The sequence below is a fragment of the Lactuca virosa genome, chromosome 1 (genome assembly GCF_052849685.1).
Source record: "Lactuca virosa cultivar CGN04683 chromosome 1, Lactuca_virosa_CGN04683_v6, whole genome shotgun sequence".
NCBI lineage: Eukaryota > Viridiplantae > Streptophyta > Magnoliopsida > Asterales > Asteraceae > Lactuca > Lactuca virosa.
In genome coordinates, this window is record NC_136426.1 from 6,143,850 (window position 1) to 6,215,938 (window position 72,089).

The following is a 72,089-nucleotide window of genomic DNA, read 5'->3' on the forward strand; positions in this document are numbered from 1 at the left end:
AGCTGAGAGAGTTTCGTGCTCTCAAAGATGGTGGATGTGTAAAGTATGGTAACAAAACCCTTTTGGAAAAATAAAAGGCTACGGGATGATCACAAATGGAAAATTTTCAATCCGGAAGGTGGCTTATGTGGAAGGGTTGCAACACAATCTAATTAGTGTTTCACAGTTAGTTGTGGGAACTGGCTGAAAGTATCCTTTGATGATGAACGATCAGAAATTATAGAGAAAAAGACGAAAGCAGTTCTATTGAAGTCACAGCGAAAAGGGGAAATGTACCCCTTAAACCTAAATCCCATAAGAGGGAAGCCTGCTATATGTCTGCTAACGAAGGCTCACGTTGATGAAAGCTGGCTATGGCACCGAAGGCTTTCGCACCTTAACTTCAAAGACATCAACAAGCTAGTTCTTGGTGATCACGTGCAAGGGCTTCCTCTCTTAAAGTTTGATAAAGATCACCTGTGTGCAGCATGCGAAATGGGGAAGCAAAGCAGAAAGAGTCATCCAACTCTTGTAAACACAAAGATCACCGAGCCTCTTGAGCTTCTTCATATTGATCTTTGTGGACCGTCTGCAATCGAAAGTGTCGGTGGTAGTAAGTATATACTTGTTATTGTTGACGATTTTCCCGTTTCACTTGGGTATATTTTCTTAAACAGAAATCAGAGGCTACTCCAAAGCTGAAGAACTTTATAAAGCAAGTGGAAGTTCAGTTGCGAAAGATGGTTCGTAACATCAGAAGCGACAATGGGATGGAATTTAAAAACAAAGAGTTTGAAGAATTCTTAGCTAAAAAGGGAGTAACTCACAACTTTTCTGCTCCCTATACTCCACAGCAGGATGGCATAGTTGAAAGACAAAATTGTTGCTTATGTGAAGCAGCCCGAACCATGCTTAGTTTCGCTTGTCTACCTCTGTATTTCTGGGCTGATGCGATCACCACAGCTTGCTACACTCAAAATAGATCCTTCTTGAACAAGCGATTTACCCTTACTCCATATGAAATCTTAAATAATCGCAAACCTAACGTCAAGTTTTTCCATGTCTTCGGTTCCAGGTGTTTCATCTTTAATTCTAAAGAAAACCGAAGCAAGTTCGATGTGAAGGCAGACGAAGGTATTTTTCTGGGTTATTCGCTAACCTCTAAGGCATATAAGGTTCTCAACAAACGATCCAAGAAAATGGAAGAAACTTATTATGTCACGTTTGACGACAACTACGTGAAGAAGAATCAATCAAGCGAAAGTCAAATGGGAGACATCTTTTCAACACCAAGTCAAGTCACAATTCCAATAGCTGACCTTTATGAGGAATACATGTTACTTTTTGATGAGCCATAGAAGGCTATCCACTCTGAAGCAAAAGCAGCAAATAAAAAGTCAATGAAATAAAGAAGATAATCGATGATGCCAGAAAAGAAATGGAAAGCGAACCTCCAATCTCAAGCGAACCTTCAAAAGAATGCACTCCATTGAAGGGGGAGGGTTCGTCTACGACAAATAAATCCGATTCGCCTTTCCAGGGGGAGAACCCATCTCCAACCATGACCCATGAAAGTCCACTCGAGGGGGAGAATTCTGAACCTGATGTTGAAACCGTCTCATCATTGGAAGGGGAGAATCAAAATACAAATGTTGATTCAGATGTTCAATCAGAATTCGAAGAGGAAGTCAACGCCGAACTGGATCCTGCCTATGATCCATCCTACCCTCCGCTCACAAATTGGACAAGAGATCACCCAAAAACTCAAGTTATTGGTGAATAATCTGAGGGAGTTCTTACACGCTCTCAACTGAAAGCGAAGCAAACTGCTTTATTCTCTCAAGTGGAATATTGCATGTTTAATTCATTCGTCTCCAAAGTTGAACCGAAAACAATTTATACTGCACTCGATCACTCTGATTGGGTTCAGGCTATGCAAGACGAACTCAATGAGTTCGAACGAACCAAGGTTTGGAGATTGATTCTCACGCCACCTGATGCATATGTGGTCGGTCTAAAATGGGTGTTTCGCAACAAGATGGATAAAGAAGGCAACGTCATAAGGAACAAAGCGAGACTTGTAGTGAAAGTATATTGTCAGGAAGAAGGGATCGACTATGAAGAAACTTTCGGTCCAGTAGCAAGGATAGAATCAGTTCGAATCTTCTTTGCATATGCAGCACACAAAAACTTTGAGGTATTTCAGATGGATGTCAAGTGTGCTTTCCTGAACGGAGAACTAGAAGAAACCGTATACGTTGAGCAACCACCGGGTTTCGTGAATGAAAAGTATCCCAACCATTGCTATATTTTGGATAAATCCGTTTATGGTCTGAAGCAAGCTCCTAGAGCCTGGTATGAAACTTTAACTCGTTTTCTAAAGATGTCCAAGTTTAAACAAGATTTAGTTGACCCAACCTTCTTTCGGAAGAAAGAGGGTGACCATTTAATGATCGTCCAAATCTACGTCGATGACATCATCTTTGGTTCCACAAATTCTAGCCTAACAGCTGAATTCCGGAAGTTGATGGAGACTAAATTTGAGATGAGTTCAATGGGTCCAATTAACTTTTTCCTTGGATTGAACATAAGACATGGACCAAAATGCATTTTTATCAATCAGGAGGCTTACACAAAGACTTTACTGACAAAGTTCGGCATGATGGGAGACTCAAGAGTGAAGATTCCAATGGCATTCGGGACGAAGCTAACCCCATCTCTGGAAAAAACGGCTGCTGATATGACACTCTATCGGCAAATGATAGGGTATCTAATGTATCTTACATCTGGTAGACCAGATATTATGTTTTTTGTTTGTTACTATGCCAGGTTTCAATCCAATCCACGCGAACCTCACATGGTGGCAGTCAAGAACATCTTCCGATACTTGAAGCGAACCTCATCTCTCGGCATATGGTATCCGGCGAAATCAGGATTCTTCGTTCAAGCATTCTCTGATGCCGATCTAGGAGGATGTGGTCTAGATAGGAAAAGCACCACTGGCGGTTGTCAATTTCTGGATGGCAAACTCGTCAGTTGGCAGTCCAAGAAACAAACGTGTGTATCATTGTCCACAGCCGAAGCTGAATATATAGCCGCTGCATCTTGTGCTTCGCAGGTCATTTGGATTCAAAGTCAGTTAAGAGACTATGGCCTAAACATGAAGCGAATCCCACTCTATTGTGACTCTGAAAGCGCAATCCGAATATGTCACAACCCAGTGCAACACTCAAAGACGAAACACATAGCACTGAGGTACCACCTTATCAAGGATCATGTGGAAGATGGAAACGTTGAAATTCATTTCGTGCGCTCCGCTGATCAATTGGCTGACATATTCACGAAAGCCTTGCCTGAAGCAACCTTCAACAGAATACTCCAAGGCTTAGGAATGATGGAAGCCGAATCTGTACCGAATCCACTTTCGCCTCCTTAAACTTTTAACAAGCGAAATAGAGTGAACGCTCGGTCTATTTCGGTTCTGAATTTTTCGGACACCGAATTGTACCGAACGCTCGGTATGTTTCGCTTCATCCATTAAAAGGCGAATGTTCGGTTGACACTTTATGTATACCTTTTATACATTTTTTTTTCCTTTCTGTTTTTATTTCTTCTTCAGAAAAATCTAAAACACAAAAATATTTTTCCTTTCTGTTTTTATTTCTTTTTCACAAAAATCTAAAACACAAAAATATTTTTCCTTTCTGTTTTTATTTCTTTTTCAGAAAAATCTAAAATACAAAAATATTTTTCCTTTCTGTTTTTATTTCTTTTTCAGAAAAATCTAAAATACAAAAATATTTTTCCCTTCTGTTTAGTCATATCGAAAATGCAAAAAAAAAAAATTAATTAATTTGTTTAAACTAGATTGTTTTACAATTGTTGCTTGTCTCAACAATGTATCATGGGGAAGGTATCAACTCTTAATTTATATACTAGCTAAGTGTCCCTAGAAGCATGCTGCTAAATTCACTTAAGTCATGAGCTACCTTACTCTTCTCACGTTGAGTTAAAAGTTATCTGCTTGGTCACTTTCGTATATGGTGGTTGTCGAGGCCAACAAAAATAATAACCCTAAATATTACACACTAAAATAGTGTATAGTGGTAAAGGGGTCGAATCCACGGAGATTAGTTCAATTTATAACTCTATGAAAAATCTCTTTGTAAAAATGCTTGCAAAATGACAATAAATTAAAAATGGGGGGTTTGGTCTTTTGAAATACTTGGAATAAACTAGAATTAAACTAAGATTTAAATAGACAATTTCAACAAAAATAAGAGTTTGATGTAAAATCAATAAGAGAAGGATGGTTGACTTAAAGTTTCCTCACTTTGACTTTTGATGAACATATCATTAGAATCCAATGGTGCAATACTTGTTTTAAATCCTTAATTTGGCTATAGTAATCCAAGAAGCTTGAGATTACCTAGACTTTTCTTAGTTGTTAAAATGGTTAGAGAAGCTCATAACAATTTCCTTAGTCAAAGTCACAATTTCCATTAAGCATGTAATTAGTGAAAGTCAACTAGCATTAAGAACCAAAAAGTCACCAAATCCAAGAGGGGTCAAATGCTTTCACCACCATGTTGGAGAAAATGTTTTTATGATTGTGTGAAGTAAAACTAACACAAAAATCACTTGTTGCTTGCTAATTTGAAGATCCTTTACTTAATCAAGAAATTAGCCAACTAATCACCACAAACACATTTAAACTCATGAATAAAAACATGCAAGTAATGATAAGATGTTAAAACACAAAACATTTTCATAAAGATTCAAGCACAAATTCATGGATTCTTCAATATTCAACAAAAGTTAAAAGGATTCAACAAAAGTCAACCAAGATTAGTTTAGCCAAGCATGACTAAACTCAAGGAAACAAAGTTAGTTAAGATTGTACCAAACATTTAGCAAGAATTAAGAGATGAAATGGTGAAGTTCTTGAGGGTTCTTGGCCTTCAAAAATGCTCCAAACTCCAGAGAGAAAGTATCAAAATCGGACCTCCAAGATTTTGCTAAAGAGGCACACCAACCTTCCCAATATAGAGCTCTAAGTAAAATCTCGAAATTGCCCTTGTCAGGAATCCACGCGGGCCGCGGGGAATCTTACGCGGGCCGCGTGACTATGACGGAGTTTTTGGGCTTCTTCAAGTCTTGGGCCCCCACAGCTAATCCATTGGCCCAGTTCGAATCCAATCTGCTTCTAGCCCATTTCTCTTCAATATTTCTTCAATTTGAGCCCAATTTGTCTCTCCACATCACTCAAAACTTCCGCAAATTCCTAAACATCGATCTTGCACACTCAAGAATTCTCCCGTGGCTTTCAAATTTAAAGTTTAATTCTTCCAACCCTTCAAATAATTGACAATCCCACTCCATGCATCACCTCTATAGCCATCAAGCCTAAAATCCTCGTTGTCCTCCAAGTCCAATTGCTTTCCAAAAGATCCCGCTCCGCTAGCCTCCAAAAAATCTGCAATAATGCTCAAGAAACTAGAAAGTACCCGAAATGGTCATAAAAATAACAAAAAGGAAAATATGCATGGAAATTAACTAAAATGTGAATGAAATATGCTAAAATAAACTATAAAAAGAAGTAAATAAAATGAAGCTATCAGTATAGCAGAGGTACTTTCGGTTCTTTAACCACCTCACCATTTTTCTCCATTATTTTCGATTCCATGAAAGTAACCCTTGAGACTCTCAGCATGTACCACTGAGGTTTACGGTTACACAACATCCGTGTTAATGATCTTAGTTTCATTTCATCATGATCTAAGTGAAACCCACAATCCAATACCTTACATGAATTGACAGTGAACATTGATTGTTCTAGTTTTTCACTCATGTATTAACGAAACCACTCATGTGGTATGTACCAAGAAATCTCTTTTATTTTTTGAGATCTTTATGAAATTGTCTAAAACTAAGACATTTCTTCCCAAAAGCATCTGTTTGATTTTTGTTTTTGAGATTTCTAAACTTTTCCCAAGTCACTACAAAATTATCAAACCTACTTGATGTTTAAAGCTACAATGGCTACACAAGTACTTCATCCCACTTTCGTTCTTATATCAAGTTCGTAGTTTGGTAGAAGCGAATACCACCCTTAAAGCCGAATTAAAAGATGCATTTCAATGTTTCTTAACAAACATTTGATCGTACTTCAACGGGAAACCACACAGACATTTCTAAGTCTCTCTTGACTTTAAAAGAAGAGATTCGTGCCCGAGATCCTCAGTTTCATGTCTCGATTGACATCACTTAAATCCCATAGATATAACTTGATTTATTTCTTCTTCTTTGGCACACCCTTGCACGAAAGTCTATTGACTTTCCAAAAGTCTTGTTTGTGGTCACTATGGCTTATTCCTCTTACAGGATGTTAAGGTATCTCGCTTCCACATGGGATTATTCAGGCGAAAGGAGCTTCGTTTATTACCTTAGAATATGATGCGTTAAAGGATAATATGAAGAGGCGGGGAATGGATAAGATTTCAAACTAAAGGCGCTTGAATTTGAAATGTCACCAATTGATCATGCCGCCTGACACGCTTTCGAGGGTAACAGTTGTCAAATCACGTCTAATCAGGCGTCGTTTCAGAAAATCATGCTTACGTTATCATTAAGGATTTTCTCTCTCCTGGTAATCGTATAAACGTATTTCTCATAATTCTTTTCTCCTTCACCACTTACAAAATCTCTCGAGCATTCAAAAGGCAAATACTCTCTCTACTGTTCATCTTCCTCTTCTACCACTGAATACTCTGAAGCAGCGGTCAAGGTACTGTTCTTTACACTGGTCAAAGAGCATCAGGAATCGATTAATAAGGCCACCAAAGCTATGGAAGCTTCTACAACTTCTTGTAAGCAAGCGACCGAAAATGTCGAAAAACTAATCTCAGATGCTCGATTATTTTTGGAATCTCTCCAGGAGGTTGCCGAAAAGAATGCTAATACGGTAAACGCTACTATTGAGAAACTCACCACTTCGCTCTAGGCTGAGAAGGAGCATTTTGAAAGCATTCGTACAGGGCTTAAAGCTGATAATACATAGCTCCAATCTTCAATCAATTCTCGTCTTGACCAACTCCAGACTGAGTTAGCCGTGGAAAACAAAATCATGGACGAACTGGCTCTTCGCACTACTCAGATCAAAACTCAGACTCTAAAGCTCAACCAAGCCAACAAGGTTATGGATGCGCTCCAGTCTGAAAAGACAGTCATGAAGACATGTGTGGGTGATGTCAGTATCCTACTCACCAATCTGCTTGATGCTCATCACTCAATCCTTACCATCAGTGTCCGCCTACACTTAGCAGAAAAACTCCGTCCAACACTTGAGATCCTGCATCGCCTTGAAGGTGTTTCCGAGGCGGGTGCTCATCCGAAACAAGGGGGAGAAGTAACTCAAGAACATCCTACTCAACCTTCTCCTACTCAACCTCTAACAACTGAAACAACTCAGACTCCTCTTAAACCGAAAGTTACCAATGAACCGAAGGGTAATGCAGCTTCGAGTTCCAAAGGAAAGAAAATCATCGACGAAAGTGAAAAAGAAGAAGAAACTGAAGAAGAGTTGTTAAAGCGAAAGCAACATGATCGAACTCTAAATGAAAATCTCAAAATTGCACGGGAAGCCGAAGAGAGGGAACGAAAAGAGAAAGAAGTCCATGACATGTTGGAAAGCAGAAAAACTCTCTTTCCATTGTGGACGTTGGAAAAGTTACTGAAAGAAGCAATCGAGTCTCCAAGCACTCATTGGCTTGAGCTGGTTATTTCTTTTGACTTGGAGAATTCTAAAGACTCACAGTTTGATATGCCAATCACCCGAAGGGCATTTATTTTTCACAGCTTCGAGCCGACAACATCAATTCCCTCTCCTGACGTGAAAACTGATCGGTCTTTAATTGATTACTATCTTGCTTTTTCTCAACCTCAATACTTGACCACCAGTGCACAGAAGATTACATTGGTCAAAGTTCTAAAGCCAGTCGCTGCAGGAAGCTTTATCAATGTGAAGTTTCGGGTGACTCGAGGTTCTGAAAACTCGGTTCATGAGATCTCTCTTGCTGATCTTCTGAAACTTAACCCCCACGATTGGATCCTGCTCACAAATTTTCTGCTAACCGAAGAACAGAAGTATGACGCTATTCTTGCTCACATAAAGCGAATGCTGGTCTCATACATACATGAAGTCGCGAAGCTGGATCTGGAGATCGCCTCTGCCTTGAGGAAAAAGCCAACTGTCAAACCAATTGGTAAAGCAAGTGATATGAACAAGATGCGATTGGGCAAAATAGACACGAAATATCTCACAGTGATGTTCACTCGTGGAGAAAACCAAAAGTGTCTGTTCACCTTACCCGACACCTGTTCTCCACTACCTGTTTGGAGCACATCTTGAATATTATAAACAGGTGCAAACAAAATGACGATGCTATTAAGAAGAACTTTAATGACATGCTTCGTTGGTATATCAGTTTTCGTCATACTCTACTGGCTATCATACTGAAGCTGTTCAAGACAGTGAATAAGACAAAACAGCTACAGTAGTAGATTTCTCTCGCCTCAATTGACGCAAAGGGGGAGATTGTTGGGTATAGAAGATTGCGTCATTGGGCTTTTTGCTTTAGTCCATTTTGTATACGGTTTTGGGCCTGTCCAGCCGTCATTTATTAGGGTTATAGTATCTATATATAGTGCATGCATGCACCGTGTGTGAAGTAGTCGTTGATATCATTATTGTAACCCTACCACACCTCTACAGTAGCAATTCTTAATAGAGTTCTTCTGAGGTTGTGGCTTATTAATCATTTGACGTCAATTTGATTCATCTTGTGTTCTTATTTACTTTGTGTTCTTGTGTTGCTTGTTAAGAATCTTATCGATCTTAAAGAGTTTTAGCCTCATAAATTTCGTAAAAAGGTGCACACTTCGTCCCTACAAACATGAAACGACTATATTACATTTTTTATTTCTTTTTCATTTAATTTTCAGTTTATTCTTGGTTCTTTTGTTATTTTAAATGTAATATATCGCCCAAAGAGTACTCCAACAACTCTTTCTCTCATTTATTTATCCTTTAAGAACTTCCCGACGACCTTGGACATCTCATATAACCGCCACCGGAGACCATCGTTCACTGCTGCTAACTACCACTGTCCACTGTTGACTACCACCGAAAACCACCGCTTCTCTCCCTCCCCTATCTCTCTCTCTCTCTCTCTATATATATATATATATATATATATATATATATATATATATATATATATATATAATTTGTCACCTCTTTCTTCCATATCTTATTTCTCAACCCTGACACCACTACATATCGCTGCCAACACTTCTTGAAACTTGTAATCAACATGCAATAGAGCTCGATCTGAAACCTCATACGGCGGTTCAAAACCCTAGACAGCGACAATTTTAGATCTGAGGCGACGGTGGCTTTCATGATCAGGAAAATGGAGTATTCCCGACGGTGGCTTTCACGATTCATGACCCTTTGACAATGAGGTTGACGATTTTAAATTGTTGGTTTTAAGGAAGACGTTGTCGTCGTGGATGAAATCATCTTCGGTGGTTTAAAACCCTACTCGACGGTTTGTAACCATCCTCGACAAAGATCTTAGATCTAAGACGAGGGAGTATTATCACCAATTTCAATCACATGAAATTCCTAGATCTTTTAAGATTTTCATTGAAACGTCAATGACATGTTTAATCTCGGATTATGCTTTTACCAATTGTGATTGGGATGTCGAGGATCACAATTAAGATGTGAATAACCATGAAAACTCGCTCAAACACCCCCGATCGATTTATAATCTCTCATTGATGTGTCAGTTAATCACACATGCTCCATCAACGATTATAAATACGAGTTGTTTCATCATTTCATCTGTATAGTCCCATATTAGTGTCATAGTGTGGCGGTTAACCACACACCCTCCACTAACGACTCATAAAGTAATGATGTGTGTTTTTATGGATTATCGTACAATTTCTCATTTTTTTTCCTAAAGTAACTAGAGTGAGATTTTAAAAGAATGTTCTAGTGCTTTACAAATTATACTTTTAAATTTTTAATCTTTTATGTCTTATCAAATTCGTTCGACTAACGACCCTCCACCATGTAAAGGAGCGGTGGGTGAAAATGACACATTCAACGATTATTTTATAGGTCGTTTCCTTATACCCCTCTTAGAGCATGAATTCGTGAATGAGACCTACTATTGATTCGACTGACTTTTCTTATGCATATATGTAACATCATGATTTTTCACCCAAATTTTAACACTTTTTAACAGATTACATTTACGGAAGACTTATTAAGAATATTTCAAAAACATCACCAATGTTACTTTCATGACAAAACAAATCCATCATAGTTTAAAGTTCACAAAAACAATATGATGAAAACCCAACATGTCCAAAATGGTATCATATCTAAAGATACTAAACAAGACTACCCAAAAAGCTCCCATCCTCACCAATGCATCATGTCAGACTACATGTTCCAATGCACAACAACCAACAAGCAAAGAACAAGTGTTACCAAAAATGAAGTGAGTCAATTATAATACAGTGTTAAAAGAACACACATATCATAAATGGATCACAAAACACATTCCCACACAATCAAATACTCACAAACAAGACATAACAACATCACACCACATATGCAATACTGTTTAGCTCAATTAATGTTATTCTTCCTTTATAGCTTTTTTTTGTTAGTTACTCTCCTCCACCACATTGTAACTAATTTTCTATCTTTTCACCGCTATAATATTATTATATAATATTTTTTTCTCCGCTTTATTTTACTAATTACTCACCGCTTACCATCACTGTAATTATTAAAATAATACTTCCTAGTTAGGGTCTAATTATTCACCGCAAACCCCCAAGTCAAGTACTCCATTCACTACTAATGTGACCAGAACGACCCAATGCACTAGGTGAGGCGCAAATCTCACCCGTAATCATTGCTCCCGGTGCGCATCGTTCGCTATTCTGAATTTGCACATACATATACATGCGTTGTCGTTAAGGATTGGTACAAACGGTGACAATTCCACCACGTTACACCTCCCAATCACACGTGATGTTTGCGTTGGCCCCGCCGCTTGACCAACATCACTCCAGTCCACCCACCGTTCGGACCATGTCTCGAATGATCTCCTAGAAAAATCATTCGACACCGCTTTGGCTTAAGCTCTTTTCCCGTAGGTTTCATTCAACCCATCGGATCCCCTCAATTATCCATATAAGGTATATACTTATGTCTAGGTTACTACCCTTCGCCCCGCTAGTGTATTTCCTTTTTAAAATTTTATAATAATTAATCAATTAAGGAGTTACACTTTTACTCTCTTCAAGTAATCATGGAAATATTATGAATTTTCTTTTATTAACATATTACTTCTTTAAGAGTTCATTTCATGTAAACATGTAACATTTATATAATTATTACATTTTACATCACACCACTTTCATCCACAACACTTCAATAATGGTTTTACATCAATAGCATGTTTGTTCTAAAACAACTTAGGCAAATATTATCAAACAAATATTGATATGCTCACATAACATAATATCCATGTATAACACTCAATATAACATGGCCTTATCAGACATCTCACATCAAACAAATAAGAAACTAACATGCAAACACTCTAGATTCTCTTACACATAAAGCAATACAACATCCATGACTCAAAATACATTTCTTTAATGGGAAAAACAGAGTATGTTGCGAAAAGAGAAAACACCATTAAGGGCTTGAGTTTCCTCCACCATTAGGCCACATATAAATACCTTTAGGGACTGTTTTGAGGACCTTTTGGATGGTTCAAAACATGTTCTTTTTACAGAAAAATATTCACTATAATTGAGATAGAAATCAACATGAAATTTTGCAACAACAAAGAAGATAATGATTCCAAAACTTTGAGCAGTTCATTGACTTGATTAATAACAGCCTCATAAAGTGCAGCGTAAAGGTCATCAAAATACTCATTCATGTCGGTCTTGATAAACCCGAACAACTCCGGTATCTGCCCCCGGATAACAATCACAACCTCAGAAGAAATCAACGCCCTAATCTCATCCTCAGTCATCAACGACCTATCCTGGCCACTCGCTCCAGCTCCTGATCCGGATCCCCTCCTGAACACCATATTGAAAATAAACCAGAAAATATCAGACAAGGCGCAATTCATACCACATGATCCATTCTAAATAACGAAACCCTAAGGGTTGTGACTTCCCTGTTACGCGTATGAGTCTTGCGCTACCGGTAGTACGTGCCCATACTACCTTTCACACTTACCCATATTTGTCTCAGAAGATCATCACAGCGACCTTAAAAACACACACTAGAATACACATACATCTTATTCTCACTCCCTAGAGAAAGGATAGACATTCCTCAACTGGCCGCCTGCTTACACATAACCCATCCATGAAACTTCCACCAACCCTGCAGCGCTCGTGTATGTTAATCATACATAACATTGGATCCTATAGACAGTCGAATACTTGTATCTACCCTAAGCCCTTCCTCAAACAAGAACAAGAAATAAGGCTAAACCAAACATTCTTAGGATATAGAATCTTAGTTATATACAACTATGATGTATACACTAAGAAACTACAGTAATGATGTCAATTCCATACAAGAAAGAATCCTAGGCTACCAGGCATAAATTATCAGGCAATTCTATCATGCAATTCCTGAAGTTCCCTAGCCTACCACTAGAATGTTGTTCTAACATAAACATAATATCAAATAACAGTATGGGTAACTTGGGGTACACTTTCTTGCTCCGGCTGATCGTACACATTGCATCCTTCCTTGGTTACTTTTGAATACAATTTTGAAAATCAGTTTAAAAACTTTCAATTCCCTGGTTTGAGGATGAATTCACACAAATGTTCATCCAATTCTCTCAAACCAAGGCTCTGATACCAACTTGTAACACTCCAAAACTCAAAGAAATTTAAAATTTTCAAAATCAACCATTAATCAACATTGTTTACAAAAAGAGTCATTGTTTCAAAAGCATTATTTCACATCAGATTTTTCCCAAGACCCAGTGACATAAAACAGTAAGCTTTGTACGATCACACCTTTGCTTTCCTACGATCCTCAGAAGTACCTGAAACGATAAACTAAAAACTGTAAGCCAAAGCTTAGTGAGTTCCCCCAAAGTACCAACACACGCATACATATAACAGCATATACTGAGTACATAGCTAAAAGACTGGATTACCCCCGAGCCCACAGTATGAGTCTGGCATGCCTATTGGACCCTCAGCTCATATCTGGATTGCTCCCGAGCCCACAACATAAGTCTGGCTTGTCCTCGGGGCCCACAACTTATGTTTGGATTGCTTCCGGGTTTGTTGACTACCACACAAAGCAGTACAACCTCAACCCAACCATACTATGTCGACATATTCATAACAGATAAACATATACCAACAAACAGATAAACATGCAGATCTTAATAGATCACTACAACATAGCAGCATCCTCTAACATGATATATAATCTGCTGGGCCGACATTGGTGCCTTCGAACCGCAAGTACAGTGTGGAAAACTCACATCTCAGTCGGAATGCAAGTTGAATAAATCTCTGCTCCGAAAAAAATCGGCTCAACGATCACCTAACCAAAAACCAAGGAACAAATCTCAATTAACAGCTCAAAATACCCAAAAAAACCCTAGGTCTAACTGTTGTGTTTTAGTTCAAAAATAGTTTCATAAACTAGAAAAATATGGCAAACAGAAGACTTAAAATTTCGAACATAACATAACATTTATACCCACCAAGGATCTTCTTGCAAGTTATAGAAAGATTTAAACACCAGCCAAAGAAAGGATGAAGAAATAACAACTTTTGTTGTTCTTTGGGTCATACTGGGAGGCTTGGAAGTTGATGAAGAATGACTCAACTTGATGTAGATGCTAGTCCAAAACCTCTTAACTCTTAAGCTTGAAGTTCATATGAACTTCAAGAGAGCAAAAGATAAGCAAATATTCTTCAAATTTTTAGCAAAAAACTAGAGAGAAGTAAGAGGGGGAGAGAGGTAACGTTTTTTAATCTAAAAAAGCACCAAAAAATGAAAGCCTTCATGTTATGGTCTTAAAGCAAAGGTAATACCCATAAGGTCTTAGCACTTTAAGACCTAACATGTCCCTAATGTTCCCATAACTTTAAGCCATGCTTTCTTTTGATTTAAGTAATCAAAAGATCATGCTTCTTTTATTCGTTCTTATAAAATATAAAAGAAGACAAAAGTTTATAATTTTTGTAAACTTCTTTTATAAAATATAAATTTTGTCTTTTGGCTAAAAGACAAAAAGTCCTTATGGTCCAAAATGATGTACATGACTTATTAGTTCATACCATATGAAATAATATGTTACTTGTTATTGTAAAAATAATTATTTCCATGAAATAAATATTTCCAATTAATTATAAGAGTTTATTGAATATTTATTAAAATCAATTTCTAATAAATAATCAATGATATCAAGTTGTTGTTAGTGTGACCCATTAGTATCATATGGTAATTAGCAATATCACTTTAATATAACTCTTGAGCATACTAGACCTTTCAATCTTGGTCAAAACTCTGGTCAAAGGTCAAGGTCAACGAGTCAACTCGGTCAACTCAACTGAGTACGCAAGACGTACTAAGCTCCTACGGTGGGTGTACACAAGCCTTGACCGGGATCAGGCGATTGACCCCGTATGCGCGGCGTACGCTGGGTTACGCACAACGTACACACCAAAGTCCCTTTTCCTTAATAAGAGCTTAATGCGTTAATGAAGAAATAACTAGGTCCATAAGAGCATGCCATTCTAGAGCATGCATAGGGAAGAACTAAGCATCAAGATCTCATTTTTATGACTCAAGACCCCGCATTGGGTCTGAAAGGACGACTTATTTGGTTAAGAGCATGCCATGCTCAAGAATCACAAAGGGTGGGACCAAAAATGCGCTAAATGAAGAAATAACTAGATCCATAAGAAAAGATGATCAAGCTAGGAGCTTTTTACCTCCAGAAGGTTGCTAGCAAGGTGAGAATCTCAGATCCAAGCTTCTTCCAAGCTCCAATGTCCTTCTACTACATTATCCTTCTTCAAGAACACCACCAAAACACACAAATGAGCTTAAAGATGCACTCTTCACACTTAGGGTTCGCTAGAGGGACAATTTTTAGGTGGAGGCTGATGAGGGTGAATGTCTTGGGGCCATAAAGAGATTATATATGGTGCAAACCCTCAAAACTAGGGTTTTGGTCTGAACAACGTACGATCGACGTACCTGCTGAGTACGCCCGACGCACGTGTGCGAGTCTCGCTTTCTCATGCATGAGTACACCATGCGTACACTCCGAGTACGCACGACGACGGACCAAAAAGGCAAACTTAACATATTTAGGGTTAAAAACGAACCTTCTCGGGATGTGTGTTACATTTTGCCACCTCTCTCTTCATTCCTGGCCACCGATAATTGGCTTTCAAGTCCCGATACATCTTTGTTGCAACCGAATGTATTGAATTCTTCGATTTATGTGTGTCTCACAACTATGTGTCACGAACACCACCCACCTTAGGGACCCATACTCGCCCTCGAAAGGTCCCAAGTCCCCGATCATCCTCTAACAATAAGACCTGCTTCTTAACCATGATCTCACTCTTCACATGATCCTCCTTCAAATCTTCCTCTTGAGCAACCTGAATCTGTTAAAAAAATACCTGAAACTACTACCAACCCCATAGACTTCAGGTAGTATGCCTCTCTTGGTTCTTAACGACTCAGCATCAACTACTACATTTGCCTTCCCAGGTAACTAGTTTTTGATGTTATTGTTTTAACATGTTTTTGTAGATTATTATTTGACAATATTATTTTTTTATCTATTTTATATATTTGATCACGAAGAGAGGAGATTTGTGGACGTAAACTTGAGAATGCAATCCCTTAATTTTATTAAATATCTTAATACTTAAAAATCAAATATTAAAAAGTGATCTAACCAAATTATTCAAATCAAACTTTTATTAAGTCAAACTATTTATAGATTATTATTTTAAAAAACAAAATTATTTTGGATTCTTTCACATCGAATGGATCGAACCCGACCCATCCAAAAGAACATCCCACGAAGGCACGAACGCGAGAGCTCAATCATACCCGTTTTCCAGGAAAGGACTAGTTGTATTTGAAACGGCTTACAATTTTCAGAATTGGGACAAGTTGTAATTGAGAACAAGGATTACAACAGTGAGATTCAATTAATCGAATCGGAAGTTTCAGTTTTCTCTCGAAATTGTAGAACCAGATCTCCGATTTTGACCTCGTTCTTCTCCGATCTTTGCGGCTGATACGGATCACGATTTCAATCGGTAAGAGTTTAAAGTTTAATTTCCCGTTCAATTTTATGGATCTGAATGTCTCTTTGGATATTTTTTTTGAAAAAGTCGTTTATTTATGCATGAAATTTCTGCATAACTTGAACCCTAGGAAAATGGGCTTATGAAAATTTTATTTTACAAGTTGATCCTCATATTCCAGATCATGAATACATGGTATTCGTGTGGATTTGCGATCAGTAATTACAACGTTGCTCCTGACATAACCTGTTTGCTTTTACAATTACCTTTACGCCCTTTTCATCTTATATCGTATGGTGTTCGTGCGTGTCTGTATCTGTCCGATTGCGTAATTAGGCTGTGTGTGCTCTTTGTTATGATTTCGGAACTTACTGTTTGAGATTGAGAACGGCTAAAAGTTGTTAAAACATCATTAGTCAATATAAATCAGTGAGAAACAATGGTGGATTAGGGCAAACAACCTCACCAAATCAACAACGAAATGGTAAAAAGCATCAGTACATGAAGTGCAAGGCTTCTGTACATGAAAAGTTATATTTTAGAATCTTAATGTCTCGCTTTGGAAAAAGAATCGGGTTTATGATTCTCCCTGATTTTCCATGTTATACATAATATGCTTTCAGCAACGTGATCTTATTCACTTCTTTGTTCAGGGTTCCTTTGTTTTTCTTGTTGTTGAATGGCGTCCAGTTCTAACAGAGGTGGTGGCTACTATGGTGCTGATCCATATAGATCAAGGTGCTTGCTTATCTTCTTGATTTTTTTTCTCAGTGATATAATAGGCTTAATAGCTAAAGCATAATTGCCTATAAAAAGAAAACAAGTGAAGAACACTATAAATGTAATTTGTCAACATGGCTATTTGAGCCCTAACTTGATCTTATTAGTACTCATTTAAACATGTTGACAAATTCAAACTTGTTGACAGAGAAGGACTTAGCACCAGACAAGGGACTGGTTCTGATGAAATTCAACTGCGTATTGATCCAATGCATGCTGATCTGGATGATGAGATCAGTGGCCTCCGAAAGCAAGTTAGACAGTTAAAAAATGTATTATCAATTTCTTATGTTACATGACCTCACATTATATTTTTCTGATGGATGTAATATAACAAAATAAATGCTGAACAAATGTTAAAATTAAATATTATTGTTGCATTACAGGTGGCGTCAGAGATTGAGTCAGAGGCCAAATTCCAGAATGACTTTATTAATCAGCTGGTATGTTTCTTGATGTGGTATACATATTTTAACAATAAGATCTAAATTGCTGTCTGATTTTCTTAATTATTTACATTTTCTACGAATAAATAAAAGTAAATTTAATTATAATTTGAATGTTGTTGCAGCAAATGACACTTATAAAAGCACAAGCAGGAGTGAAGAACAACATGAGGAAATTAAACAAAAGCATTGTTCAATCCGGTTCAACCCATGTTTTGCATGTTGTTCTCTTTGCTCTTTTTTGTCTAATGCTCGTTTATTTCTGGTCTAAATTTTCAAGAAGATGAGCTCACCTATCACCTCCTAACTTCCTTTTATTATTCCTTTTATGAAAAAAGACAGAATAGCACATACTACCTAAAAAGCAAGCGTGATTTGTTTCATATGTAAACATTATAACTTACTTCTGCATAACTCTACAAAACCATAAAGTCAGTAAAGTTTTCCTCTTTTTTTATCTATATTTATGCTTGTATTGTGATGTGGTTGTAAAAAATATATTATTTGTTGAGAACACCTATGCATCTGTTGGCAAAAAAAAAAAAGATCTGTTGATAAAATGAAGTTGTGTTGTTGGCATGAATTCGTTTTGTTTTGATAAAATTGTTATTTGCCACATCAATACAATGTTGAAACAAAGATACTTACTAGAGCTATTAATGAGAGAAATGTGGTTTATTTGCTTACATTAATACGTAGAATCCCTTTATTTATCTACATACACGAAGACAATGTCGATTTAGTAACATGGGGTTAAACGAGCTAAAAGTCGTCCAAAGTGTATTTACTAACTTTTTCAAGTCCCAAATCACTTTATTAAAAAGAATAAACCATCATTTCGAAGGATAATAAAAAAAAATGCCAAAATGAGGAAAGTATCATTGTCCACCTTCTAGAATGTATTACAAGATAACCCCTCATTACTTTAAAATAAACTTTTGCTTTTTCTAAATGGTTAATGTTTACTTAAAACCCATGCATTTTTCACATTTGATTCGAAAGGTCTTTTATTTGTTTTTTGGCACCCTAAAGTCCATGTTGACTTGCTAAAAAAAAACCTTTTTTCCGACCAATTTCAGAGGTAAAAATTGATGTGGCTATGTATCTGATAACCCTGTGCTTAGGGGTTGTACATCTCAACTTTTGTTTCAGCAGCCCTAGATATCTGCTTCTTGTACGTTTGCTTTTGTTTTATGATGGAACAGATGATGAAAACATCATCATGAACGTTATTATTTGGTTTCTTTTCTTCCATATGTTGGATAAGGGGTTGTTGGGAAGCTGTTAACCAATCATCTATTGCAGAATCCAATGGTTTAGGATCGGATGAGGCTTCTTGTACAATTTCAGGTCCTTTAGATGTATCTTGTTCGGGTATTGAAATACCAAAAACTTGTATTACTTCAGTTTGAGCTCCATTGGTGACCAGATTATTAGTTGAGTGCTTTCACTTCATGTATTCCAGGATTGCAAACAAGCATTGTTTGCTGGATATATGAGATTCAATTGATTACACAAACCTTCATTCATGGAGGTATATCGACAAAAAAACAAATCAAATTGATCTCGCAACATCATCATAAAAAAAAAAAAACAGATATTGCACTTTATCATCTCTTAAATAAGACTTCAAGTAATAACTCACGTATACTTTTACGCTTAAAGACAAAGAAAATGGATATGATAAAACCCATGTGAACAATTTATTACTATTATTCATATTCATTCAGAGTCTGTGCTTGCTTGCTACAGTTTCCAGATTTAGAAAGACAAGAGAATATAAGAAAAGAGCAAGCAAACATATCATAATACTAATAATAGCAGGCCCTCCAAACCAATCTACACAAATCATCATCATCATCATCATTACTAGCTTATATTTACATTCACTATATATACCAACTTCTTCATTCTTCATTAAGATTCAGTAGTAAGTCAAAGTTAGAGAGAGAGAGAGTCAAGTCAAGTCAACATGCTTTGCAGAGGTGGTTATTGGTTGTAGAAGAGCACTGTTCTCTAATGGGACTTGTGGGTACACATAATCGGCTCCTCTTGGGTTCTGATATTCTGACATGCGAGATTGCAACTGTAAGTGCATCAACCAAACCACTATCATCATCCTCATCTTCTGAAACTGAGCTTCTAGATGTTGTTAATAATATTAATGGAGATGATGACTTCTTCATTCCATCATCCATCATCACCATCTTCTTCTTTCTACTTGATTCCAACTCCACTACAGTTGATGTTGATGTTGTGGCTGTTATCACATGCTGCTGCTGCTTTGACTTTGACTTGAATGATAGAGACCTTAAATTGCGCTCTGTGTAGAATATAATCCATGGATGACCTGAAACAAAAACCACCATGTATTAAATTAAAGAAAATGAAAGTCTGTTAAAAGTACCAAGTGTTATATTATATTGTACTTTTGGCGTTTTTTTAGTAAAAAAAATTCAAGAAACTTACTTAGGACTTCCTCGGCTGATATTCTGGAATCAGCATTCCGGGTGAGAATGCGTTCTAGCAAATCACGGGCGGGTTTGGAAACGGAATCCCAGATTCCGGTGTGGAAATTGAGTTCCCGAGTTTTGATTGCCTCAAAAACATCTTCCAAAGAGTCTCCTTGAAATGGCAAAACACCAACTAAAAGGGCATGCAAAAGAATTCCAGCACTCCATACATCTACTTTCTCTGAATAGTTCCCTGTTATCACTTCTGGTGCAACATATGCTGGACTTCCAGCCAATCCAGCTAAGCTCTGACCTGTTATTATTATTATTATTATTAGTATTACAAAATATAACTAAGTTTTAAAATCAAAAAGATATCAGGAAGAAATGAAAGTAGTATATACTATAATAAACATATGAATGAAAGTATGTTGCTAAGTTTTTTCCTAAAACGCTTCTTTTACAACCTAACTCCAAAAATCCACTGTAACATGTATCAGATTTTCACCAGCCTGTGGACACTGAAGTTGAGAGATTGAGTTAGCATATGTTGGTGATACTCATGATGACATCAAACAATTAGCTTTACCAAAAATACAGTTTTTTTTATTACTAATGAAATCCCAATTCCCAAATACTGTAAGTCAAAATTTTAATTATCAATGTGCATACAATAAGGGAGGTGTTTAAAGTAATAATTCCAGTACATGTGCACTTTGATGGGTAAGTATTGACGCATGAATGATAGTAATAGTAATACATAAAAAAGGTGACCACAATGCATGAAAGCTCCATAAATTTGCAAGGGTTAGGAAGTCTTTGTGTTAAGACATATTATTAACATTTCTTTTGGTTTCTCAAAAGGCAAATGAAAATCAATTGCGACTTTATGCAAGATAAATAAAGAAAAAACACATAAATTTAGACCCAGATGGCTGAAAAGACTAGTGTACCATTTGTGATCCTCATTGCCAAGCCAAAATCTGCAAGCTTAATTTTCCCTAAAGCTGTTAAAAGAATATTCTCTGGCTTCACATCCCGATGGACCACACCCATATCATGACAGTATTTAATCACCATCATCAACTCCTTGAATATATTAGCAGCTCTTTGCTCAGAATACCGACCTTCCTTTGTCATCTGATCAATCAATCTACCTCCTGAACATAGCTCCATAACTAGATGAAATGATTCTGAATCCTCATACACTGCTTTCAATGTCACAACTCCTGGATGCCCTGACAAATGCTGCATTATCTCAACCTCCCTATGAACTGTCTCCTCACCTTTCACCAATGTTTTGCATGCAAACTCCACACCACTAACCTTGCACCTACATAACCAAACAGACCCAAATTTACCTTTCCCAATCGTTGCACCCTTAATATAATCCTCTGCGATCTTGTTCTTCCTACCCATTTGAGTGGCTACATCGATACACCCAATTTTCCTCTTAATCCCTCTACCTGATAAAACCAGAGACGAGGTTGCACAGGGAGGAGCAGTGGCAGCAATACCTGCAAGCCTATTCTTGCATGATCCATTAGAATCACCGCCACCACAGATCACATCTTCCTTACAACACCTTTTTTTCAATCTAACATAATCTTCTAAAGAGTAATGACACTTGAGATTTGATATCAAAGACTCTGAATCACCGGTTGATTCCACGATTTCCTTTCTATTATCACTCCATAATAGGTCACTACCTTTTCTCTTCTTCCTCATCAAAACCCTTAAACTAAATATCTATATAAACCTAATTTCACTTGCGATTCCAAGAACACCCTGATTCGCTCCTACACGCCATAAAAAACACAAAGATTAATAGCAGATAACCCAAAAACATAAGTAAATTGCATGTGGATCGATTTGGGTGTATGATGAAATGGTATTAAATAATATTATATCAAAGTAAAATTAAAACGAAAATTAGGGCAAAGAGATGAACCTCGAAGAAGCGGCTGTGTCGGGGAATGCAGATTCAATGAGTTAGGCAGAGATGTAGGGGAAAATAAACAAGTGTTTGATGGAATTGAAGGTAGAAAGAAGCCCTAAAACACTCGGGTGCCATTGATGGATGGATCGGTTGATTGATGAAGATCTGGGTACGCGTAGATTTGGAGGGGGTTTAGCGAAATGCCTTTTTATAGATGGAATCGACGTGTCTCTAATGCCAACGACCCGGATGCGTTTTCTATTCTTTTCTTTTCTACCCCGTATTTCTTTATTAAATATAAATATTAATAAATTAATGTATATAATAATAATAATAATAATAATAATAGTGCATTTTACGTTTTTGGAAAATGTGTTTATGCATAAAATAATAATATACTCTCATCTATTTTTCTAAGCTACATAAAATAATTTTTGGTAAGGGAAATTTATAATATGCTGCTATGTGACATTGAGATAATAAAAGTACACATGAAAGCAACATATTTTTTGTTATTACGGGTCTTTAATTATTTTACCACATTTATGATCATTTACCATCGCGTATTCAAAATAATGAATAGTATAATTAGCGTATCCAAATTAGGATATTCTTAAATTTTTCAAAACTTCAATTAATATATTTTTATATTTTCTAAATAAATATATTTTATATTATAATTATATTCTAAATTTTATTAGATATAACTTTTTATTTTATAGTTTTTTGAATAGATAACTTTTTTAATTATTGTAAAGCATATAAGATATACTTTAAACCAAATAAATTATGTTTATATGCACTTTATTTAACGATATTTATATTTATTTCGTTAATTAACATTTATTATTATTAAACATTTTTTTCTTTTTTTATTTATCAATTTTATAAAAAATAGGTTTATATGTATTCATAAAAAACATGTATGAATGACTCGTTCTATTCTTTCGAACCAAACATGATAATGAAATATAATGCTCTAGTTTATCGATTTGCTTATTCTAGTACATTGTGCGTTGCATTCTTTGGCCATTTCATTCCATCTTAGTAAACATATGCTTAAACTTTAGAGGTGCACAGAAATCAGATTAAGCTCATTTTGGACTTATTTTATCTCGGAATTTTCATATTTCGAATTGATAATTATAGGAATTTATTGAATATCTTTAAGTTTCTAATATTTTTTTTTCCAGATTTTTGTAGTGAAATGATACAATTTTTTCGAATAAAAATATGGATTTAAATTTTCAAGGTATCTAAACTCAAATCTGAAAAACTCGGGTTATACAAAGCGGATATTTTAGAATTTGATATAAAAATAATATTTTTTGCATGTCATCTGCGAAAATGTAAGATACATTTAAGAGAATGTTGTTTTGTGAGATAGTTCTAACATTTTCGTAGATGGCATATGGAGAAAATGTTATAGATATGTGAGAAAACGACATTTGCGTAGATAAAGAAACATAACACAATATTAAAACGACGACAAAACTTATTGTAACATGTAGATTGTATCGTTTTCTAATTTCTATAGAGAGAATTTGTCAGAATATGCAAAATTAATGTGCAAAAAATGAGTTGTAGAAAATTTTACCTCTGAGAGGTTAGATAGGGTGTAGTTGAGATTTTTGTAGAAGATATTATTTGCGAAAATCCTTAAAACAATTGTGTTGATATAAAAATTTCCACAAATAGATTCTGTTGTGCCATATGCGAAAATAATGATTAATACGGTCCAAATTTTTACTTAAAACTTGAAAAGATAAATGGGGTTAAGATTATTTTTTTTCTTATCTTAATTTACCTTAATTTTAATTGAATTCCAATACATGTTTTTTTTTCAAGTGCAACACTTTATATCTAAAACTAGGCGAATGTCCGCGCGTTACACAGAAACACTTATATAGTTGAAGTCTTTACAAATATACGTTTTTTTTAAATATAACAATAACGTTGTTGTTAAATTTGATATAATAATTCGTATACTAAATTGATATAATATATTAATTATTTTGAATTATATGATAATATATACATCTATTATAACTGCATAATCTTAATCGTTTGAATTACTTCTACCCGCGAGTTACACATGAATAAAATTAAATATAATATATGGTTTAATGTTATTTATAGTTGTTGTTACTGTTAATTAATTTTTTAAAATTTATTTGCTTAATGTTTTAATTTCTATCATTATAATTATTTAAAACATCAAACATGTTTTTTGATTTTAAAGGTAATAATATAATCATTTATATAGAGTTATTTTTAACTATTGTTATTGTAGGTTATTTTAAGCTACTTATTTGAAAACTTTTAACGATTATAAAAATATCTTTAGGAAATATTTTAGTTAAATTGAGATTACAATTTAGTTTTTGCATTTATCACTACAATCTATCACTTTTAACTATTTACAAAAATTCTTTGGTTTTTAAGTGGAACTGAAATTTATATTTACGTTGACACTGTAATGTTATATTTAAATTAACAGTTTAAGTATTTTGTCCAAATTGTTCAAAAGTTGTAGCTTTAAACTGATAATGGTTTACATACAACAACATTTTAAATATAATAAATTAAGTATAATATGTTAAAAGTTAAAGACATAACTTTATAAGTAGAGGTAAATATATTATTTTAAAATTGAAATTTAGTTTGTTTATGATTACACTATTGATTTGATATTTATTTAACCTTATTAACCAGCTTATAATCATTATTAAAAACACGCTACAATTTATCATTTTTTAACTATTTACAAAATATTTTTTAGGTTGTTTAAGTTAATGTAAAATTTATATTTAAGTTGACCCTATAATGTTATATTTAAATTAATAATTCAAGTGTTTTATACAAATTGTTTCAAAATCGTATATTTAAAATGATAATGGTTTACATTCAACAATATATTAAAACTAATAAATTAATTATAATATGTTAAAAGTTGAAAAAACATAACTTTATAAGTAGAAGTAAATATATTATTTTAATATTGAAATTTAGTTTATATATGATTACACTTTAAGTTTGATATTTATTTAACCTTATTAACCAACTTATAATTATTATTAGAAAGAAACTGAAAAGTCATGGGAGTTTCAAATGAATGTGGTGAAAGGAAAAATGCATGAGAGTTTTAAATGAATGTGGTGAAAGAAAAAATGTTTCATTTATAAGTATACTAGGCGAATGCCCGCGCGTTGCGCAGAAGCATCTATATAGCTGAAATTTTTACAAATATATGTTTTTTTAAATATAACAATAATGTTGTTGTTAAATTTGATATAATAAATCGTATACTAAGTTTATATAATATATTGATTATTTTGAATTATATGATAATATACACATCTATTAAAACTGCATAATCTCAATCTTTTGAATGACTTCTACCCGCGGGTTACTCATGAATAAAATTAAATATAATATATGGTTTAATGTTATTTATAATTCTTGTTATTGTTAATTAATTTTTTAAAATTCATTTTCTTAAGCTTTTAATTTCTATCATTGTAATTATTTAAAACATCAAACAATTTTTTTTTTATTTTAAAGGTAACAATATAATCATTTATATAAAGTTATTTTTAGCTATTGTTATTGTAAGTTATTTTAAGCTACTTATTTGAAAATTTTTAACGATTATAAAAATATCTTTAGGAAATATTTTAGTTAAATTGATATTACAATTTAGTTTTTGCATTTAGCACTACAATTTATCACTTTTAACAATTCACAAAATATTCTTTGGGTTTTTTAAGTGGAACTGAAATTTATATTGAAGTTTACCCTGTAATGTTATATTTTAATTAACAATTTAAGTATTTTGTCAAAACTGTTCAAAAGTTGTAGCTTTAGACTGATAATGGTTTAAATACAACAACATATTAAATTAAATAAATAAAGTAAAATATGTTAAAAGTTAAAGACATAACTTTATAAGTAGAAGTAAAAATATTATTTTAATATTGAAATTTAGTTTATTTATGATTACACTTTAGGTTTGATACTTATTTAACCTTATTAACAAATTTATAATCATTATTTGAAAAGCACTACAATTTATCAATTTTAACTATTTAAAAAATATTCTTTGGGTTGTTTAAGTTGAACTAAAATTTATATTTAAGTTGATCCTATAAGGTTATATTTATATTAACAATTTAAGTATTTATACAAATTTTTCAAAAATTGTAGCTTTAAAATGATAATGGTTTACATACAACAACATATTAGACCTGATAAATTAAGTATAATATGGTAAAAGTTAAAAACATAACTTTATAAGTAGAAGAAAATATATTTTTTTAATATTAAAATTTTGTTTATATATGATTACACTTTAGGTGTGATATTTTTTTTAACATTATTAACCAACTTATAATCATTATTAGAAAAAAATTGAAAAGTCATTGGAGTTTCAAATGAATGTGGTGAAAGGAAAAATGAATGAAAGTTTCAAATGAATGTGGTGAAAGGAAAAATGTTTCTTTTATAAGTATACTAGACGAATTCCCGCGCGTTGCGCGACGCAGGTTAAAAATATATTGTTAGAATATAGTTTTCAGACACCTTTTAGTTAATTCGATTCATCAATTTAGGTTCTTTTATTATTATTATTATATTTAATGTTTTCCTTTTAACTATGTTAAAAAATATATATTGAATTTTTTAAACATTATTTGATAATTTACTTTAGGTTTTAAATTTTACACTAAAATTTTAAGCTTATTTGATATATTAATGTAGGTTATTTATTTAACTATATATTGAAGTTAACAAATTAAGTATATCATATTGATAAGTCACAAATTCTTCCATTTATGATAATGTTTACAACTAAAAGCATATTTAAGTTAATAAATTAAGTATATTGTATGGAAATATGAAAAGTTTGGAGTTTTAAATGAATGTGGTGAAAGAAAAAATGTTTCCTTTATAAGATAGTATGCCGATGATTATAGTTTTAATTTGTAAGTCATTGTTATATATACAATTATTTGATAATTTTATAAACCGTTTAAAATTGTGTAAATTATATATCAAACGTATGATAATCTATATATAACGGGTAACAAAATATATGAACAAAAATATGAACTACAACGTTTAGTAACATAAAAATACAAAAACATCTACTATAACATTTGTATTAAAAAAGATATATATACAACGAATAATAAAAAATATGAAAAATAAACACTACAACTTTTAATAACATAAAAACACTAAAACATTTATTATAACATTTATATTAACTTTTCATATTTAAATCACAAATCTTTTCAAATACATTAATGTTTTTAATGAGCAAAACTTTATAACCTTATAAAAGAAAGGAAAATAAAAAGTTACTAGTGATTACTAATTAATAATCATAAGTTAAAAACTCTTGAGTTGTAACTAATAACTATACATAAATTAAAAAACTCTTGAGTTGTAGTGTGAATTTCAAATGAATACGGTACTTGGAAATGTGTATTTATTATTTTTATTGTTGTTGTTGTTATTATTATTATTATTATTATATTCGTCTAAATAATTGGTTTTGATGCATCATTTTAATCCCTTCAATTATTAAACATAAAGATATTTAATTATAAATTTATAACATATATAGGTGCATATATATGTTAAACAAATCACATATAATATATATTTTTGTAAATGTCATATGTAATTATTGTCGTAGTAATATGGATAAATTACTTTCATACGAAGAACATATCATGATAAGTCATCATAATTACATATCAAATGTTAAAAATTATGTTATCTTTTAAATATTGTCTTGTAAATATGTTGTGTAGGATAACCCAACAAAAAAATAATAGAAAATAAACATAATCAAAATAGAAAAACTACAATCAAATAAATAAGAACATTGGGTGGTTGAATATATAAATAAAAATGTTACATAAATATACATTTAAATCAAAAGAAAAAACTAACATTCGTCTACTTTGCTCAAAAAAAAAAACTTATATCCGTTTTCTGAATCTTCTTTATTTATTTTGCACCATTCAACCATAGAAACTTGAGGACAATTCTTCACTAACCTGCAATCAAAATGTTTTTCTTGAAAAAGAAGAATGAGAAAGATATTCCAACCAAAACATTGATGTTTGGAGAGTCATATTCAAGATTGAGTAATACATACAAATCACATATAAAGATCAAATGAGAAATTGAATATAAAGAAAGAATAGAAAAGCTTCATTTGTTTTGGTTGAAAGAAAAAAAATCATATTACAATTACCATCGATGCGACATAATTCAAATCATCATATTTGGATCGTGAATGCTTCAACTATATGAAAACTTTTGAATCATAATATCTTCAACGAAACGACAACTTTTGTAAGAAAAATGTACTAATATAACTACATATATAATGCATGAGGTATTGAACTTATAGAGTGTGCGATTTTCTTGGATTGAGATTATGTGTGATTAATTACTTTGAAGGTGAAAGGGTGTAGGAGTTTCAAATGCATGAGTTGTTGACAAATTTTTATGGGGGTTTCAAATCCATGAGATTTTCTTAAAGATACTAAGATTTATAAGTATTGGTTATGAAGTTATAATTAACAATCTCCAAACCCTAGCTCCCCGTTTTTAATCGAATTTGAGCGTTGATTCTCGGTTAAGATTCCTACCCGTCACCATCTCTCTCGGTCTCTCCTACAAAGTGTGGTGTGAAGTCACAAATTCGAGAAGGCAGGAGACTAACCGTGTCGTCAATTTGAAAAAGGATGGCGTGTATCCCAGGCTTAAACCCTCCCAAAACCCTAGCCATCATCTCCTCATCGTCATCGTATTCAATCAATAACAATTTGCCTTTATCGTCATCATCGAAATCTCATTTAAAGATCGCTCAACTTTCGAAGAGATTGCCGAAGATTTCCATTGTAATGGCAACCAAGCAGCAAGAAGATGGGCTGAGTTTGAATGCATTAACAAGCAGTGACCGTAGAGATGAAGTTATGGTTGCTGCAAAAAGTTCACTTTCGAATTGCCTTTCCGAGACAAATCTTCATCTTACCATCCCTTCTCTCAAATCTAAAACAAGAGGCAAGGTAAAAAGCTGTGTATTTCTTTGTTCCCCCGTCTTTATTTGTCCAAAAGAATCGATCCCGTGTAACAATAGCAACCATCTGATCAAATTGTTCGGCTATTTTGGAAGTAAAATCAAAAGAAATCATGAAGTGGTTAAGCAAGATGCGAACTTTAATTGGATTTTGGGACATGCATGGGTCATCGATATTCTGCAATACTTTCCCCTAATTTCTGTAACCATGGTGGCGTTTATAAATTGCATTCATGGATCTGAAACTGGTTAACTTTTTGACATTTTATAGGTTAGAGATATTTATGACGGGGGAGATTATCTTGTTCTAGTCACAACTGATCGACAAAGCGCATTTGATAGGGTTCTTGCTTCGATTCCATTCAAAGGCCAGGTAATTCTTCTCCCTCTTATGTTCGTTCATTTCATTTAGTTGAAAATTTTAGAAGGATGGTTGAAAATTTTAATATTTTGCAGGTTCTTAATGACACAAGTTTATGGTGGTTCAACCAAACTCAGCACATTGCTCCAAATGCAATAATAGCAGCTCCAGATAAAAACGTTACTATTGCAAAGAAATGCTCTGTTTTCCCTATAGAATTTGTTGGTATGTGCTCCCACATTAACATTAAGAATTTTTTTCCCCCTGATGGTTTATCATTCTATACCTTTTGTAAATTGAAATGTCCCAACTTTTTAGTCAGAGGCTATGTGACTGGAAGCACGGATACATCATTATGGACTGTATACAAGAATGGGGTGCGAAATTACTGTGGCAATGCTCTTCCTGAAGGTTTGCAGTAAAAAAATCTGATAACTTTTTTTATTTTGGGATTTAACATACCATATGTGACATCAGGAATGGTGAAAAACGAGAGGCTACCTGCAAATATAATCACACCAACTACCAAGGCTGCAGATCATGATGTTCCTATTACTCCAGATGAGGTTTGTCTATTGTCCTCTCTTCTTCTCTATTTTGTATAATGAAGTTGTTTAACCAAATGTCCAAAATACCCTCGAGTAAAATATCTTTCTTGCAGATTGTCCAACAAGGGCTGATGAGTCAAGCTGATTATGATGAAGCAAGTAGGAAAGCATTGAGTTTGTTCGAGTATGGCCAGGTGATTTATTGGCACAAAGATTTTTCAAATAACAAAAGAATTGAAAAAAAAAAAAAAATGAAAGTACATTGCTATTTCTTGCATTTAGCCCTATTTTGAATGATTCTTCTGTTTTGGGTTTTGCAGCGTGTGGCATTAGAACATGGTGTGATATTAGTGGATACAAAATATGAATTTGGAAAGGGCCCTGATGGTTCAGTGCTATTGATCGATGAGGTCCATACACCTGACTCAAGCAGATACTGGTTAGCCCATTCTTATGAGGCCCGCTTTAACAATGGGCTTGAGCCCGAAAATGTCGATAAGGTCCAAGTCCAAGTCCAACCCTTCTCTTTCATTACTCACCAAATTTCTTTATGGAAGCCTTATTACAATCACTTGAAATTTGATATATGAAATGTTTTTAGGAGTTTTTGAGGTTGTGGTTCAAAGATCACTGCAATCCCTATGAGGACAAGGTAAATATTGACATTTATCTGTTTGAATGTTGATTGGTTGAATGTGATTCATATCAAATTCTTTTTTTTACCAATTAGGTTCTTCCCAATGCTCCTGAAGAGCTTGTTACTGAACTGGCTTGGAGGTATGCCGTGACTACACTACCATTGTAATTCTGATTGGTTGATTAATTTATTTTAAGCATTGTACTTGTCTTTTAGTTGCAAATTTAGCCACTGTTGTTGTAAAAATGCATAAAGAATAATGTTTTTGAATGGCAGATACATTTTCTTGTATGAGACGATAACAAAATCAAGATTTCAGATACCCGAGACAACGGTAAAAAGAAACTCTCCTCTAATGTAAGCTAAAATAATAATGAGCGAAGTGAAGAGGCTAAGTTGTGTTGTTTTTTTGTTGTGTGTGCAGGAGCCTATACATGATAGGATAACTCGCAATGTTTCAGATGCATTGTCATTGCTGCTACCCAATTAGTTTTAACCATGTGATCAAAGCAGTTATTAAACAATGTTTAGTGTCATCTGTTTTCTTGTTACGGAAGGCTGAGCTCTTGAAGCTTAGGTCCCCAAAATGTTTTAACTCAAAATCAGCTTGTCTGAATCTAGATCTTGTTTTCGTAACCGATTTGTATCGGTTAAATTTAAGTTATATTTTGTGATCAGGTTATAATCCTCAAGGTTGTGTTTGGCAGAATTTAACTGAAAAAGTAGTAGTGTTTGGTGAAAAAGTCGCTAACTGAACATATAAGGGTATATTTGAAGAACTTGTGAAAAAGTCCCATGAGATCGGTTTTATAGTAAATTAGTTATATAACAAGTGAATAAACTTCAAAAATAAAAATAAACTAGTTATCGATGTTTAATTATTATTCGGCTTGTCTACTATATTTAATTATTAATCTTGTTTCGGTGAGTCGATTTAAGTTCTATTTTATTTGTTTAATAGACAAAATTGAAAAGTTAAGTTAATAAGGAAATTAGTTAATAGACTGAAAGTCGTACAAAGTGTCTTCCAGTAAAAATCATTTTACTTCAAAAAGTAGATTATTCAATAGTCATTGTAAGTTATAATCATTACTTAAATTGAAAAAATAGAAAATATTTTCAGGTCTATGGCTAACTATGCTTGAGCCTTAACTTAACTCATATAGGCTAGGTTTACATATGGGAGAGATCGTTCAGCATCCGTTATGAAAAATTGGGAGACCACAGTTAGGATCGAGGTGGAAGCATTCGAAGCTGGTAAACGACTAAATGCCTTTTAAACTTTACTTTTTATATTAATTATAAATTATAAATTACTAATTTTGTTTTTTTGTCTTGAATTTTGTACAACTGTTTGCTGGAATTGGAGACATAGAGTGATAGAGTAACATTGTTGGCTCAAGTCATCTGGTACTATGAAAACTGTCGAGTCTTAATTAATTTCTTATTGTTACTGTGCACTGTTTTCTGCTATAGTGTCGTACACATGTAGTAAAATTAATGGAGGCATAATAATTATTTTATCCTTCTGTAATGGTTTCCAGTCATTTTGATGTTTATTATAATTGGAAATAAAAATCAATAACTAAAGTGAATGACTTGCTTTTTTACATGTAGATTAGAATTTAGATACAGTCAAGTAGGATTTAAGAATTAATAATTGAAGTGAATGTTTACATGAGTATATATAACTATATAAGCACGTGTTTGCTGTATACCTTGTACAAAGTAAACCGCTTTAAAAAAAAAAACACTGTAAATTAAAAAATTATAAATTACAGCATCTATGATAATGCATCACTTTGTGAAGCTAGAACAATGGCCATAGTTTCATCATCCATATCTATCTTATCATCCTCCATCATTTCAAGAATGTCACTACACGCTTTCTTTTTTGCTACATGCATCCTAATCAAAGATCGATATACACACAAACTAGCAAGATTGAAACCCCTAATAACATTTAAAAACTCCTTAGCATCTTCCAACTTTCCACTCTTTTCAAAATACTCAAAAATAGACTCAACAATCGTACCCGAAGGCCTCCAATTACAATCCTTCAACATCTTAAACCCATTCTTCATTGCATCCACAACTTTCTCCATGTTTCCATTTTTAAGATATCCCTCCATAAGTATCTCCCATGTCTTATAATTTGGACACCCACCTCTCTCCAATGTTCTTAAATGTAACCCCTCTGCCTTTTCCATTAATCCACCCCTAACATAAGCACCAAGAAGAATATTAGACACCCTAATGTCGTACTTCCAACACTGTGACTCCCATTCTATAAAAATCTTTTCTGCTTCTTTAACATCCTCAAGCTTCACTAAACTTAGCAACATACACATGTAGTTTGCACATGTGAGTTTTGCATCTACCCTTTTGCAAGCTTTCCAAACGCGAATAACCCCCTCTTTGTTTTTCAAAGAAACATAGTTTGTAATGAGGAAAAAGTAACCAAAATGGTTTTTGAAAGATAGCTTCTTTTCTGCGTTTTCCAGTGTCAGAGTTGCTTTCTCAAAAAGTCCTGATTTCATGTAGATATTAGCCAAAGTACAAAGAGTGCTCCATCCGATTATAACATCCTTGTCGTTTAACATTTCTTTGTAAACAATATCGACATTTTGGACCCCATAAACCTCATGGGTTGCACTCATCCAAAGATTATAAGAAAGCACGTTTCTTGGGATTTTGTTTTGCTTCATCTGGGATATGACAGATATTACAAGGTCAAATTGAGATGTGGCTATGTAAAGCTTCATCATTGCGTTAAATGGATGTGGAGTCACATTAGCACCCAAAGAAGTCATTTTGATCATTAGAGACTCGGCTTTTTCTGTGGCTTTATCTCTAACGTATGAATTGAGAAGATGGAGATATGAAGCTTTTTGTGAAGCTGTGTTAGGTAGTTTGGCAAAGTAATCTTCGGCTTCTTCCAAAGTACTTACTTTGATGGTTAATTCTAACCTGAGAGCATGATCAGAGTCTGAAAACTGGAAACGTTCTTGATCCTCCATCCACTTCATTACCTGTCAACAAATATACATCACAAACTTCTCATTTTGAAAGGAAAACCATCAATGCAGTTTCATGATTATATACGACCTACAGTGTAAAAGGAGCAAACCTCAAGAGCGTGTTTGTAACGCCCACGTCTCACAAGTTGATTCGAAATATCTCGAAGATCGTAAATGGAGACTTTTCGGCCTTCGCTGACCCAATTCTGGAGCACACTCGTCGTGCTTCGTCGAGGATACCTGAGGAAAAGTAACTTGCTTTTAAGGTCGATGTCGTTATTTTGTTTAGAAGGCGGCAAGTCATGGTATGCAGATGCCGATAAGTTGTTCGACGAAATGCGCCTTAGAAAATTGAATCCTTTTGCAATTCCACCGTAGCGCATTTTACGGAAACTGCAATAAAATCTTTGTGGGTATTGTGTGTTTCATATAGAAATACAGAGATTGGGTCAACGAAGCTTACCTTAGTGGCTGAAGACGGGTGAGAAGTGAGCGAATCGCCATGGCAAATTACAATGAATTCAGCACGAGTTCAGTCCGGGTAGGGTCACTCACGCTGGCAAATGCGGGAATCTGAATTTAGTTTTTCGGTGTATATTTCCTTTTGGGCCCCTAAAGTGCATCTAATCTAGTAGTACTTTTTGACTATCCAAAATTTCACTATGTTCACATCAATGTTTTAAAAACCGGTTTGAACCGGCGGGTCGAACCGGTTGGACCGGGAATCGGAGGAGGGGGTGGTTCAATTATCACCAGTTTTGTATTGATTTCTAGACTGTATTGAACCGGCCGGTCTTTAAAAAACCCGGTTGAACCGGTTAAACCGAATAAAAACACATGAAAAAGAACCATTTACATAATAAACTTTGATGATTTTTTTCCAAATCTATTGAGTTTTCTCTAAATAAAAACATATGATTAATGTTATAAAGTTTTTTGATGTGGTTGTATTCCTCTAAAACTATATTTCGTTTCAGTATTATATTTTATTTTCTTTTTGACGTATATGAATTTATGTAAACACTAAAACTTATGGTTATGATTATTTTAATGTATTTGGATTCATTTACAAATTATTTTTATGTGTATTTTGAATGTTTGAACTTGTAAACATCCAATTTATAATTTATATAAGTATGTATGTGTAGGAAAATAGAAAAAGACATGAAAAATAGAGAAACCGGTTCACCCGACGGTCGAACCGGTTAAACCGTGAATCGGTCACCATACAGGTTCAACTAAAAAACCGGTTTTTAAAACATTGGTTCACATAACTCCCCACGCTAACACATAAGAGTGCTGGGGTGGACTGCGGTTTGGAACCGCATTGATGCCACGTGGACCGCAAACACCGCCTTCTAGGTGCGGTTTCCTGCGGTTTTGGCCGCAGTGTGGCTAGAAAAGACTGCATGTTGTGATTGGTTGTTCCATCTTTTGACCGTTGAACGGTCCTTGCGTCCGAATTTATTTATTTATTTATTTTTACTCTCTATATATACTTACCATTTTTTACTCCACATTCAACCAAAATCCTTACACTTTTACTCTCTTTTCCTCCAAATTTTTTGAAAATGTATTCTTCCAAAAGGCCCAGCAAAGAAAAAACACCTGTTAGAAACACCACAACCCCAATACCTTCATTTGATCAGCCGATTTTTCCACCTCCATATTACCACTATGGCGGTATGGTTCCGTACTTTCCACAACGACCAACACAACCACTATCACAAACACTACCACAACCCGACACATATTTTAATCCATTTGAATTTTTGTCTCAACCCAAATTTGTTCAACAAACACAAACACAAACACAACCACAAAAGGTCGTTTCTGATTTCGAACCGGAATTCGTTACAGAAACTCAGCCCACTCGAGCAGCAACTAAAAGAAAAGAGAAGACGAAGACTAAATGTTGGGAACCCCTAGAAGTGTTAGTGTTGGCACAATCTTGGATCGATATTTCAGAAGATGCGACGGTTGTAAAAGACCAAAAGCATGACCGCTTTTGGATTCACGTTTTACATAGGTTCCATAAAGGTATGAACCGTGGAGAATACCGTTCAAAACATCAAGTGTACTCGAAATGGGGGAAGATGAACAAGGAAATCATGTTGTTTAATGATCTGTATAACAACATGAAACGTCAATGGAAAAGTGGAGAAAACAATGATTGAGGAAAACGCTGAAAGTGTATCAAAAAAAAAAAACCTGAAGGCTTTCAAGTTTCTTGAAGTTTGGAATTTTGTGAAAGATAACAAGAAATGACAAAGTAGCAAAACATCAGACGAGCATATCGACAGTGGTTCAAAACGCAGCAGAACATCTGAGTCCGACAACACTACATCAGATGCTCGTGTTCAATTTGATCTGAACGAAGATGAACCTGTTCCAGTTTCACCACCTTCCCGACCAATGGGAAGAGACAAAGCAAAAAGCAAAGGCAAAGACAAATCGTCAGATTTAGATGAGTTGAAAGAAATGGGGGCCGACATGAAGGGTATAAAAGATAGAATGGACAAGATTTTGCAAATTGCTTCTGAAAGAGAGCTTCAGAAACAAAGAGACAACGACATACGATTACTATTGTTGGACACGTCGAATATGACCGGAGACGAGCTTCAAGTTGTTTTGGCGATGAAGGAGGAAGTGAAAAAACGTTACGCAAATCGTGGCTAATTTCTAGTTTTTTTCTTCAAGTTTTTAATCGTTTGGTGTGTGTTTTTTTTAATAAGTTGTAGGTTTTATGTTTCTAATCTGCTTTTCTATTTTTTTTAAGTTAAGCAATGTATGGTATTTGTATTTTAAATTAATGAAATATTATCTTTTTAAAATTATGTTTTTCTTATTAAAAAAGAAGATTTATTAAATTAAAATAGTTAAAAAAAACAAAAATAAAAGTGTGGTGCCCAATGTTTTAAAAACCGGTTTGAACCGGTCGGTCGAACCGGGAATCGGTGGGAGGGAGCGGTTCAATTATCACCAGTTTTATATTGATTTCTGAACCGGATTGAACCGGCCGGTTTTTGAAAAACCGTGTTGAACCGGTCAAAATAAATCGGTTGAACAGGTTAAACCGAATAAAAACACATGAAAAAGAACCATTTACATAATAAACTTTGGTGATTTTTTTCCAAATCTATTGAGTTTTCTCTAAATAAAAACATATGATTAACATTATAGTTTTTTTTATGTGGTTGTATTAATCTAAAACTATATTTCGTTTCGGTATTATATTTTATTTTCTTTGTGACGTATATGGATTTATGTAAACACTAAAACTTATGGTTATGGTTATTTAATGTATTTGGATTCATTTACAAATTATTTTTATGTGTATTTTAAATGTTTGAACTTGTAAACATCCAATTCATAATTTATATAAGTATGTATGTGTAGGAAAATAGAAAAAGACATGAAAAGTAGAGAAACCGGTTCACCCGACGGTCGAACCGGTTAAACCGGTTGAACCGTGAACCGGTCACCATACCGGTTCAACTAAAAAACCGGTTTTTAAAACATTGGTGGCACCACTCCCTTGGTGTGGCAAGAAACCACACTTGTGTGGTAAAAAATGACGTGACGCTTATGTGACGGTGAAGGGAGTACGGTTCCGATGACACCACTCCCTCCAACCTAAAAGGACGAAATACTTCAAAGAGGTAATAAATATCTTTATTTTAGACCCATTGGTGATGGTTTCAGCACCTTTTCTTTGACTCCCACCATGTGAAGCATCAATAATTTTGGATAGGTGTTAATGCAAAATGTCATGTCTTTGAACTAACTAAAATGTTAGTTTTTTTTGGTTGGAAAACCATCGTAGTAATTAATAATTAATAAGTTAGTTTATAAATTAATAGTGTTTGGTAAAAGTTACTTTATAAACTATATCACAAATATAAAATGATATAAATGTAAATTTAAATATATAAATAAAAGAAAAATTAAGGATACAATTGAATTTTTTTGAAAAAGCTTGATCAAAAGTTAGCTTATAAACTAGTTCATCAGCTAAAATAAGTTATTTTTATAGTTTTATCAAACATTAAATTACAATAAGTTAGCTTAAAGCTAACTTATTTTTGTCAAACAAGGTCTTAATCTACTCTACTATGTAAGTATATGAGGGTATACAATATACACCCACAATTAGGACCAAATTGAAAATTAACGAGGTTTAATCAGAAAAAACAAAACAAAACATATAAGATATTTTATAATATTAACCCTTAGATTTAAGAGTAAATTACACGAATGGTCCCTATGGTTTGGGGTAATTTACGCGTTTGGTCCATAATTTATTTTTTTAACTCGGAAGGTCCCTAATGTTTGTTTTTGTTACGCACTTGGTCCCTACAGTTTGTTTTTGTTATGCATTTGGTCCTTATCTTACCTAAAAAGACTATTATTTAAATAGGGAAAAATGGTGGGATAGATAATGTAAGGTGAAGAGGGTGGGGTTGGGGGTATGTTTATTTAAATAAATTAAAAAATGAATGGCAAAATAATATTTTTAGGTAAGATAGGGACCAAACGCGTAACGAAAACAAACAGTAGGGACCTTCCGAGTTAAAAAAATAAGTTAGGGACCAAACGCGCAAATTACACTAAACTATAGGGACCATTCGTGTAATTTACTCTAGATTTAATTACTGTTTTTTTTAGTTTAACCATGTATGTAATGCGTTTATGATGTTTTATAATTTCGAATTTTTTATAGATATATTAGCATTTTAACTTTCAATATTATAATATACCTATTTAATTAATATTATTGTCAAATAGTCTTTTAAATTAGAGGAATTTCCGCGCTTTGCGGCGGACAAAAGTGATGCATGTATGTGCAAGATATTTCTTACGTACGCAAGGACTGAAAATTGTGGATCAATGTTTCAAATACATATGTATGGTGTCGTGTATGTTGGTTATTTGGATTATTGTTGGAGTTTGGTTTTAGTTTGTAAAATATGATTCGTACTAATAGATAGAAAAATGTTTGGAACAGGTACCACCCATTAACTGAAGACGCAGTGACCAACCATCTTCACCAAATAGGAATAATAGTGGATATTGCAAAGGCATATAACACGGGTGCAACTTACTAACCCGCTTAGGCAGTCCATCTTTCGAATGTACAACAATATCATAACCACTATCATTAGCATCATCACCACAAATAATGCAACCCAAGGTACTCGGAGTAGGAGGGCCTTATAGCCAATCATGTACATTGTTGTAAAGCCGTACGAAGTAACTTTCTACTTTTATTACATATGTCATATCTTTTACATTTTAAAAGTGCGTACATACTCGTTGGGCATCATATATTCGTGCCAAGGATATTGTGGTCTCACAAATATGATGGTGAATCAACCATGCAAGAAAGCGTGACCCTTGATTATGTTATAACTCTCAAAGTGATGTGACGGTTAACCACACACGTTCCATCAACAAACTGCAACCACAAGTCCACCTTTTACGTCTTAGATTTATATTCCGGTTAACCATATACGTTCCATAAATAGGCTCGTAATGAATAATGTGTGTTAATCATGGATTAGCAAACTATTCATATTTTCCTAAAATAACTAAGAACATGAATTTTGTTTTTAGTACTTTCATTTGTTATACTTTTAACGAAACATCGTCCAATCGAATCCTTTCGGTTAACGACAATCCACCACACAAAGAAGAAGTAAATGAAAAAGAACACTCATTAAACGGTCATTTTATAGATTATTTTCTTATACCTCTCTTATAGTATGACTTAATGAATGAAGTCTAGTCTTGATTCGACTAACGATCATTAATTAAACATGCGATGACACATGTTGTAATTTTTGTTTTATATATATATATATATATATATATATATATATATATCCTCCCTAATAAATAAACATCTTTTTGCCACATATCAACTTATTATGCAATTGGACATATGACATTTTCTTGATTTTTTGATTTATCTAATATTCCACTTGTCAATTTGTTATGATGCCACCTAAACATATATAATGAAGATGTATATTATTCACAAACACACGTATATACAATGTTTGATTTGATTTCCTAAATATTAGCAAATTAGAATTATAATGACATTTTCTTGATTTCTTAAATATTAGTCCATATATAAACCAAAACGTTTGATTTCATAATTATAGGAAAACTATGTCTATATTTTTGGAACCTGTAATCACACACCACTAATAATGAATTACATTCAAACTTCACATTAATTCAATTTCTATTACCATATATATGTATACTTTAGGCTGTGAAAAAATAATTCAGAAAATCATATGATATATGCTAATATATGCTGATATAAATTCCATATATATGTATATTTTACAGTAGTTAATCTGTTTTGTATCTCAAAATCAAGATTACTTTGCCGCTTTTGATATTGTTTCTTCTGCAAATTCATCGTCGCCTACAACAACTGCTAACAAAGGTTATTTCTTATGCTTCATCTGTGTGTTCTTCCTTTGCGTATATCTGATAAAGATAGACTTAAAGGTGCAAAATATCAAAAGTTTTTTAGCATTCTCTTTATTTTTTTTCACTAACTTTTTGGTTAAATTTCTCTCCTAAATGGGGAGATGTGCTGGAAGTGGATTGAAATTGTCACTATTTTCATAAACAAACGACCTTAAGTTTTTCAAGGATATTATTGGAGTATATCATGCTGTTTTGGGAGGTTTTTCTGCTAAACGTCATGGTGTCCCTATCTACTGCTTTGGTTTTTTGTATGCACTTATAAGTATTTTTGGTATCTTTGTATTTTAGTGGTGGTGAAGTATAGACGCAGTTGCCCCTGTCCTTGGTATGAAAAATGGTAGCAATGAAGGTTTGAAAGAGACAAATACAAAATCACCTTTTTTTTTGTCTTCAAGGGTATTTCGAGAATTTGTGGGTGTTGCTTGGACATACGTTTAAGTTTTCCTTTGTCTGACTTTGTTTACAAAGGTTTGAAAGAAGCCTTTTTTTGAAAAATGGTTGCTTTGGCAATTGTTATTTTTTTTAATTTTTATTTTATTTTATTTTATTATTATTGAGGATTTTGTCTTTGGTATGAAAAATGGTAGCAATGAAGGTTTGAAAGAGACAAATACAAAATCATCTTTTTTTTTCTTCAAGGGTATTTCAGGAATTTGTGGGTGTTGCTTGGACATACGTTTGAGTTTTCCTTTGTCTGACTTCGTTTACAAATGTTTGAAAGAAGCCTTCAATGAAAAATGGTTGCTTTGTCAATTATTATTATTTTATTTTATTATTTTTATTTTGTCTATGGTATGAATAATGGTAGCAGTGAAGGTTTGAAAGAGACAAATACACAATCTCACTGATGTCGTCTAAAAAGAGATCAATACAATTGCCAAGGCAGTAATATAGTTTCACAATGTTGCAACTCCTATGAATACTTTGTTTCTTGCTGCTTAAATCCTCAAAAAAAGCAACAAGGGTCAAAATTGCCAAACCAGTAACATCAGGGACTTATTCAGCTCTTTTCGATTACTGCTTATCCAATCTTTGTTCTAAGTTCCTCCTGTACTCCAATGAATTATTTGCTTCATCTCTCTTGACCCATTTTCTATTTTGACATTTATGATTCAAATACAAAATCTTGGAGGAGTTGTGATGAGATATATACCGTCTATTCTTTTTTTAATAGTGAAACTGGTTAGGGAGGTAATGAGTCTTTTGAAAATTTTATAATTATAAAAATGGAGTGAGGACATTTTTCATAAAATTGCTGTCAAAATATGTTAAAATGGGTCCAAAGTTGGTTGAGAATGACCAATATGCAGTCAAAATGATATTTTTACTCCAATGAATTATTTGCTTATCATGATCTTCTCAAGGATTGGTGCAACCAAATTATAAAAAGGTATTTCGGTCCTTTTATGGATTTTGATGTATTAAGGATTTGGTGTAACAAAAATATTCTCCTTTTTATTTCAATTTTAATATATATTCCAAGTTAGTGTGGATTAGTTTGTTTTGGTAACATGCAGGGGAGAAAAGGAATCGGTTACTCCATTGAATTAGTTGCTTATCATTCTCAAATTTTTCAATGTAATAATCATAGTTTTTTATATTTCTTTTACAGCTCATGGATCCAACCGAAATCACAATGATTAATGATCTAAGTCTCTCAAATGACAACTACACAATTAAGGTCCGAATAATCAGACTTTGGAAACAAACAACTTGGTCGAAACCACATGAGACACGACAAATCGGAATGATTTTAATGGATGAAGAGGTATTTAAAAAGAATTGCTTTTAAACTATTTAATAATTTCATAATATCATATAATTAGTTATACACTATCCATGTTAATAATATAGTTGTTTATTATTTATTTATTTAATCGTTGTTAAATGGCAATACAATTGAATGCACTGTGGACAAATCATATGTGATATTGGGAAAACACTTGAAGAATATGCAAATGTTTACATTCATAAGCCAACACTTGGTTTATATGTTGATGGCGTTATGAAGTTCATTGACACTCAAAACAAATTGTTTTTGCAATATAACACTAGAGTAACCAAGTGCATTGGTTTTAATGGTCCCAAGAATTATTTTGCCTTTGCAAACTTCCAAGATCTTATTGATAAGGTTATCCCTTCAACTATTTCTTTTGGTAAGTTCATAACGTTGATTTCACATTTTACATCTTATAATATTTGTATATAAATTCTCCATCCTAACACTATTTATATACTAACATCTCCCATCGTGTATATTATAGATGTCATTGGTAATGTTTTTCAATGCTATCCACTGGAACCTGCAACCCAAAAATTGGATAAAAGGATTACATTGAAATTGGAAGATTTAGAGTATGTTTCTTTCAATGTAATATGGGTTCAATTATATACACTTATACAATAAAGTCGTTACTTATAAGTATTGTATTACTTTAATAATTGGTTGGTATTCAAAAAATTTTATTAATTTTTTTTAACAAACCCGTGTAATACACGGGTCTTACACCTAGTGTATATATATATATATATATATATATATATATATATATATATATATATAGGCTTAGGTTATTCTATTTAAAGTAATTATTATGTTATTGTATGCATAAATGTGGGCCAATCAAATTTACTTATTTTAAGAAAGTGATTAATATATATTATTGAATTAAATATAATTGAAAATTATCATCTTAATTAATTACAAGGGTAATTTAGTCAATTAATATAGATTTAATAAAGGAAAATTGCATTTTTTAGGGATCATAGATTCTATTAATTTTAAAAATCCGATTGTACGAATTATAATTCTTTTAATTCGGACATTCTAACAGAATATGTTTATGAGTATATTCAAAAATAAAAATATTCTTGAACCATAAATAATAAAAATATTCTTGAACCTATTTCTTGATCATGACTTTAAAAACTTCTTGTAGAATAACAAATTCTTGAACAATCAATTGACGAATAAAAACAAAAAATACATTATTTCTTATAGAATACGCATAACAATTGTTAAGAATTACATTTATTGTTAAAGAATAAAACTAAAAAAACTTTCAAAACGGGAAAGAAAACATCAAATCTAACAACGACACTAATACATTCTAAAAGAATAATGTTGCTTAGAATCACTTTCAATTTGTGGTCCGTTCTTCAAGCATCAACTTCTGTGAAAACAAAACAAAATTGTAGTTTAGATTCTAATAATGCATTAGCAAATGAAAAATAAAAAACTAAATTCATTTGGAAAAAGATGTGGACTTGTGAATTGCACCAAAACCAATAAACAAGAATTATAGAACACGCATAAATCAGTGAGAAAATATCCATACTCCATTCCAATAGAATTGGAATTCATGACTCCATTCCAACAGAACTGGAATTCATGATTCCATTCCAACAGAATTGGAATTCATGATTCCTTTTTATCTTCTTCATGTCAATCTCAAGAATTGTACCACACATTTATGGTTTCTTTCCCTTAGATCACAATGTACTCCATATCTATCAAAATTCACAACTATACAATAAGATTATCAAGAGAATTGATTTTTTTTTATCTATTTAACTAGTAAAGCCCAATCAAAAGAAACATACCCAATCAAAGAAGAGATCATCACCATTGTTCTTCCTTCTCTTTTCTGTCAAATGAATCAACCAAAGAATTCCCTGTTCTTCTCCTTTGTTTTCCTACCAAAGAACACCACTAGAGATGGGTAAATCAAGAGAGCAACAACCCTCTCTTGGTCATCCTTGCTCATCACCGATTCCACAAGCAAAAGCCACTGATTTCTTGCTTCCATTACCTGTTTCACTGCAAATCCCCCTTCCCCTTTCTGTTTCAATGGTCAATAGCCCTATTTTCATGTTCTCTTCCTTGTAAAAACAACAAACCCAAACACCCATCTTTTCCCTCTATTGATTTCTGTCTAAAACAAGCAAAAAAAAAAAAAAAAAACAGAAACAAACCTCAAAAAAGCAGAGGGAAATGCCGACTGCCACCACCGTAGACGACCCACTGCCGCCCTACAACTCCCATCTGCACCCACCGAAGCCCACCGTAGCTTTGTTGCTTCTTCCTTCGGTCTAGCCAAACCCCAGAGGTCCTCTCTTTTCCCCTCGTTTTCTTCCTTCTTTGCTGTTCCCAACGACCACATCGTCGCTCATCGTCGAAGGAAACCCACCGCTCCTCGATCACCGTCGATCACCGTCGATCACCGGCGTCGGTCGTCGCTGCTACGGTGCCTCCGTCGCTGCTACTGCTGCTACCGATTTGGTGATGTCATCTTCAACGGCGGGAGTGGGGTTCTTCAGTATCTTCTTCATCGTCGCCGGGAAATTAGGTCAGTAGCCGATTGGATGGTCGACGTGAAGGAGTCTTCAACCGGTGATAACGATTGATCCTACACCGGTGATGAAGATTGATCAAATCAGTCGTAGGCCTTATATAAAAGGGGGGAATTAGGTTAAAATCAGCATAACTAGCAAAATTATAGGGAGTATTTGTGGAAGTTATTTCTCAAATTACCTAGTTACCCTTATTGATTTATTTAATTATTGTTTATTCTATTAATTTTTGATTGGTCCACAATCATGCATACAATAATATAATACTTAGTTAGAATACCTGAACCTATCTCTCTCTTTCTCTCTCTCTATATATATATATATATATATATATATATATATATATATATATATTATTCTTTTATAAAATTTTATAATTATATAAGAGGTGAATTTTAAACAATTTAAAGTTATTTAATTTAATTAAATTATCTTTAATTACCTTTTAATTAATTGCATTTTAATTCATTATCAATATGTTTAAATCAATTAGGCATATTTATCTTCCTATTTTAATTAATTAGTTTTAAATAGATTAAGATATTGATTTACACTAAAGATAAACCCTGAATTTGAAAATATTGCAAAAATCCTGAAATCATAAAACCTCGATAAGGCGCGTCGTGCCAAAGCTAGGGCGCACCACGTCCTGCAACAACAAATTTCTTTTGCGGTCTTTTGTCAGTTTAAAATCTTGTGCATATAATAAAACTTAAGGCTTTGATACCACTCTTGAGTTTTCTATGGAACTATATACTAGATTAAGACAACGGAAACAATCAAAAAAACATCCTAAGTGTACATGCACCGTACGATCTAAGTTTTACTATTATAGCAACATACTTTTCAAACTAACCTAACAAGCTAAAAGAGAAAGGATTGAAACACTAACCTTTTTGACAAATCGATTTGTCACTGGTACCTTGATCTCTTTGTTGCTCTTGTCATTTCTTGGAAAGACTAGTACCCAAAGTAGAATATTTCTAATGGTTCACACCCAAAAGTCAAGAACCCTATAAACTAAAGGATATAGATATGAGAGAGAGAGGGGAATCGAATTTTGCAACCTTTCTAAAGGTTTAAATGTGACTAAAATATTAAGATTTAATCTTGATTCAAATCGTTTCCTTATCTATTACTAGGATTGATTCTGGAAGCCTCCAAGGAGCCTCTCAAAACCATCCACCACCTATAGGTTACAGAATGTTCCCATTGTTCAACTGGCGAACAATTAACATTCAATCTATGCGTCTTTAGATTAGTACCAATTAATCCAAATTAATTCTAATTAATATTAACTAGTTTCTAATTAATTTATTAACATGTAATAAATTAATAAACTATTTTCTCAATCTCCTAAAATCATTTCTAGCTATTCTTGCTCTTGAAGTCAACCGAAAAAAGGATTTTGCTAATTCACAAAGTTACACAAATTAGTTATGATATTGGACACCTATTTCCAATAGTTGCGTTGGTACTTGCATGAATAGTTTATTGATATAAGATATTGCCTTGCCGATTGTGTAGTTGGCCAGATTGCTGGAGAAGACCGGCCTGGTTAGTATGGGCTTACCGTGTTGGTTAAGGTAGTGTTTGTTTTTTCTCTGCAGATCTGTGTGGTCTCTTCTGTCTGCACCGCGCAGACCACGCGCAGACATTAGCTTTTGCAGACTGTTTGTTTTTTTGAAGACTGCAAACCTAAAAATGTCTTCGCGCCATCTTCTTGGCGCAGATGTGGACCAGAGTCTTCTAACATCTTCAGACATCTTCTCGCCTAAAAAAACATATATATCTTTATTTTTTGAACTTTTTTTTTTAATTTATATTTTTTCCAACTTTATTAATGATAAACAATTTGAAAAAAAAATTACAAAACTTAAAAAAAACGTTCGACGATACAAACATGATATTTTTGACAAATTTATAAATAAAGATTTATTACAATAATAGTCGTTGAAATTGTTTATATAAATATGAAAAAAAAATCATAATATATTCTTATATTTTTTTGCCAAATTTTGTAAAACATTATTTAATACAGTATTGTCAATTTCTCGAGAAAATATTTATGGTCGTTTTTAATGGATTTAATTGAAAAAATCAAAGTTTATTTCCATCTATTTATGTATCAAATTCTTTGATCACTAATTATAATGTTTAGTTATAACTTTGCAACCAAAGTTGTTGGTTTTTATCAAATATATACGTTAATTCATACAATTTTTATTTTTATTTTTTATACAATAATACATAAAAGTTGATCTAGATTCGTTAATTATTTATAACAAAGTCATAAAAATATTATTTAGATTTCAGTTTATTTTAGTAGCCCGCAGATGTTAAAAAAACAAACAGTCTTCTTTTTTCAGACTGCAGACGTTTGGTCCACCTCTTCTACTGCAGAGGTCTATAGATGTGGTCCGCAGACTGCAGACATTTTGCCTCAGAAAAAACAAACAGCACCTAAGCCTTCTTAGCATTGCCGCGTAGCTGTTATGTATGGGCTAACCACATACACCATTAAAAAACTAAGACCAATGCCTTCCAAATATTCCACAACACCGAGTACATTAAGACCCAAAGTAATCTACACCTTTTTTTGCTTGCTTAATACCAGAGAGTGCATGTGAGACTTTAACTCTAAGCAATTTAAAGGAGGGGAAGGCAGCATGTTAGACCAATTGCAAAACCAGTACCAGATATCTTTAGCATAGAAGCAATCAAAAAAGACATGGTCGACATTCTCCTCGACAGTCGCACAAAACAGACAGAGAACAGAAGACAATTAGACACATTTAACAACCATATTACAAACAATCGAAATTTTGTTGTGAAACAATTTCCAGAATTCCAGGTGAAGCAGTTAACTTTTAAAAGGCGCCCAACCATTATATGCTAAGAAATTTCTAGGATACATGTTTTATTATCAAGGAGGAACTTTTAGGAGAGTATTTAAATGCAAAGTTCGTATATGTGTTTTGTATTAGTGCGTTAATATAAATAGAAAATTGTTGTATATACCAACCAAAAGCATTATTAGTGACAAGACAATCTTAAAAACATAACAAACGATGTTATTATGTAACAGTGACTATTAAAACTAATTATTGTATGGGAATGATTTTGAAGCTTCGTATTGAGCTAATAGAACGATTCTGACTGGAATATAAATACAATCTTATCCATCAATAAATTGTTTTATTTTAGAGAGATTTTTATCTTTTATCATAATCATTGATTATTTCAATCTAACACTCATAATCGGTATCCATAAGTGAAGCTGGAAAGGTCTTTCCAGTGCTTGCACCGGCAAAACACCTTGAGGACGAACTGACGAAGTTTAATTCTAATCAACAAGTCATACTTTATAAATATAATAAGATTTGTTTTCAGTTGACAGGGTTATTTTCATGACCAACTATGCGGTGGATTCATGACAAAATTCCAAGGGTAGCCCACATGATTTTAGATATAGCACGTCGGAAAATTTATATTATGTCGAAAAAATTCTTAAAATGTTATTATGCTAAATTTTTTAAAGGGTAGCACTGGGCTACCTCAGGTACCCCTAGGTCCGACCCGGACCAACTCATATAAACTTGTTATAGTTCTCATCATATGAGTTTATATGTTTGTATGTTTTTTCACACTAATTTCTTGTAGTGTTTCGTTTTTAACTAAAAAAACCAATGCGTCTTATAACGGCATGAACTCTAAAACTCCAACAACTTTTTCAAATTCTAGAGACCTATAAGTGTTATGTTGTCTTATAAATGTGCTATGTTGTCTTTTTCTTTTGTCCATTGCTTTTAAAACCGACTTATCAGCTTTACTATGTCATAATCGAAGTCTTAATTATCTCTGAATTGAAAAAAAAGTGTACTAGAAAGGGATTTTTAAATTTGAATGTTTTCAAATACAACTAATGAGGGTCCTCTAAGATGCTGTCAATCAGGGAAAAAGAAAACAAAACAATGGTCATACAAACCGGCACTGTATTCATATCATCATATGCGGTATGTGTATATTATTTTATCGATAATGAAATAATATATTTGATATTATATTATTATCTATGGGATAAACTTTAAGCGACTGTATCTTTTATTTTTATTATATAAAAGGTTATTATTTTAATTTTCTTTAAGTAAAAGTTAGCATTAAATGTCAAATATTAATTCTTTATAATAAATAACTAAATATTATATATATTTTCAATAAAACAACCTCATTTAAAAAAAAAATTTGTGATTTGAAAACTATCGTTATTGCTTCATATTATTGTTATTAATAATAATTACTAGATTGTCTTTGTTTTTAGTATCTGTATTTTTTATTTTTTACACGTTGTATATTTTCCATGTTATATTTTTTATTGTTTTTTAAGATGTCTTATTTTTCAGTTTTCGGTTATGTATTTCGATGTTCTTTTTAAATGATTTGTTTTACCGGTCTTTTCGATTATCAGTTTTGGTTGTTTACTTGGAAACTTTTGGAAACTTTTGAAGTAAATTGGAAATATTTTGAGAATCCTACATGTGCATTTACATAGGATGGAATAATTTCAAAGTCATTCATGATATTCATACCAAATTTGACTTTTTGGAAGTGATTAGATTTGTAGATAATCATCGATGTACACAATGAAGGCTAGCTACCCATCGGTGGTGCTTTTGGGATGGTTCATCATTTATCTCGTTTGGACAAGTTTTCAATGTATTGAGTAGATATGTTTAACATGCATGAGCCCATTTTAACTATCAATGTGAACTTAGACCTCTTAAGACATTTGTTGTCATTTACAATATAATAATCATTTATAAACATCATTATAATATAAAAAATTACATGCAATGCTTTATGCTTCTAACCCCTTTCCAAGTGTTCTCATGTCCAAATCCTCATTAGTCTTTTGTCAGTCGTTATTTATATTTGATTGCTCATTGGATACATGGCGAACCCCAAACGTCATGTGTGATATTTGTGATGAAAAACGAACAGATCCGCTGAAACTCGAACTTGTACCACATCAATCTTATACATGGCGAACCCCAAACGTCGTTGAAAAATCGAGGGAGAATGAGATCATCTGAGCCGAGAAGAAGGAGATCGACTAAGCTGAAGAATAAGGAAATCGTTGTCGTTCTCGCTTCACCCCTTTACAAACGAAGATCATCCTCATTCTCGGAGAAGGGCAACGACCTAGGGTTTCGATGTCAGGATCTGCAAACGCTGGTGGTATTCGTTGCAGGTTTCTAGAGATGTTTTCGGCAACCGAGGATATGGAGATAAGGGGATGAAAGGAGAGATGGGAAGAGAGAGAGAGAGAGAGAGAGAGAGAGAGAGAGGTGTTGATTCGGTTAGGGTCTGAAAGATTTTCAGATCAGGGAGAGGGGGATAGAGGGAGAGAGTGTGTTCAGGTCAAAGGTTTCCAGGAGGTGGTGGTGGTGTTGACTTATCGTGGTGGGAGTTTACAAATATAATACTTGAGTCTGAATTACATATCTAGAAAATTTTGTTTGAGTTTATCTGGTGTTGGTGGTAACTGGAAATAGTGCTAGTGCTTGTGGTGGCGGAGTTAACCGGTGGAGGCGACGTTGACCAGTGGCGGTGATGTTTACCAGAGGACAAGAAGGTGAAAAACGGGGAAGACTGGTCTACTATTAGGAAATAGAATGAGGGGTGGGATGGGGTTTATTTTTCTTTTTGATTTTATTTTTTAATTGTTGTACTAAAAGAAAAATAAAAAACAAAATAATAAGGGCAATATTGTCAATTTAAATATTTTTTAAAAAATTGGACCAAAGCTGTTGTAACACCTGTTCCAAGTATCATTTAATTTTCTAAATTTTAGGGTTTTGTGCTAGGACTCGACGAGTTGGGGAGCTCCAACTCGTCGAGTAGAGATCATTTATGAGGACGCGGGACTTCGGATCTACTCGACGAGTTGGAAAACCCCAACTCGACGAGTAGACACTGTAAAGAGAAACCCTAATTTTAAGGGATTTGTACCCTATTTAAAGAACTTATGGCTTATTTGCAGCCTCATCCATCGTTCTTACAGCCCAAAGAAACCCTAGTTCGAGCCTTGCACCTTCTTGAGTGAGAGAGAGAAAGAGAGAGCTTTTGAGAGTGATTTTGGTGTGGTTGTGAAGGATTTTGGAGCTTGAAGAAGGAGCAAAGAGAGAAGCAGTAGATCCGACATCTACTCTGTATTGGCGACCATTTTGAGGTATAAAGTCACTATCTAGACCTTTAGTTGCTTAGATCTCATTTCATGGAAGTAAATGGTCACCTTTGAGGCATAATGGTGTCACTTTTTGGATTGGACCTTGTTATGAGAATAGAGTTCAGATCTGGACATCCCTAGACCTCTATGGACATAAAGTTTCTTACTTTATCCAGCCTTAGCCTTTCTCTATGCCCTAAGCTTGGTATGAACCTTAGTTTTGAGTGTTTTAACCTTTTAAGGCCTTGCATGCACGTAAAGTTGGCAACTTTACGTGGTAACTACATTAGAAGAAGTTGGATTTGAAGTTTGGAGCCTTGGATTCCACTGGAAAGGACTGAACACGAAAAGAGATAAAGGGACTCGACGAGTTGCTTAGCCAACTCGACGAGTCGGGTAGGGTTTACCCGTTTTTCGGAATATGAGTGATTTTGGTGAGGGATTAGGGTTTTTGGTCTGCATGAGTTTTCGGTCTTCTTGACATTGAAGGAACTCGACGAGTTACTCAGGTGACTCGGGATTTCGGTTGTATAGACTCTGAAGGAACTCGACGAGTTGCTAGATGCACTCGAAGAATTGAGGTCAACATGGACTGTTGACCTTGACTTTGAGCAGGGTTAACCTTGAGGGTATTTATGGTATTTCGGGATTGTGACAAGTTAATCACATGATGATTATAGGCAGTTGAATTGGAGTTGTGCGTTGGGATTTATCTGATCTTATCTTGTCAGTTCAACATTCATGAGAGGTGAGTCTCCTCACCATACCAATGGGTCTAAGGCACCAAGTCCGACCCATTTTATGATATGTGGTACACTAGTTGATGTAGTGATTTGTGGCATGTTAGTTGGTTATATGCTAGGAGGTATGCTAGTTGTTTATGCGGTACGTTTGTATGGAAGACCATGGGAGAGCCCATAACACTTGGATGTAAGACCATGTGGAGAGCCCATGACTTTCCTATTAAAGACCATGGGAGAGCCCATGACACTTAGGTGTAAGACCATGTGGGGAGCCCATGGCATCCTGGAGTAAGACCCTGGGGACGAGCCTACGACATCCCTATATGTTGTATGCATCCCTTATGTGGTTTATGTAGCTTCTATAGCTAATATGATTATGTGATTATGTGGATTGTGTGGGGTATGCTCTGGGGAACTAACTAAGCATTAGCTTACAGTTTGTAGATTTGTTTCTGATACATCTGAGTCTAAGGGCAAGGGCAAGGCTTGATGACGTGGCATGCACTCTCTCTCATGCATTTTTATGGGACACTCTAATGATTGGAATAATATTGTTATTGTTATGAATTTGAAAACAAATGTATTTTAGATTTTATGGTTTATGGAAAATGTTTTTGACTATTTAAAAATGAAAATTTTCTTTTGAAAATTGGGTCGTTACAAGTTGGTATCAGAGCCTTGGTTTGAAGGATTCGGGCACACTCCCGGGTGTGTCAAGACTCAAACTAAGGAAATGGTAAAATTGTTTTCAAAAATAAAAGTTGAAAACTTCTTAAACTGGAAAAGAGGATAGTACAATGCGCGTGATCGGCCGAGCCAAGTAAGTAGTTCCCCCAATATGTTAGCCATGATATACTGATATTTGAGTTATGATAATCGTATGAATCTTGCTATGTATATGCTTTTAAAATTATATACGGTTAGGAGCTTATAGCCTTAGAATGATTATTTTGGCCTTGTTTCCTGTTCCTTGTCTGGTTGTGGTCCTAGGGTAGAATCTATTATTCGAAAGTCTATTTGATCCTTTTCTTTGTATAATTTGCATGTATAAAGGCAACCTGTTATGATTGGTTTGATATGGGTAGAGCGAATATTAGGGTAACCTAGGATTTGAGTTATGTTGTAGCTTGTGGGATATGTTTTGTTCTGGGATGAATTAGAGTTATCAAGTAGAACCTTGGGGAAGGTACATGTAGGTGTGGAAGGTAGTATTGGGCCCGTACTACTGGAAGCACAGGACCTGTACCTGAACTGATGTTAGGTCTGAAAGCTCTAAGGAGAACTAGTGTGGTAGGATCCCCTCTTTGGACGTCTTGATCATTATGGTTTATGACATTGCAGTTCAGCATGGTGGTTACACTATTTGGAGGAGGGGGATCAGGATTAGGATCAGGATCCGGATTTGGGTCGGGCGACGGTACCGAGCCCATTGATGAGAGGTTGCACGAGCTCATAGCAGCCTAGGTTACGAGGGGCATCCTTGATGCTACCCCATTGATTTTTGGGACGGTCAAGGAGGGTATGATGGAGATCATGGAGGAGAGGCTCTGGGCATTCAGAGTCGAGATTGTTGCGGGCTAGGTCGGGGTCCAAACTCCCTCGTTTCGGGAGTTCAAAGCGTGCGGGGCGCCGGAGTTCTTTGGGGTCAGGGACCCCATAGTTAGACGATATGGGGTGGTGTACATATAGAATGCCCAACGCACGAGTTCTTGCCCTGATGTGGAAAAGGTGGGTTTTGCTTCATGTATGCTAAGAGATCGAGCCCGAGACTGGTGGGGAGAGGTGACTAACCAGGTGGGGGCAGCAAGTGTGGCTGAGATGACATGGGCCGAGTTTGTCAGGCGATTTGATCTGGAGTTTGCACCACCTATCGAGGTGCAACTTATAGTGAGGGAGTTTGAGGAGCATCAACAGACCACCGAGACTGTGGCGGAGATTACCGCCAAGTTTCGGGAACGAGCACTATTAATCCCGCAGTATGTTGCGGATGAGGATATGAGGAGGACGAGGTGTCATTCTATGCTGAGGGATGATATCTGTGATTTTATGAGCTTTACAGGGTGCAATACCCTGAACGAGATGGTGGAGAAGGCCCGCAAGCGGGAGATGGAGTTGGAGTTCCGCACCAAGCGGAAACCCGAGCAGGCACAGACAACAATGGGTCAAGATAAAAAGCCTAAGACCTAGAATTCTTCCAGTAGAGGCCAGCATGGTCGTGGCCGGTGTGCCAAGTGCGGTAAACCGCACATTGGTTCTTGTCGGGCGGCAGGCTCGGGATGCTATGCATGTGGCCAGTCAGGCTACGTGATCAGGGATTTCCCCAAGAAGGGCTTGCTTTGTTCCCACTGCAACCAGACCAGCCACAAACGGGCCGATTGTCCAAAGTTGCAGGGAGGAGGAGGAGCAGTGGCGGTGCCTGCACCCGCCACACTGAGAATTACTGATGGCCGCCCTGCTAAGGCGGATGCTGCTGCGCTGAAGAGCCGCGCATTTCAGCTGACTACCGAGGAGGCTTGGGCAGCGCCAGATGTTGTGGCTGGTACGTATTCTATGTTCCTGCTCTATATTTATTTGCATTGCTTATGTGTATATTGTGCTTATATATAGGAACCTTTTTGGTCAATGGTATGTCGGCTCACGTTTTATTCGATTCGGGAGCTACCCGATCCTTTGTATCTCTTGCGCTTAGCAAGAAGTTTCGGGATGCGCCTGGGACTTTGGATTCCCCACTCAAGGTTGAGATTACGGACGACTGCACTGTGAGTGCTGTGAGGGTGTATCGGGACTGTGTCCTAAATGTGTTTGGGGAGAGGTTTCGTGTTGATCTAGTCCCGATACTGTTGCGAGGGCTAAGTTGATTGTCGGGATGGACTGGTTGGGGGACAATGGGGCCATGATAGATTGCGAGCGCCAGTTGGTGAGGGTTCGAACCCCAAGTGGGGGAGAAGTGGTTATTCATGGAGAGAGGGCCTCGCAGGGGCCAACCCACTGTTCAGCTGCGAGGGCTAGGAGATTTCTGTAGCAGGGTTGTACGGGATTTCTGGCATATATCTCGGATACGAGGGTTAAGACCCCAATGGATTTGGGTAGTGTACCGGTTGTACAGGAGTTTCGGGATGTATTTCCCAAGGAGTTACCTGGAGTGCCTCCAAAGAGGTAAGTGGAGTTTCGCATTGATTTGGTGTCGGGTGCCCCTCCGATAGCTAAGGCACCATACCGGCTAGCTCCGCCCGAGATGCAGGAGCTGTCTATGCAGCTTCAGGAGCTGTTAGACCGAGGGTTTATCCGTCCGAGCAGTTCCCCGTGGGGAGCTGCGATCCTGTTCGTTAAAATGAAGGGCGGGTCACACAGGATGTGTATTGATTATCGAGATTTGAACAAACTAACAGTGAAAAAAACATTATCCATTACCAAGGATCGATGATTTGTTCGATCAGCTGCAGGGTGCGTCTTAGTTTTCCAAGATTGATCTTCTGTCGGGGTATCATCAGATGAGGATTCGGGATGAGGATATACCGAAGACAGCTTTCAGGAGTCGGTATGGGCACTATGAGTTTGTGGTGCTTCCATTCGGGCTCACCAATGCCCCAGCAGCGTTCATGGATCTCATGAACAGGGTGTGCAGACCGATGCTGGATCGGTCGGTGATCGTTTTTGTTGATGATATCCTGGTCTACTATAAGACCAAGGAGCAGCATGAGCAGCATCTGAGGGAGGTATTGGAGACACTGAGAACAGAAAGGCTTTATGCTAAGTTCTCCAAGTGTGATTTCTGGCTGCGAGAGGTACAATTTTTGGGACACATCATCAACCAGGAGGGTATTTCGGTGGATCCAGCCAAGGTTGAGGCAGTGATGCGGTGTGAAGTACCGAAGAACGCATCCGAGATCTATAGCTTCTTGGGTTTAGTGGGCTATTATCGGAGATTCATCAAGGATTTCTCCAAGATCGTTGTGCCTTTGACCTGTTTGACCAAGAAGAATGTGACTTTCCGATGGGGCCCGGACCAGCAGTTGGCTTTCGAAACCCTGAGGCAGAAGTTATGCGAGGCACCGATTCTAGTGCTACCGGAGGGGCTGGATGATTTGGTAGTGTATTGTGATGCATCGATCTCAGGGTTAGGGGCCGTACTGATGCAGAGGGTGTTGGATTTTGAGCATTCTAACACTCCTATGGTGTACATGCAACCCTATAAACCTTGGATCTATGTTTTCTCTAAAATACATGTAAATAAGAATTTCCAAGGTTTACATCCTAACTAGCATGGCATGGGAACTTGAATCATAAAATTACTAGTAGAATGACATACCTTTTAGTGGTGGTTGATTGCTTGGAGTTTAAGAGCCTAGCACCAATAGTGTGGATGCCTCAAATGGAAATCACAAATCACCACAAACTTTGGAAAACTCTTGAGAGAATAATGCACACTCTTGAAATCGGCCACCACTCTTGTTCACACACAACTAGTGACAAATCAAGTGCCAAAGACTCCTTTATATAGTGTGGAGGATTTGGGTTACATCCATGTAAACCCTAATACCCATGACTCTTCCTTTCAAAGGATCCATGGGTTAAAAGCTCCATGGACCATCCATGGACTCCCATGCAAGCCTAGCCCATACTAAATAAGCATTAGCCCACACTAAATAAATACAAGAGCCCATATTTAATTAGTCACCTTTTGATCACTAAATTAATTCTTAATTAATTTAAGATCAATACTAATTAAATAATATGATTTCACATTAATATATTATACCTTATAATATATTAATAAATCATAAACATACTATTCTCAAAAGATTATCCATACAAATTGTTCGGGTGAAGTGCAACCCAAATGGACCATGCCGGGTCGGGTCAAGTGCATCTCAAATATTGTTATGGACTTAGAGACCTTATCCAACAGTCCCCCACTTGGATAAGTCTAATAAATATATTCGCAGATATGACTTCAGGAACCAACCGACAATCGTAGCTCTCAAAACTCTGTTGAACTATGAAGCGCCATTTTAGATAAGTGATCATATAATCCTCTGTTCTCAAGATATCAGCCGGAAAAATACATGGAACAACGTCGTACTTATTGTCCAGCAGTTTGTTTCCCGATTTTCGATTTGTTTGACATAGAACTAAATTGAACACATCAATTAGGTTCTGACCGGGCCCGGTACATAGGTCAAAACAAAATCATCGAGGGGCCCAAATATCGCTTCTAATCCTCGAAGGACTAGAAGGAACAAATAAACTTTGACTCATATGCTTGTTCTACTACTTGTTGAATTATACACAAAGGCACGTTTTATAACATCAAGTTACTGATGCGTTTTCGTGCAATCAATATACAACCAACTCATAGGTAACAACTCATATCTCTAGGTTTGAAGACTTATATGATATTACCGTCTCACGATCACTCGAGATTAATTCCATGAAGTGATACAAGTGAGCGTGGGTTTAATCTAATACTCAGAAGTTATGAGCACTCATGAATGTTGTAGCAACTCTTACTATGTCTAACACCTTAGACATCTACAAGCCCAATTCATGACAGTCTTGATTCATACCTACTTCCAACATATGACTGACTGTGGAGAGTTTAAATAACTTAGTCATTCGGAAAGAATAACCTAGTTATTATGGAAGTCAAAACATGCAAAGTGAAACACAAGAATAATTGAATCCAATATGGTCTCAGCACTTATGAATATAAATAAAACACCTTTTATTCATCACCATATTGATTACACATTATTCTGTTTTGAGTTATCAACTTAAAACTTGAATTAAAACAATAGTTGTCCCATGCTCCAAGCATGTACACTATGTTTTCTAAACAATAGTCATGCCATACTCCAAGTATGCAAACTATGTTTGTCTATGATCCTTACGTTGTGAAGTAGATCAATTGAACATGATTCCAATGATGCTCATTTCACAATCCCAAATCCTTACCGTAATTGTAAGTGATGAGAATTAATCTCAGATCGATTAGATCTTTCACAGGTAAAAGATAAAGATCAAATAAAACAAACACAATAACAGATCAACAATATGCTTATGATTCAAATATAGTCACGCCTCAGCAGAGCTCTATGAAGAACTTCCACTGTAGAGGCGAGCTAGAGTTTACAATACTCAAAAAGAATAAAAAGCAAAGCGTGTTTTTTTGCAAAGACTGCATGCATGCAGCTTAAATACTAAACCCTAGAGAAAACATGCACGGTTGGACAGGCCCAAACCGACAATCAAAATTGGGCTAAGGACCGAGCCCATGACGCAACAATATAAGCCCAACAATCTCCCCCTTTGCGTCGAATGGGGCGAGAGATCAATTTCTTTGAGTAGGCTTCACAGTCTTGACAACCTTGAACAGCCGAGGGATGACTGCAAGAAGTGTTTGCCGAAACTGAATGTACCATCGTAGCATGTCAGTAAACAGCTTCTTATCGGCTGTAGAATTCTGATTGCACTTGTGGATAATCTCCAAGATATGTTCCAAGCAAGCAGTTGAGAATAAGTGCTTATCACACAGAGCGAAGATACATTTTTGCTTTTCGTCTCTGAAAAACATTACTGTGTGAGACTGTGGGTCGATTCTACCCTTGACCATAACATTCACATCGCCCATTCTGCCGGAAGGTTTGATCGTTGGACGCTTGTGAATGGCAGCGGCGATCTCTTGGTCCATTTTCGCCACTTCGTGAATGTAGCATACAAGCATTCACTTGATATGGTCAATGATCGGCTGGTACTCCTATGGATTTGACATCAGGATGTTGTTGAGAAGTATCCAGTCGTGGGGATTGAGGTTCGGTAGATCAGCAAGGGTGAAGTTATGAACCGAGCCTTCAGAGCCTCGAGTCACTTTGAATTTCACATTGACAAACTTCCCTGCTGAGTAAGGCTTCAGAACCTTGACAGTAGTAATATTCTGTAGGCTCCATGTCAGGTGCTGTGGCTGAGCAAACTCCAGATAGAACTCCAAAAGATCCCGATCAACCTTCGGGTCTGGAGAGGGAATAGAAACAGTTGAGTTAAAGCAGTGAAAGATGAATGCCTTTCGCGTGATCGGCATGTCAAATTGTGCATCCTTGGAGTTTTCAAGCCCAAACGACATCTCAGGCTCAAGCCACAGTGTACAAGGTTCATCGATAGCACACTTTTGAAGCGAATCAAGAGTCCACACATGAAAAATGGACTTCTTCTTTTCCAGGAGCTCTTTTTCTTTAAGCTCTTTTTCAAGCTCTATCAATTCCTTCATCAGTTTTTCTTCAAGTTCCTTATCAGATGCCTTTGTTTTCTGAAAAGGATTAGAGGGATCTGGTTTAAAAATATCTTCAATATCATCATCAGTATCATCATCTTCACCAATTTTCTTCTTCTTCTTCTTGCATCTATCACTGACCGAAGCTTCATTAACCTTCTTCTTCTCTCCCCCTTGTTTCGGTTGGACACCAGGCACCGGAACACCCTCAATACGACTAAGAATGGCCAGTGCAGGTCGAAGTTTATCAGCCAAATGCCTGCGAGTGGTGATGGTGATGATAGGATCATGGGCTTCAAGGAGGTGAAGTAAGATGGAGTGAACATCAGCAGCTGAGCCGCGAATAACTTTCCTCTCAGACTTCAAGTCATTGAGTTCAGCTGTTGCAGTGCGAAGTTTGAGATTCTGGATTTTCAGTTGAGAGGTTCGCTTGTCGAGTTCATCCATGACTTGATTTTCAACTGCCAATTCTGCCTCCAGTTGAGTTAAGCGATCATTGACTTTATCATGCAGATTGACATTTGCAGCTTCAATGGCTTTTCGGGAAACTTCAAGATTAGCTCGTTCGGTTGCTAGAGAACGCTGAAGATTTGCAACCAAATCATTTACTGTCTTAGCATTCTTTTGAACAGCAGCCTGCAATGAATCTAGAAATAGGTTAGCCTCGGAAATTAGTTTGTCGACTTTTGCGGTCGCCTCTCTGCATTCGTTAGAGGAGGACTCGACTGCAAGCGAGGCCTTTTGACACTGGGAAGTGGAGGCGTCGATAGCCTTGGCTGCAGCAGAAAGGGATGCGCCATGTTCTTTTACAACAGAAGAAAATAATGCTTTGAGAGCAGCATCTGAATAAGCCCCAGAGGAAGAAGAGGAAATAAGTTGATCAAGTTTATCATTGACTGCTTTGAGATGACGCTTGGTTACAGGTGCATCTTCATCTTCATCACTCTGGACACGGTAAGGACTGAAATAGGTGGAATCAAATTCCAAGTCCTCACCTCCAAGAACAGGGGTGGTGTCAGTAGATGGGGTAGGTGATAAGGGTTTGGTTGTGACAGGAGGTTCAGTGGTAACAGGTGGGATAGGAGCTAAAGAATGAGCCTGTGTAGTAGTGGTGGTAGTGGTAGTGTTGGTAAAGATTGGATTAGGGATGGGAGTAGTGTTAGATGGTTGAGATGTAGAGATGGGAAATATAGGAGGTATGGATACTGGGACAGAAACGGGTGGAGGAGAAGGAGGGAGGGAGCGAACTGGAATTTCGGGGGTAGGAGAGCGAGGCGGGGTATTACCACGACCCGAAGCCTCCTTGTCAGAGCTTTCGCTTTCAGATTCTGAAGGAGGAGCAGATGTGTGTTTGGGAGGGACATACTCTGAGTCTGAATCACTTGAAGATTGGAGTATGAGTCTCCGAGCGGGCTTTTTCTGCTTCTTGGGTTCAGGCTGGGACAGAGCGGCCTTGTCTGACCTTCACTTCATAGGGGTTTGCCCCTTGGTTGTTTTAGCAACCTTCGTCTCCTTCTGAGTCGCAGCTTTCTTTCCCCTCTTGGCTGGCTTGTCAGCTTCTTCAATGGATCGAACCATGGCTAGGGTTAGTTCCCGTGGACCCGAAGAAGGAAACTCCCTGTATTGTTGCAGAAGTTTACTTGCGTCAGGCAGACAAGCAAGCATGGTGTCAGGGATGGATCCAGTGAAAGAATACTTGGTGGGATCCGTGACAATTATCTTCGTTGTGTGAAAAGTAGCAATAGAGGAGAGAAGAGAGTCTGCCATGATTGGAACGTGAAGGCGATCCATTACCCACTTGGTGATGATTGACCAGTACCGTCCACACGAGATTTCATAGTGTCTTGAGGAAGAACTCAAGCTTTGAATCAGTTGTTGCCAGGTGATTGTACCATAGTCCAGATCAATCCCGTGATATAGACCGTAAAGCACAGTCATAAAGGACTTGCTTGCTCCATCTGAGCCGGCGCTGCGCTCAGAGAGTCCTTTGAACAGTAGAGTGAATAAGCCATTCCATGGAGGAGGAAGGCAAGACTTCTTGAACTTGGTGATGGTGGTTAGGGTTTCAGTGTACCCCATTTGATAAAACATGGAGAACAACTGACCAGTAGTGATCGATTCAGGGTTTACTTTGGTTGGTTCTTGAGAGAGACCAATTAGGGCACATAAGCGGTTCTTGGAGATGGAGGACTTCTCATTGTGGAGTTCAAAGTGAATCCTTTCAGCGGCTTTGTCGTAGTAAGCAATGGAGTAGATTAGTGAGAGGCAGGTCATGGGAACAACTTCGACTCTTGACAGAGCGTCGACTAAAGGCGAGTATTTAAGACACTCAACAACATACAACATGTAGGGTTCATAGACAAAGGGTGTGAGATCGATGATCAGGTTTTGTTGAGGTTTGATAGTGAGAAGGGTTGGGTGAACAGAGGTATCTTGAACTGAAAAAGATTCTACCATTGTAGAAACTTGGAGAAGAAGATGAACAGTAAGATGAATCGCCTTTGTTCTTCGAGAGTTTTGAAAGTGATAAAAAGGTAAAGAGCAGCGTGCCAAATCCTTTTATACGTACAAGTAGGAGAGAGAAAAATCCGGCTGATATCTTGGAGTTATTTGAACTGGCGCCTGATTTGACAGATGAACAGTAGTCATACCTAGTGATGACGCATGAAAGAGAAAGGGCGTTTCCTTTATACACGCCATTCCATAAAAATCACTTTTGCAAATTATCTTAACGGTTGGAGAAATGCTGAGTCAGCCTTAACTCTATCCCAATCGTCACCCCATATTTCACATGAATCGTCATCGCTTTTTTAGTTTATCGATCATTGAAGCACCATTAATAGAACTAGTTTTTGGAAAAAAAATCTGTGCATAGAGTGTAAAAGATAAAGAAATAAAGCGACTTGTGCAAGATAATTTGTGATGTCTTAAAAAAAACATAAAGCAACTGATTCTAGGTACGAATCTCTTCCTTCAAAGTCAAGAGAGACCTTAAAGTGTTTGTATGGCTTCCCATTAAATAACGATCAAATACTTGTTAAGAAGTATTGAAAGGCATCTTTTAAATCTAAGGCTCATAACAGGTGGATTTCGCTTCAATTCATGAATTCGAGACTTGATATAAGACCGAAACTGAATGAAGTACTTGTTAGATCAATGTAATCTATTGAACAAGTAGGTAGGGAACATATTCAGTGACTTGTTGAAATCGTAATTGGAAGAAAAAAAATTAAAACATGGATCCATTTGGAAGAAAAGCTTTGGTAATAAGCACTTTCATTAGGATCGCGCAAAACGAAAATTGAGATTTCATAGAAGTGCATAGTATAGATCAAACGTTAAAGTATTCGTCGTCAATTCAGTAAGGGAGTTGGATTTTGGGTTTTACTTAAGTCGTGGTGAACGAACTTAAGATCATCAACACAGAATTGGTATAACCATAAACCTCAGTGGTTATGGCTGAGAGTCTCAAGGGTTACAAAATGTGAAACGAATCATGGATGGAGAAAAATAAGGTGGGTAAAAGAAACGAAAGTGCCTATGCTAGAACTGATTGACAAAGTAGAAAACCTCTTAACTCAATTTGAGAGGAGTATGGCCGCTCATGATTAGAGTAAATGTTATAGCCTGATTGGTGAGACAAGATTTGTATTTATCAAGTCATTAAGGCTTTACTCAGAATCGTTCGAGGCTTTGGTCAACATACAGCAGCATGCTTCTAGGGACACTTAACTAGTACTGAAGTAAAGAAATATACCTGCCTTAGTTCCATATTCTGATTTACTGGTTCTCTTATTACCTAATAAGAACAAAGAAACACACCACACAAACCAACAAACAAAGAAACAGAAATATTTTTGAATTTTTTTGGAAGGTTTCTGAAAAAGAAATAAAAACAGAAAGATAAAATATTTTTGGAATTTTAAAAAATAGTATACAAAAGAATACAAACAAAACGCCTTGATATGAGAAGAAGCAAACGAGTTCAGATGGACCGAACCCGAAATAGACCGAACGCTCGGTTCATTTTGGTTCACTCTATTTCGCCTCTTACCTTTATTGAAGCGAAGGCGATTTTGGTACTGACTCCGATTCCATCATGCCTAGGCCTTGCAAAATCTTGTTGAAACTTGCTTCAGGAAGAGCCTTAGTGAATATATCTGCCAGTTGATCAGTTGTCCTTACAAAGTGAATTTCGACGTTGCCATCTTCCACGTGATCTTTAATGAAGTGATACCTCAGTGCGATATGTTTAGTCTTGGAGTGTTGCACTGTGTTGTGACAGATCCTAATTGCACTTTCAGAGTCGCAATATAGTGGGATTTTCTTCATATTTAGCCCGTAATCTCTAAGCTGACTCTGTATCCATATCACCTGAGATGTGCATGAGGCAGCAGCGATGTATTCAGCTTCAGTCGTGGAAAGAGAAACACATGTTTGTTTCTTCGATTGCCAGCTGACCAATTTACCGTCTAGAAATTGGCATCCTCCTGTGGTGCTTTTACGATCTAATCCACATCCGCCCAAGTCAGCGTCTGAGAACGCTTGAACAAAGAATCCTGAATTGGCCGGATACCAAAGACCGAGAGAGGAGGTTCGCTTCAGATATCGAAAGATATTTTTCACAGCTTGCAAATGAGGTTCGCGTGGGTTAGCTTGAAATCTGGCACAATAGCAAACTGAGAACATGATGTCAGGTCTGCTGGCCGTGAGATACATCAGTGAGCCAATCATTTGTCGAGAAAGCGTCATGTCAGCGGCTGGCTTCTCCAATGAAGGTGTAAGCTTTGTCCCAAAAGCCATTGGAACTTTAACTCTGGAGTCTCCCATCATTCCAAACTTAGCAAGCAGTGTCTTGGTGTATGCCTCCTGGTTAATAAAGATGCCTTCGGGTCCCTGTCTAATGTTTAAGCCAAGGAAAAAGTTAATTGGACCCATTGAGCTCATCTCAAATTTAGTTTCCATCAACTTCCTGAATTCAGCTGTTAAGCTGGGATTCGTGGAGCCGAAGATGATGTCATCAACATAAATTTGGACTATCATAAGGTGGTTACCCTCTCTCTTTCGAAAGAAGGTTGGGTCAACCGAGCCTTGTTTGAATCTAGACATTTTTAAGAACCGAGTGAGAGTTTCATACCATGCTCTGGGAGCCTGCTTTAAGCCATATACCGCTTTGTCAAGTATGTAGCAGTGACCTGGATACTTTTCGTTCACGAAGCCCGGCGGTTGTTCAACGTACACAGTTTCTTCAAGTTCACCGTTGAGAAAGGCACACTTGACGTCCATCTGATAGACTTCAAAGTTTTTGTGTGCAGCATAGGCAAGAAAGATATGAACAGACTCTAATCTAGCAACTGGAGCGAAAGTCTCTTCATAATCGATACCTTCTTCCTGACAGTAGCCTTTCACCACTAAACGAGCTTTGTTGCGAATCACGTTCCCCTCCTTATCCATCTTATTTCTGAATACCCATTTGAGACCGACAACCGAAGCATCCTTTGGAGTTGGAATAAGACGCCATGCTTTGTTTCTTTCAAACTCATTCAACTCATCTTGCATGGCTTGAACCCAGTCAGAATGATCAAGTGCTGAGCTAACGGTCTTCGGTTCAACTTTGGAAACAAAGGAGTTGAACATGCAAAACTCTACTTGAGAAAAGAGTGCAGCTTGTTTCGCTTTGATCTGTGATCGAGTTAACACCATTTCTGAAGATTCTCCAATAATTTGACTCTGAGGATGATCTTTGGTCCATTTAATAAGTGGAGGATAATTTGGATCACAAGAGGGATCCAGTTCTGCATTGATTTCTTCTTCCAATTCTGATAAAGTATCATCATTGACATGTGTACTCTCCGCCTCGAATGATGACACGAATTCTGGATCAGAATGCTCCCCTTCGTTTGGACTTTCGGTTGAGCCAAATGATTGTGACGTTGAATTCTCCCCCTGGAATGAAGGACCTTGATCTTGTTGTGGATTCGGACCCTCCCCCTGGACTGAAGGGCGGTCATTTGAAGGTTCGCCTTCGACTGGCCTCTCGGTTGCTTTAGGATGATCAGCAACCATCTTTTGAGCAGCATCATCAATGATTTGCTTTAGATTGTCAACCTTGTTGTCTTTCGCTGTTGATTCAGAATTAATTGCCGTTTGAGGCTCATCAAAAAGAAGCATGTATTGCTCGAAAAGATTTGAAATTGGGGCTGTTACGTGACTAGTCTTTGGAAAGATTTCCTGAGTTGTACTTTCGGTTGCCTTCATTTTCTTAACATATCTATCGTCAAAAGTGACATGGTATGTTTCTTCAATCTTCTTAGAACGCTTGTTCAGAACTCTGTATGCCTTAGAATTCAGGGAGTAACCTAGGAATATACCTTCATCAGCCTTAGCATCGAACTTATTTCGCTTCTCTTTAGAATTGAAGACGAAGCACCTGGAACCAAACACATGGAAGAATTTCACATTCGGTTTGCGATTGTTTAAGATCTCGTAAGGAGTGTGAGAGAATCGCTTGTTTAGATATGATCGATTCTGAGTGTAACAAGCGGCAGCGATAGCATCAGCCCAGAAATACAAAGGCAATGAAGCGAAGCTTAGCATAGTGCGAGCTGCTTCGCACATAGATCGGTTTCTTCTTTCAACAATTCCATTCTGCTGTGGAGTATATGGGGCTGAAAAATTATGAGTCGTTCCCTTCTCAGCAAGAAAATCTTCGAAATCTTTGTTTTTGAATTCCAAGCCGTTGTCGCTTCTTACGTTACGAACAACTTTCCTTAGTTGAATTTCAACCTGCTTTATGAAGAGCTTGAGCCTTGGAGTAGCCTCAAATTTTTGCTTCAAGAAAAATACCCATGTGAAGCGAGAGAAGTCGTCGACAATGACCAAAATGTACTTATTTCCACCAATGCTTTCAATGGAAGAGGGACCACACAGATCAATGTGCAATAATTCCAATGGCTCTATCACTTTTGTATTGATAATGGAGGGATGACTTTGTCTACTTTGTTTTCCCAATTCACAGGTTGCACATAAATGTTCTTTGTCGAATTTGAGAACTGGAAGACCTCGAACATGATCTCCTAAAAACAGTTTGTTTATATCCTTGAAATTAAGATGAGAGAGACGTCGATGCCATAACCAGCTTTCATCTGAATGAGCCTTCGTGAGTAAGCAAACTGCTGGTTTACCTCGAATTGGATTGAGGTTTAAAGGGTATATTTCCCCTTTTCGCTTCGATTTCAGTAGAATGTTATTTGACTTCTTCTCGACTATCTCTGAGCCTTCATCATCAAATGATACCTTCAATCCAGTCCCAACGACTAGCTGTGATACGCTGATAAGGTTATGTTGAAGCCCTTCAACATATGCGACCTTTCTAATTGAGAAATCACCATTCGTAATCATTCCATAGCCTTTAATAGTTCCAAACGAGTTGTTGCCGTACTTCACAATACCACCATCCTTGAGAGACCGAAACTCCCTCAGTTCTTCCTTCCTGCCTGTCATGTGACGTGAGCAGCCACTGTCAATATACCATTCTTCGTCAAACTGCTCGTCACGCATAACCTGCAAAATATTAAGCAGATTTAGGAACCCAAAGTTTCTTGGGTCCTTGTGAGCCTTTTACAGGAGAGGGAATAGTAAGAGAAATATCAACCAAATAAGTACGTTTAATTAAAGTTGTTTCATCTTTTCTTTTTATAGTGAAAACTTTAATTTTGTTTGACTTAAATTCGACAGGCGTACGATTTGAGGTGTTGACGTCTGCATTCTTTTGGATTTCTTTTGGACGTCTGTCATCTTCTGGAAAGAAATTTCCTTTCCCCTTTAAATCCTTGAAAGAATTAGAACGAGAAGAGTTAGGTTTAGAAGTGACATCGGATCTTCTGTTCATTTGATTGGTCTTGCAGGGTTGAGAAACGTAACCGCTCTTTCGGTTGCTATTGAGTTGAGGACCGAAACCGTTCTTTCGGTTGTTATTGGGTTGAGGACCGAAACCGTTCTTTCGGTTGATGTGGTTCTGAGAACCGAAGTTCTCCCTTCGGTTCATTTCAGTCGAGGGACCGAAACCACCCTTTCGGTTCCTTACTTCCTGCGAACCGGTGCTTTCCTTTTTGTTCCTTACCTCCTTTTGTTTAGAAGGTTTTTCATAGAGAACATAATTAGGATTTTGAGATCTCCAGAACAGCTTCCTTTCGGTAAGGTTTTTCTTGTACCTCACATTTCTTTGATGCTTTCTGTCTCTCACCTGTTTTGGGTTTCTGTGAATGTTAGCCTTTTTCTCAGAACTTTGAATATTAGCTTTGCACTTAGGTGAATTGGTTTCGTTTGAAATTACCACTTGCTCGTCTGAGGACATTTTAGTCCCACTTGTGCTCGGCTTGTCAAAACGAGTAGGATCATTAAGTGGTTTGGCTACATATCTGCCTTTCACTCTCCATGAGGTTTTCTGTGACAGACCTACTGTTTCATCAGCATTGTCAATAGGTGCTGACCAGAAAAATTCATCGCATCTGTCAGCATTATCTTCAGCTACTATCGTCGTCAGTTCGGCTGTTTGTTGCTGAGTTACTCCATTAACTTTGTATACCTGATTTGGAGTGGATTGTACCGTTTGATACACAACTGCTTTTTCTTTAAGGACTTTGGTCTTGTTTTTGGACAAACGAGCGAATTCCACTGAATTTTCAGAAATCAGATTTTTGTGGGTTTTAGTTTCGCTTTTGACAAACTCAGAACAGTCCACCACATCCTCTACCGAGATTTCACTCAGATCATCATCCTCATTAAGTTCAGATGCATTTTCAACATCAATATTATTTTCTGAACTTAATTTGGCATTCAACGAGTCAAATTTCTGTACAGTTTCGGCTCTTAACTTCAATCTATCATTCTCATCTAACAGATTTTTGAGCATGTCCTTATGGTCCTTGGACTTTATGTAGGATTCAATTTTATCAAGACCGATTTTGTATGCAGGAGAGATCTCATCAGATGATACACCGCTTTCACAGTTGTACGCTTCAACATCAATTTCATCCTCCTTTAACTCAAGAAAGGGCAAAATCATGCGATGTATCTTCTTTCCTATTTCACAATCGAGATGCAATTGAGTGATATTAAAATAAAGCCTTTTAGCAATCAAACAAAACACATTTCTTTGTTTTAAAAGTTTAAGATTGTCTCTTTGCAAATAAATCGACTCATCCTTAGACCTAATCAACTCTTTTTCCTTCAGCTCAATCCACATCTTCCTTTCCTCACTCTTCGACGATACCCTGCTAATTTCATCAGTCAGGTTAGAGTTTGTGACACGGGTTTGAGAGAGACTGCTACTTATACTAGAGAATTTTGATTTTAAGTTATTTAGTTCCTTTTCATAGTCATTAACATGTATTTTTAGAGAAGCAAGAATATATTGTACCTTCTTGATCAACTCATCACATTCATTGATATGGGCACTAACAGGTTTCACAGCAAAACACCTGTCCTCTCGCTCCTTCTCGCCTTCTATTCCTCCATCGGTGGTATATTCTCTCATCTGGGATACACCTTCGGTCACCATTAAACACCTTCCAGTAGCATGTTCTTCTTTTACCAGCATCGCCTTGCCATGAGTGGGTTTTCTCACTTCTTCGTCCTCTGAGTCTGTGGACCATACTTCCACACCACCGAATTCATCATGGTTGTCTGTATCCTGCACAATCAAAGCATTCATAGTTTTATTGTTAGCAGCAGACTTTCTTTTCTTGATTTCCTCCAGTCGTCTCAAGAGGCTTGCTTCCTCATCATCATCATCTGTCTTTTCTGCCCTCTTTTTCAGTATGCAGTCCTTGGCAAAGTGATTCTTGCCTCCACAATAATGGCAATCGAATCCTGAGTCTCCACCAATTTTTACTTCTTTCTTGGACTCTTCTGATTTTGATGTTGTCTTCGGTTCCTCCTTGACCTTTTCAGCGCTGTAACTTCCCTGCCAATTTCGGTTTTTGTTGGCTGGGAACTTCCTTTTAATGAACTTTCTAGGATTAGACACCATCAGGGCATACTCTTCACTGGTTAGATCATAGTCAGAAAGATCTAATTCCTCCTCTTCTTCAACAGAACTTTTTCCTTTAGAAACAAGGGCTAACGAACCCAAGCTAGACACCACACTCGTTTCCTTAGTCAGAGCACTTTCATGGGATTTCAGAATTCCCACCAGTTTCGCCAGAGAATACGATTTAAACTATTCATGTGCCTTTACTGTTGACACAACCGCCATCCATTCGGGTCTAAGACCGTTCATGAAGGTAACTTGCTGTTCAATAACTTTCATTTCGATCCCATGCTTTATCATCTTACTCAAGAGATGATTAAAACGATCAAAAGCCTGAACCAGTTTCTCTTCAGGCTTTTGTTTGAAATCACCAAACTCTGAAAGCAAAAGAGTTTGAATCGAATGTTCCAGATCTGCGTCGGTGGAATACAATTCTTTTAGCCTGTCCCATATCTCTTTAGCTGTAGTGCAAGAATTCACCAAACGAAACGTATCTGACTGCAATGCAAACCTAATCATTCTTAAGGCTTTAATGTTACATTTAAACTTATCTTTCTCGTCTTGAGGAATGTCTTTCACATCACTCACAAGCTGATTGTACTCCTTTTGAGTTTTGACAATCCTTGAGCTGTTTGTATGAGCAAACGGGCCAACAGTGATAGCTTCCCAGATCAAGTACCCATCATCTTCTGAGCCAATCACATAATCTTCGAAGTGATGTGTCCAAACCTCATAATCTTGAGTGTACAAGATTGGAATCCTAGTCGTTGATCCGATACTGTTGGAGATGTTGATTGGATTGGTTTGCGAATCATCCATGGACATTGTGATGAAGTTTGATCGATAACCTGTTTAAGATCAGACTTGTAATTTATCGTTAGGGTAAGATCGACAATTAATGAGACACGCCAATATGGAATGACGGCTCAATTAATATCAATCAATGCGGAAAAACCCTGATAACTTCTTCAACAGAAGAGATGTGTATGAATTACACAGTCTCCTGCTCTGATACCAATTGATGAGAATTAATCTCAGATCGATTAGATCTTTCACAGGTAAAAGATAAAGATCAAACAAAACAAACACAATAACAGAATCAACAATATGCTTATGATTCAAATATAGTCACGCCTCAGCAGAGCTCTATGAAGAACTTCCACTGTAGAGGCGAGCTAGAGTTTACAATACTCAAAAAGAATAAAAAGCAAAGCGTGTTTTTTTGCAAAGACTGCATGCATGCAGCTTAAATACTAAACCCTAGAGAAAACATGCACGGTTGGACAGGCCCAAACCGGCAATCAAAATTGGGCTAAGGACCGACCCCATGACGCAACATTATAAGCCCAACAGTAAGAATATCAAATTCTTGTCATTTAGTGTAGTCTGTTAGATTTTAAACTCATATGCATTGATCCTCTTGCAACGACTATGCACAAAAGTCACAAAGACCCGGTAACAGACGTTACAAAGTATTCCAGTGGAGATCAATTCCATGGAAACGAAGTCTCACATTCAAAGTACATTCCTTTGAATATCCTTCTTGCATGAAAGTTTCTAACTTTCTCATAGATTCTTAAAATCCAACTCCCAATATGGAAAACATTTCCATATTCCCATTTTGACTATCACTTCTGAACAAGAGCTTCCTCTTTTCAGAATATGTCAATATGACCCTTTCCAAAATTTAACATCATACTTCCAACTGTCCATGAGAAATCAATCTTAGGTAAACCTCAGATTGTTCTCGACAATTGCTTAATCATTTCAGTCATATCCGATTCTATTCCTTTTCCCTCTTAATGCTCTAGGCATTTTTGAAAATTCAGAACGGATAAATATTATAGCACATTTGATCGATCCTATACCCGAAGCATATGGGACACGATTCATGATGTCTCACATAAAGACATGATGCTAGATCAGTCTTTTGCTACAATATATATTTTTTTTATTTGCCATGTTTTCAAAAAATAACTATGAAGAGGGATGCCGTAATCATAATCGAAATTTGAGAACGCAATATATATAGAATTCCCTTATGTTGAACCATTCCAACATAAAATTCATATATATATATATATATATATATATCTATTCTTGACTAAAGATGATTAAAATCTCAATCCAAACTTTTAGGATTTGAAATGAAGTATAATCTCCTCTCCCTTAATTATAGCAAAACAACCTTTCCCAAACGAAACTTTTGTTTTCTATAATTAACAATACTTATCATAATTGATTATACTCCCACTAGCATAATAATTATTTAGTATGGCAATTATGCTCCCACTAGCTTTGACATATACTAAGAAAGCGAATGCTAGAAATCAATACTTTATTGACTTTCATCACCAAAGTTCAGACTTCTGATACGAGATGCTTCGACAAAACTTTATCTAAGCTTCTCAGACTCATAAATCTTTCCTTAGATAGCTCACATGTGTGTTTAAACAATTATGAAGAGGGATGTCGTAATCATAATGTTAAGACCTTTTTTCCATTTCTCACAAGTCCATGTTAGTGTGCCGGTTAACCACACACACTCCACTAACGACTTTGAGAATGCAAATATCACAATTGTTATCTACTTAAAATCTACTTAGTGAAAGCGTTTCCTCACCATCATTTTCATGAATCGGAAAGAAACGTTATGACACTTAGATTTTATGGTGTATGTGTTCCTATCCATGTGAATTTGTCAAAACCATAATCACAAGACAAGGTTAGTGACAAACTCAAACTCATATGAATTGAACTTGTTCAATCTTGATTTCTTGCCTCTTGGTAGCACAAGGGCCCACTATTGCTTCCAAGTTGTTATGCACACAATTGAGAACTCACAGAACTCACATACATAGTCAACTTTACCGGAATAGGCACAGAAACAAGAATTATGTCAACACGATAGGTTACAAACCTCAAGTCGTGTGCTAGCGATAAACAATAGGTTTTATCCTTGATTAGTTATTGAAACCTTCAAGACCTTTAAGACTCCCACTGTCCTCTTGACATATAAGTTTCTCTTTTTCAAGAACCATTCCGTGACAAACAAACAAATATTCAAGAGTTAGTGCGGATTCTTATCAAGATAAACACTTCACACAATTGGTCTCAGTTGGTCTTTGTTTTATCCAAGACAGCACAACTTACCAATTTCAAATGTTCAAGAGTAGAAAACATTTTACTCTACATTTGATAAGTGTTTTAAACCCTTCTTTATGTCACTCAAGGTTACCATCTTGGAGTATAACTCCAATA

The 72,089-nt window shown here is 35.9% G+C and overlaps 4 protein-coding genes across 4 annotated transcripts; 2 read left to right on the forward strand and 2 right to left on the reverse strand.

Moving 5' to 3' along the window:
* Window positions 1-16,131: 16,131 nt before the first annotated feature.
* LOC145131983 (bet1-like protein At1g29060) lies at window positions 16,132-18,097 on the forward strand. The gene is made up of 5 exons (XM_079066626.1): window positions 16,132-16,422; window positions 17,064-17,148; window positions 17,339-17,462; window positions 17,577-17,633; window positions 17,762-18,097. The coding sequence occupies exons 2-5, from the start codon at window positions 17,090-17,092 to the stop codon at window positions 17,921-17,923; spliced, it is 402 nt and encodes a 133-aa protein (XP_078922752.1). The 5' UTR covers window positions 16,132-16,422; window positions 17,064-17,089; the 3' UTR covers window positions 17,924-18,097.
* A 1,214-nt stretch (window positions 18,098-19,311) lies between these two features.
* PEPKR2 (phosphoenolpyruvate carboxylase-related kinase 2) lies at window positions 19,312-22,269 on the reverse strand. The gene is made up of 4 exons (XM_079066632.1): window positions 22,041-22,269; window positions 21,043-21,888; window positions 20,106-20,402; window positions 19,312-19,986 (listed from the first exon to the last, which is right to left on the reverse strand). The coding sequence occupies exons 2-4, from the start codon at window positions 21,815-21,817 to the stop codon at window positions 19,604-19,606; spliced, it is 1,455 nt and encodes a 484-aa protein (XP_078922758.1). The 5' UTR covers window positions 21,818-21,888; window positions 22,041-22,269; the 3' UTR covers window positions 19,312-19,603.
* A 6,371-nt stretch (window positions 22,270-28,640) lies between these two features.
* PUR7 (purin 7) lies at window positions 28,641-31,365 on the forward strand. Its single transcript, XM_079066637.1, has 11 exons — window positions 28,641-29,116; window positions 29,399-29,500; window positions 29,584-29,713; window positions 29,807-29,899; window positions 29,966-30,054; window positions 30,150-30,230; window positions 30,357-30,536; window positions 30,638-30,688; window positions 30,767-30,813; window positions 30,950-31,007; window positions 31,098-31,365. Exons 1-11 carry the CDS (start codon window positions 28,793-28,795, stop codon window positions 31,161-31,163), a joined length of 1,221 nt encoding a protein of 406 aa, XP_078922763.1. The 5' UTR covers window positions 28,641-28,792; the 3' UTR covers window positions 31,164-31,365.
* Window positions 31,366-32,297: 932 nt separating this feature from the next.
* Window positions 32,298-34,278, reverse strand: LOC145131999 (Tetratricopeptide repeat (TPR)-like superfamily protein). Its single transcript, XM_079066642.1, has 3 exons — window positions 34,157-34,278; window positions 33,804-34,086; window positions 32,298-33,705 (listed from the first exon to the last, which is right to left on the reverse strand). Exons 1-3 carry the CDS (start codon window positions 34,195-34,197, stop codon window positions 32,458-32,460), a joined length of 1,572 nt encoding a protein of 523 aa, XP_078922768.1. The 5' UTR covers window positions 34,198-34,278; the 3' UTR covers window positions 32,298-32,457.
* Between the last annotated feature and the right edge of the window lie 37,811 nt (window positions 34,279-72,089).

Bases quoted from the DNA above. Each gene is read 5' to 3' on its own strand.
- LOC145131983 (XM_079066626.1), top strand. From the start codon at position 17,090: ATGGCGTCCAGTTCTAACAGAGGTGGTGGCTACTATGGTGCTGATCCA. The intron at 17,149-17,338 runs GTGCTTGCTTAT...ACTTGTTGACAG, and splicing joins GCTGATCCATATAGATCAAG to AGAAGGACTTAGCACCAGAC. The intron at 17,634-17,761 runs GTATGTTTCTTG...ATGTTGTTGCAG, and splicing joins ATGACTTTATTAATCAGCTG to CAAATGACACTTATAAAAGC.
- PEPKR2 (XM_079066632.1), bottom strand. From the start codon at position 21,817: ATGAGGAAGAAGAGAAAAGGTAGTGACCTATTATGGAGTGATAATAGA. The intron at 20,403-21,042 runs GTACACTAGTCT...TAATAATAACAG, and splicing joins GGCAATGAGGATCACAAATG to GTCAGAGCTTAGCTGGATTG. The intron at 19,987-20,105 runs GTAAGTTTCTTG...TTTTTGTTTCAG, and splicing joins ATCAGCCGAGGAAGTCCTAA to GTCATCCATGGATTATATTC.
- PUR7 (XM_079066637.1), top strand. From the start codon at position 28,793: ATGGCGTGTATCCCAGGCTTAAACCCTCCCAAAACCCTAGCCATCATC. The intron at 29,900-29,965 runs GTTTGCAGTAAA...ATGTGACATCAG, and splicing joins TGGCAATGCTCTTCCTGAAG to GAATGGTGAAAAACGAGAGG. The intron at 30,231-30,356 runs GTGATTTATTGG...TGGGTTTTGCAG, and splicing joins GTTTGTTCGAGTATGGCCAG to CGTGTGGCATTAGAACATGG.
- LOC145131999 (XM_079066642.1), bottom strand. From the start codon at position 34,197: ATGGCGATTCGCTCACTTCTCACCCGTCTTCAGCCACTAAG. The intron at 34,087-34,156 runs GTAAGCTTCGTT...ATTTTATTGCAG, and splicing joins ACCCGTCTTCAGCCACTAAG to TTTCCGTAAAATGCGCTACG. The intron at 33,706-33,803 runs GTTTGCTCCTTT...ATTTGTTGACAG, and splicing joins GTTACAAACACGCTCTTGAG to GTAATGAAGTGGATGGAGGA.